Source organism: Glycine max, chromosome 6 (assembly GCF_000004515.6).
Source record: "Glycine max cultivar Williams 82 chromosome 6, Glycine_max_v4.0, whole genome shotgun sequence".
Classification (NCBI taxonomy): domain Eukaryota; kingdom Viridiplantae; phylum Streptophyta; class Magnoliopsida; order Fabales; family Fabaceae; genus Glycine; species Glycine max.
The window spans coordinates 33799425-33867829 of NC_038242.2; the positions used below are offsets into that span (position 1 = coordinate 33799425).

A 68405-nucleotide genomic window follows, 5' to 3' on the forward strand; every position below is an offset into this window, starting at 1 on the left:
CTGTTCCATATGCTTCAGAATGAGCAAACCAACTACCCATAAATAAAACTAGCAGTGTATATAAACATAAAAGAAATATTGTACTGAAACCATAATCATAATAATAATAACCCAAAAAGAAAACAAAAAGCATCATCAGGAATTTAGAATTCCTGTCACTGGTCCTGAGTATCCTATGTATGAACATCCTCCTCATCTATCAGATGAAATACTAGAGTAGCTGGAGGAGAAGTGTCCATAGCCAGGACTGGTGTGGTCAGGTCCTCTGATATCTCTAGAATAGGAATAGAGGGATCTGTTGTATGCTAAGGTGAGGGTAGGTCCACCACTGGTGCAGAAGGCTCTGAAGTGGCCTCAAGAGATCTCTCAGGAGTGGCAGCAGCTACATGTCTCACCTGTGTCTCACCTGCCTCCTCCCCTAAAACAAATGGCTCTGGAATGGTGGCCTCAGATGATTCATCCTCCACTTGTTGTGGTACCTGGGCTGTGGGACCTTTATCTTCCCTGTGAAGAGAAGGTTAAGTCTCGGGCCAGGCTACCATCTCTCTGAACTGTTCAACTAAAGGAATAGATCCTGGAGGTGCCACCACCTGTAAACTCTGTAATAAAATGATCTGTCCCTGATGAATGCTTTAAAGCATGGCTTCAAAGCGTTGAGAATCTGTCTGAGCTGGGACAGAAGGAGCTGCTGAAGTGGATGCTGGATTAGGAGTTGCAGAAGTGGAAGGAAGCTCAGTTGGCCTCGCCCTTGCCCTCCTAGCCCCTCGGATAGAAACTGTTAGATCCTCGGGATTCCAACAGTTCTTCCTGATGTAGGCTAAGTTAATGACCGAGCTCAGGCGCTCAAAAGTAAGGCTGTCAAAGACAACCCCTCTGGCTCTACATAATGTGTTGATCAGAGTAGGAAACCCAAGTCTAAAAGTGCTAGACTGGGCTATAGAAGTCATATGGCCAGAAATAAGAGCTCATATGTTCATGTCCATGCGAGAGACTAGGCCAAAGATCAGCCTAGCTCTGTCCACTGTCAGGTCAGAGGTATGTGATGTGGGGACCAGGTTGGAGTATGAGAGAACACTCTACACCTAAGCTAGAGTAGTCAAATTCTTCCTAAGAATCTTCCCAGGATGGCCCTCAGTGTTCAAGATGAACCCTTGGCCTGGTATGCATAAGGCAACCACAAACTCTCTGTAATCTATGGGCAGCCTGCAATATCTGGAGTATGTGGGTAAAGTCTCACCCTCTGCCAATACCACAGGTGTCTCCAAGAATGTGTTGAGACTGTCAGCATCAATCTTCACTAAATGACCTCTGACTCTGGATTGCTTTGGTGAAGGTCCCTCAGAGCTGTATAAGTTTGCATGGAACTCTCTCACCAAAGCCAAGTCTATGCTCCCATCAACCAAATTGGTGAGGCATTTATGGAAATTACGCCTCTCTAATTCAGTTTTAAAATCATCTAGCTCAGTGTGATAGAGCTCTACCTTCCTTTCAGGTAAGATGTTTCTCCCCAAAACATTATCTGTGTATCGGTTCCAAGCATCTAAGGAGGAAAACCTTTTTGTATCATATTGTGTTGTGGGTCTTGAACCAATACTTTTGCATTTCCTACAAGTCATTTGCATATAAAGGAACCAAATAGTTAAATAGGACACAAGTTGATCAAATTCAAAAACTAAAAAATAGAACTGAAAAAGGCACTGGCGGCTTAGCGAGACATGGTCCGCTTAGCTGGCCTTCATAAAAAAACACAATCCCGCTTAGCGACACATGGGGTCGTGATGGAAACTTGCTTGTGGGGCTTCTATGGAGGCTGGATCTTTGAGCTTCAATGAGGTCCTTTAATGGTGATTTTCCACCATGGAGATGTAGCGGAAGACAAAGGAGAAGAGGTGAGAGGAGGCGGCATCCACTAGGGAATAAGCCATGGAAGAAGGAGCTTCACCACCAAGATGAGCCTTGGATAAGAAGCTTGGAAGGATGCTTCAATGGAGGAAAAGAAAGAGGGAGAGAAAGAGAGAGGGGGGAGCACGAAATTGAAGGAATAAAAGAGGGAGAGAAGTGGAACTTTGAAGTATGTCTCACAAGACTCTCATTCATCAAAGTTACAACAGGTGTTACACATGCTTCTATTTATAGACTAGGTAGCTTCCTTGAGAAGCTTTCTTGAGAAAACTTCCTTGAGAAGCTTCTTTGAGAAAACTTCCTTGAGAAGCTAAAGCTTAGCTACACACACCCCTCTCATAACTAAGCTCACCTCCTTGAGAGGCTTCCTTAAGAAGATTCTTAAAGAAGCTAGAGCTTAACTACACATACCTCTCTAATAGCTAAGCTTACCTCCTTGAGTTGAGAAGCTAGAGCTTAGCTACACACCCCCTATAATAGCTAAGCTCACCCATGACAAAAAACATGAAAATACAAAAAAAAAGTCCTTACTACGAAGACTACTCAATAGAATGGCCAAAATACAAGGCCCAGACAAAGGAAAAACCTATTCTAATATTTACAAAGATAAGTGGGCTCATACTTAGCCCATGGGCTCGAAATCTACCCTAGGGCTCATGAGAACCTTCGGGCCTTCCCTTGGATCTCTAGCCCAATCTACTTGGAGTCTTCTACCATATGCCCTTGCGGGGTAGGATTGCATCAGGTCGCTTAGCGGAAGTTGCAGAAATTCAGCTTCTGCATAATTGGCTTAGCTGGCAAGTGCCCGCTAAGCCTAAGGTCTGCCACAAGGATTTGCGCTAAGCTTGTCAGAGGTTGCGCTTAGCGGCACCATACAGTTCAAAAAAACACTAAGTGTGGGCGCTTAGCGAGCGAAGCTCGCTTAGCTCGATGGATGTTGTGACGAAATGCGCTTGGCTCAGGGAAGCTCAGCTTAGCACGTAGCTATCAACAAAAAAATTTGACTAAGTTATCTGGGCTTAGCAATTCAGCCTTGCTTAGCCACAGGCATCTCAGCAATAGGATGAGTGTTCATCCTCAAAAGATGAACTCGCTTAGCGCAGTAGGCACACTTAGCGAGTTCTTCCGAGAATGCATATATTCAATGAATATTGATGAACTCGCTTAGCGCAGCATGCTCGCTTAGTGAGTTCATTGCGTTTTCTAGAAAACATAGAAAACGCAGTTCATTTTCTTGCATTTTTCAAGCCTCTAAAAGGCATATCAGACATGTAATGTTCCCAAAATAATCAATACAGTACAAACGTATATAAAGTCCTAACCTTAAACTATTTCTGAAAAAGCATTAAAACCCTAAAAATCTAAAGTTAAATGTAAGGTTTTCTACCCTAAAGTTTAGACAAGAGAAAGAGAAAAGGAAGTAAGGAACTTACTTATATCATTGATGCTTTGTGATTGGAAGTTGATAATGCACCAAGAAAGCACAGATGCAAAATGTGCAAAATTTTGGAGAGAGAGAATGCAGAGAAGAAGTTGGCGGAATTTGGCAATTGTGAGTGTAATTTTCGTTACACTTACTTAAGCAGTTTTTAACACTCTCGCTTAGCGGACCGCCGCGCTAAACGAGCCAGAGAGATGTTTGCTTTCTCACTGAAGCTCACTTAGCGGATTCGCGCGCTTAGCCGACGTTTGAAATTCAAAATCAGATTTTTTTTTTTTTGCACAAACAAAAGGCTTGGCTTAGCACTCGGATAAGACCGCTTAGCGGGTTATGCAGATCAAAAATCTGCAACTCTCGCTAAGCTGGGCTCTCTGCCGACTTAGCTAAAATGATGCATTTTAAGTACAAAGGAGAGACCGCTTAGCTAATAAGGAATCACTTAGCGCTTACATTTCCGCAAGGAATTCAGCTTAGCCGCCATGACTGGCGCTTAGCTCCATGAACCCCAGTTCTGGCCGCAAAGAAATGAGTTTGGCGACTACGAGTCGCGCTTAGCCAAACACTACACTACGCTTAGTGGTTAGGCCGTCGCTTAGCTGAATTTAGATCAAACTGAAATTGGCTTAGCTCAACCTTGGCCAGCTTAGCGTACCAAACCAACCTCAGATGCAAGGGTTGATCGCTAAGCGCTTGAGACTCGCGGCTTAGTGCATGAACAAAGATGCGCTTAGCACGAGGCTTGCGCTTAGCGAAAGGACTGTTTTTCAGAAAATGTTTTCTAAGTCATTTTTCAGTCCCTTCCTCAACAAATTGAAACACTTATATCTAACATTCAAGGATAAGTTGATATACTCCAATGTACAGATTATAAAGCAAGTTCCACATTGATGCAAGCTCCATTGGAGCTTGTAGGCCTAGGATCTTCTTCATCAATGGATTCCTTTGCTTCTTGGAAGATAAATGGCAGCGGAATGGAGAAGGAAGAGAGAGAGGAGACGCCACTTCAAGGAGAAGATGAGTCTAGAAGAAGCTCACCACCATAGGAGGCCATGGATAAGAGCTTGGAGGAAGAAAGAGATGAATGAAGGGAGAGGGAGAGAAGAGCACGAAATTTTGTGCTCTAAATGAGCTTTGAAATCTGAAGTTTAATATTCAAATGATCAAAGTTGAAAAAAATGCACACACATGACCTCTATTTATAGCCTAAGTGTCACACAAAATTGGAGGGAAATTCAAATTTCACTTGAATTTGAAATTGAATTGGTGGAGCCAAACTTTGGAGCCAAAATTTCACTAATTATGATTAGTGAATTTTAGTTATGGTTCAGCCCACTAATCCAAGATCAATTCCAAGATTCTCCACTAAGTGTGCTTAGGTGTCATGAGGCATGAAAAGCATGAAGGACATGCACAAAGTGTGACTATATGATGTGGCAATGGGGTGTAGTAAGCAAATGCTCACCTCCCCCTCTAAAATTTAATTGGATTGGGCTTCTACCAATTCAATTAAATTTATTTCCAACCACACACATCAAATATCCACTGAGTGCATGTGAAATTACAAAACTACCCCTAATACAAAAACTAGTCTAGGTGCCCTAAAATACATGGGCTGAAAAATCCTATATTTCTAGGGTACCCTACCTACATTATGGAGCCCTAAATACAAGGCCCAAAAATAATGAAACCTTAATCTAATATTTACAAAGATAAGTGGGCTCGTACTTAGCCCATGGACCCGAAAACTACCCTAAGGCTCATAAGAACCCTAGGGCCTTCTCTTGCATCTCTGGCCCAATCTACTTGGAGTTTTCTATCCAATGCCCTTGCAGGGTAGGATTGCATCACACATTATATAATGCATGAAAAACAAAGATAACAGAAATTAAAACTGGGTTACCTCCCAAGAAGCGCTTCTTTAACGTCATTAGCTTGACGCTTTTACCTCAATGGGTGATATCATGTTTTGGTTCTTACCTCCAGAACCTCTTGACCCACTTCCATTACCTATAAGCAAACATTTTGTTCTAGAGTAGGCTTGTCTTCAACAAACAAATCAAAATCAATTTTCTGATCTTCAAAACCTATCTCTAGCTTCTTTCTGCCCATATCAACTATGCAGGAATATCAGTATCTTCACAGATATCCATTACCACAAAGTCTGCTGGGAAGATAAAATGTTTCACTCTGACCAACACATCTTCAATTACTCCATATGGTCTGGTAATAGAGCGGTCAACAAGTTGTAAAGTCATCCTAGTGGGCATGATCTCCAACTCTTCCAACCTTCTGCACATAGAGAGTGGCATTAAATTAATGCTGGCTCCCAGGTCAATAAGAGCCTTTCCCATAGTGACTTCTCCAATTGAACAAGGAATAGTTACACTCCCAGGGTCTTTATGCTTGGGTGGAAGGATCTTTTGAATCACAACACTACAATTTCCTTCCACTATGATGTTTTCCTGGTGAATATACTTATGTTTCCTTGTTAACATATCCTTCAAGAATTTGGAGTAGAGTGGCATTTGCTGTAAAGCTTCTCCGAAGGGCATGGTTATTTCCAGTTTCCTGAAAATATCCAAAAATCTCGCCAAATGACGGTCCTTCTCTTTCTTGGAAGGTACCACAAGATATGGTACTTCCTTACCTTCGTTTACAGCTTTATCACTTCTACTCTTCTCTTCATTTTCATTTTTTTCATCTTTTTCAATTTTTTTATTTTCTTTTTCTTTTTCTACTTCTTTTTTCTTTTTCTTGGTCATTAAATTCTTTTTTTCTTGACCATTATTTGTTTCTCTTTTTCTTGATTGCTTTCACCTCTCACATCATTTTTCTTGCCCTCAGTGCCTTTCTTTTTAGCAGCTTTCTTCTTATGCACAACACTCTCCTCATCCTCGGCCTCCACAAATCTTTTACTCCTTGTCATCACAGCTTTGCATTCCTCCTTGGGATTCTTTTCTGTATTTGCCACAAAATTGTTGGATGACTTGTCAGCTATCTGCTTGGCCAGTTGTCCCACCTGGACCTCAAGGTTCTTTAGTGCTGACTCGGTGCTTTTATGATTTGACATTGTTACCTGCATAGACTAAGTCAAAGTCTCCTCCAACTTAGTAGTCCTCTGAAAGATGTTAGGCCCTTGTTGAATTGGCCTGTTCGAAGGTCCACCCTAGTCTTTGTTGAACTGATTACCAGGGTGCGACCTCCACTATCCTTGTTGATTATAAGGACCCTACTGGAAGCCTGAAAATCCTCCTTGAGTATACCCTTGTCACTGTTGATTTCCCATATAATGAATTTCTTGAGTGTTTTCTTCAATGGGAATACATTGGCCTGTTTCATGAGCCTCACCACAGATGGTACAACTTGTAACCTGCAAAACAGAAGAATGTGAAGGTTGACCAATAGACAGTTTAGTTGGCAACTTACCAAGTGTTTCTGTTAAAATCTCAAGTTGCTTAGAAAGCAACTTATTATGTGCCAATAAAGCATCATGTAATGATAGTTCTAACAAGCTTTTCTTTATGGGTTGATGGGTTCTGTCGCGCAAAATGGCGTGATCACTGGTTGACATATTCTCAATTAGCTCAGTTGCTTCTTCCGGGGTCTTCAGCTTTATTTTTCCCCCTGCAGAAGCATCTAGCAGTTGCTTGGTTTGTGGTCTCAACCCATCTATGAACATATTCAATTGAATTGGCTCTAAAAACCCATGGGTGGGAGTTCTTCTCAATAAACCTCTAAACCTTTCCAATGCTTTACTCAGAGATTCATCAGGGAACTGGTGAAATGAAGAGATTGTAGCTTTCCCTTCCGCAATCTTGGACTCTGGGAAGTATTTCTTTAAAAAAATTTCAACAACTTCTTCCCAAGTTTTTAGACTGTTACCCTTAAACGAGTGAAGCCACCTCTTGGCCTCTCCTGCCAATGAGAATGAGAATAGGCTAAGTCTTATAGATTCATCTGGCACACCGACAATCTTAACAGTGTTGCATATTTCAATGAACGTTGCCAAATGTGCATAGGGGTCTTCATTAGGTAATCCTTGGAATAAATTCCCCTGTATTAAATGAATTAAAGAATGCGGGTAGTTGATGTTGTGAGCTTGCACTTCAGGACGTGCAATGCTTGTAAAGAATTGTGGTACTGAGCTGCTTGAATAATCCTCAAGGGTGATCCTCTGATGTTGCTCGTCTGCCATGATGGTGGCTTTAGGCAATTGAGTAGCAGATTCCCTTGATTATGTTGGACCTTGTGGCCTCAATAATCTTAAGAGGGATAGGCTTAGAATGCAGAAGAAGCAACAACAATCAATTTAATAATGTTCTATAAACATGCAAGGCAAAATTGATTGCAATAACATAAATGAGATAAGGGAAGAGAGAATGCAAACACAGTTTTATAGTGGTTCGGCCACAACCCGTGCCTACGTCCAGTACTCAAGCAACCCACTTGAGATTTCCACTATCTTTGTAAAATCCATTACAAAGTCTGAACCACACAGGGACAACCCATCCCTTGTGTTCAGGAATCCTTTACAACAAGAGACTCACAGTCTCTTAACCAATCTCATTGAATAAGAAGAATGAAAGAAGAATTCTCTCTTCAAGAGAAGAATATTACAATAAAGATCATGTAGGAATCCTTATAGATTTTGCAAGTGTTTGGCCAAGGATTTCTTTTGAGAGAGCATTTGACAATGAAGTTCTTTTGGAATCTCTCTCATTGTCTTTTGAGAGGATAAGACATTTTGGACCAAAAATACTCTCTGTCTAAAATTCGTGCCCAAGTCACCTATTTATAGGCCTTTGATGACCATTCACAAATCTAATGAAAAGATGTGACTGTTGGCAGATTTTCTGAAAACTTTCCACTGGTAATCGATTACAATGTTTGTGTAATCGATTACACAGTTATAATTTGAAGGGTTATGACTTTTGAATTTGAATTTCCAAAGTTTCGTTGCTGGTAATCGATTACAGACATATGGTAATCTATTACATGTTGAAAATTCAAATTCAAAACCTTTTTCAACAGCTATTTCTCAACCCTGCTTCGGGTAATCGATTACACTTCCTGGTAATCGATTACCAGAGCCTTGCATGTCTTGAAAGCACTTTGTTTTAAGGCAAGGCTTGGTCTTTAGTGAATCTTGAAACAAGGCTTTGTTTGTTGAAGCAATCTTGAATTATTCTTGAAGCAAATGCTTATCATTTGAAGTAGCCTTGTTAGATTCTTCTTTGACATCATCAAAATCATGTATACATACATTCACATTCTCCCCCTTTTTGATGATGACAAACATGTGATTTCTTCTCGACACCATCAAAGCTTGCATGATTTACATCTCCCTCTTTCTCAAGCAAATTCTTCTTGATATCATCAAAAGCTTCATGATTTACAGATTATGGTGAATCAAGTGATAATGAATCAAAAAAATAAGTTTCTTCCTCAAGAATGGATGCAACTGTTCTATCTTGCAGAAGTTTCCTTCTCCTCTCGACCCTGTTCCTTCTCAATGTAGCTTTAATTTCTAAGTCCAGAGGAACTAAATTGCCTGTGGGAGATCTATGCATATAAAATACTAACAAACACAACGATTATCCAATTCAATAAGAGAAGATAAATATGATTTGAAAACAACTATTCATAAATAATCAAAGAATAACGAATAAAGAATAGACACCTAAAAACGAACTAACTTTCCAAATAAAAAGAAATTCCCCGGCAACGGCGCCAAAAACTTGTTCGATTCCGGCAAGTGCACCGGATCACGCAAGTAGTATAAAACGGTAAGAACCAAGTATCGAACTCTCAGGGAACTTGTGTTACTTGGTAAAGCTATTTTAGTGAATAGGTGTCTCGTGTGAAAAGAGATGTGTTTACTATGAACATGTGTGTAAACTAACAATTAAAAGGGAAAATCACGTTAGAAATGATGCGTAAAAACAAGTAGACGACACGTTGGTCTTCCTAATAGGCGCCTAATGTTAGAAGGATATTCTCTACTTAACAATGCTCATGTGTTCTATGGTGTCTCCGGAAATGTTAAACCCCAATTCCTCATGATAGTCTTGCCTAATCCGGATAAAGCATCATCCGCAGATTCCTCTTGTTGGACTAAACTCGGCCAGGACCGCATTAAGACAAACATACAACAATTAGGTTACCGTAACCCGATTCCTCGTGAAAATACAACAAACTAGCCCTGTCCTATCAAGTTCTAAGAATCAGACCAGTTTTCATTGTTGAATGATCCTAAAAACACATGCATCAACGTGATCAAGGCAAAAGCAGGGTAGAATGAAGTTCTGATAGCACAGTGAACACACAAAACATCATTAAATAGATTAAAAAAAAAAGATATTTATATCAAGTACCTACAAGGAAGATCCAACAGAGGATTTAGCTTTTCATAACTAGAAAGCTTCCTTACAACGAAGAGAAGAGAAAGATGAGAGATTGTAGAAATACAAGTAGTGGGGATGTCTTCTCCACCTCTAGGACCTCACAAACTCATCTCAAGCTCTCTGGACGGCATCCTCTTCCAGCTCTTGTCTCTACAGATCTTAACACAATAAATTCTCTCAAACTCTTTGGAACTTGGACCTTTCTCTCTCTAGAACTCTCCAATTATGCAGAAGCTTCAAGAAAAGGCCAAACTCCCCTCAAAAATATGATTTCAGGCTTAAATAGGTGGCTTTGTTTGGGCTAGTGCGCTTAGCGCAATTCTAAACCGCTTAGTGCGCATTAGTGAATTTCGGCTTAGCGCTGCTTTTCTCGCTCAATGGATGGACTAAAGCGGTGCGCTTAGCGGGATGACCCTTCGCTCAGCGAACACGCACAACTCATCCTTCTTCCAAATTCTTCCTCATGCTTAGCCGAGGAATGTTACGCTTAGCGGATGGCTCGCTAAGCCAGCAGATTGGCTTAGAGAGAGGGTGAAAATCAACACTTCAAAACTTGCCTAATTAACCTGAAATTGAGAGAAAAATGATTATTAAACACACAAAATGGAAGTACTAAATATTTATTACCTATCTTTAACAAAAAGTAATTACAACACTACAAAATAACCATAAATTGGAGGAGTTTGATACAATTTACACAGGTTTTATACACAAAAGTTAGTCGTATTCATCGACTAACAATTGGGAGTCTACAAGAGACCACCCAAACCTCTATTTGCATGTAATAGCTTAGTGTAAATTGTGTAGACTAACTGAAGAGCTAGTTGGGACCTCCAAAGGGTCATCCAAGCCTTCACATAGCAAACCGTCTAGCTTGCTTTAAATTTCCTTTACCTTCCATTGTCAAACCGCCTAGATAGCTTGCTTTTCACTAATTAGTTTTTACCTTATCTTTCACACCTATTTTAGTGTTTATTTTGGCTAGTTTCAACCATATGTCTCATATAGTAATCATGACTCTTGCAAAATTTTAAGTGAAGAACATAGCAACTATTATGGAGGACGGCATAGGTCACATACTAAACATCACTCCCAAAGAAGATAAAAGGATAGAAGGCCTCAAGAGGTTAACATTAGCCTCCCATATTTGCATGGAAAAGATAATGTTGAGGCCTACCTAGATTGGGAAATGAAGGTTGAACAACTCTTTGTTTGTCATCATATTAGTGAATAGAGAAAAGTTTCATTGGCTACCCTTAGCTTTCAAGGGTATGTTTTCTATTGGTGGACTTCCCTTGTTAGGGAAAGAAGGATTCATGGGGATCCTCCAATAGAGTATTGGAATGATCTTAAGAGTGCCCTTAGGAAGAGACACATTCCTTCCTACTATGAAAGGGGGCTCATGGACAAGCTCCAAAGGCTTAGACAAGGGAGTAGAGTGTTGAAGAATATAGACAACAAATGGAACTACTCCTTTTAAGAGCTGGATTTAGGGAGGAGGAAAGAACAAGCATAGCTAGGTTCCTTAGTGGGCTTAATATGGAAGTGAGGGACAAGGTTGAACTCCTTCCATATAGGGACCTAGATGAGCTAGTCCAACTTTGTATAAGAGTGGAGCAATAACTTAAAAGAAAGCCTTCTTCAGAATCTTATGGCTTTCATTCTTATCCAAGGAAGGACCAAGTCCAAGGAATTATGGGGGCTACACCTTCAAAACCCCAGGAAGATATGGGTAAGACCATAGAGAAATCCACCCCTAATACTAGTTCACAAGCAAGGACTAGTAACATTAAATGCTTCAAATGTCTTGGGAGAGGTCGCATTGCCTCTTAATGCCCCACAAAGAAACCATGATTATAAGGGGTCAAGATATTTATAGTAGTCAAGAGGAGACTACTTCTTACCCTTCTTCTACTGGAAGTGAAGATGAAATGAGGGATGAAGAGTCTAGTGAGGAAGTCTACCCTCATGAAGAAGGTGACCTCCTAATGGTTAGAAGACTCCTTAGAAGCCAATCTTGTGATCTATCTCAATCCTAAAGAGAGAACATCTTTCATTCAAGATGCAAAAATTTTAGATAAAACTTGTTCTCTCATTGTGGATAGTGGATCTTGTTGCAATTGTTGTAGCACAAGATTAGTTTCCAAATTGAACATGACTATCATTCACCACCCAAAACCTTATAAACTTCTATGGCTCAATGAGAAATAAAGGCAAATTTTCTACAATTTGCATATCTAATGGAAGGTGGGTGGTTTACTTTTCTCTATTCAAAACTTATTATTTATATGTTAAAATTCGAATATTTTCTACAAATTTATAAAATCTTTCAAAATCTTGTTAATCCATAAATTTCTTTCAGATTGTATGAATTTATTTGTTATAAATTCATTATAATCCAAACTACAAAATTCTAATCATAAAAATTTCTTAAAAAAATCTTAAAAGCCATTACTTTTAAATTCACATAATTTTTTACGTTAAAATGCTATTTATAAATCCTAATCAAATACACTCCCTAAATAGTGAAAAATAAAAAGTATTTTTGTAGGAATTTAACACATGCCACTTGTTTTATTTTATTTTATTTGTACACAATGTTTTTTATGTATCATTATGCCAAGAGTTATTTTCTTTTATAATTCTAATAATTTATAAATGAAACCAATTTATTTTATATATAAATATTTTTTATTTTACATATTTTTATTTTGAACAATTTACATATTTTTATTTCAATTACAAAAATTTATTTAATATAAATAGCATGTTAAAATTTTAAATTTAACTAAAAAATTATATAATAAATAATTTTTATATTCCAATTATATAAATAAAGAAATTTACATAAATTAAAATCTAAATTGTTTATATAAATTATTTTATACAATTTATATAAATTATGTAAATTAATTTTAATATTTAAATTATACAAAAAATTACATAAAATAATATGTATATGAAAATGAATATATGTAATTTGTATAAATTACAAAAAATAATTTACATGATGAAATTATATTAATGTGTATAATTAGAGCAACTGTACTGTTTGAAATTTAAATATTTTTTATAATTAAAATAAAAAATAATTCTTTTTTCAGATTAAAATTGTGTAATTGAAATAAAAATACGTAAATTATATAAAATAAAATAAAAATTATATATGAAATATTTTTTAATTTATAAATTTTTATAATTTAAAAAATGAATATACATAGAAACATTGTTAAAAATGAACTAAACAAAATAATTAAGTGACACAATGATTTCTTCCCTTATTATTATATTAAATGTATTTAATTCCTATTAAAATATTTTTTGTTCTATTTAATATTTATCACGTAAGTATTATGTTGATTATGTATATAATTCTCATATCAACATTTATATGTCATATCATTGATTTTTGATAGACTAAAATTATTTACTAAATATTTTGATTTGAAAATAAAAGGTGCAAAATCACGAATTAGAAATTATAGGACAAAATTTTCAATTTAGAAAAAAAAATCTCGTCCAAAATTCCAAAAAAAAAAAAAAAAGCCTTTGGTTTGAAAAAAATTGACCCAGCTAAAATGTCAAGAAACAAGTCAAAAAATGCCTACGCTCGCCACGTCACGTTATTAGTACACGTGTCGAACGATGATTCGTGAATCCACGTACCACTTCTCCACGCAGCGCAAAAGCTGCAACTCCGCTTCTCCTATTAGAATTCTCACAAAAGCTTCACAAAATTCACAAAGCTTCATTCTTCATAGTTCAGAATTCAGATCCATTCTTGTCCTATCTTTTTTTTTCTTTTAGATTTTTCTTTAAAATTCTCTATCGACCAAAGATCTTCAACAAACCGGTAAATTCTCTTTCTCTTTCTCCGATTCGTTTCCGAGAATTTTCAGATTCACAGATCTGTGTTATTTCTGGCTTCGTTCGATCTGCATTTTCCATCCGTTAAACGTTTTCTGGTTCTGTGAATGATTGCATGTTCGTCTTTGGTATTGAATTCTCGCGTGCGTTGTGTTCGAACGAACATGTCGTGTGCGAATTGTCGATTGATGGCGTGCGATTAGGGTTTTGAATTCGTGATCCTGTTCCGATTTGTGTTATTTCAGGGTTTGTCCTTTAATGCGTTGATTCAGATCTAGTTTGATCGAGTGTGGTGCTGCTTCGCATGATTTGATTGGTGTCTTGTCATTTATTTTAATTTTTGTTTGGTGATGAATGTAGGTGATCTGGATTGTCAGTGGTTATCTGAATGGTTTGCTTGAATCATTATATTTTTTTTCTTCTAAACCACAGATAAGGGAATGTTAGATTGCTTCAATTGTATTAGTTAATGCATTTACCAAAAGTTTGAATTTTTGTAATTGATTGTAGTATTCAAGCTGCTAATTTTTTTTTTATTATTATTATTATTATTATTATGATTATATGAAACAATTGACGTTATTTATGTTAATTCATGGGGTGCATGACTTGTATCTAGAGATGACCATCTACATTAATTCAGGAGTTTTCTCTAGAGCTGAAAGTGATTTTTTTTCCATTTCTTTTCCTTTTTTATAAGTGTCATTGTTCCATTTATGCATGGTTAAATGCTCATACTCAATAATCCTTAAGTATTGCAACTACTCCATGCATCATGGGTTTTGGTGATCAGAATTTTGTGAAATTCTTGCAGCTTCTTTTCCCCCCACATTCCATCCAATAAAAGAAAATTAAAGAACTTAATAAAAAAATTATTATGCCTTGTCTACTTTTTCATTACTTGGTTTCTGTTTTTTTAATTGCTATTTGGAGGCTAAGGGTATGCTTTTAAATTACAGTTTTTGTTTTCCTCCCCTCTTTGGAAATCCTCTTATCTATACCTTTTAACTGTCTGGTGCAGGTTAAGTTTGTGTAGTTTGGTAAGATGGGTGGTGGATTTAGAGTGCTTCACTTAGTTAGACCATTTCTCTCGTTTCTTCCTGAAGTTCAGACTGCTGACAGGAAAGTGCCATTTAGAGAGAAGGTCATATATACTGTGATCTCTCTGTTCATTTTCCTTGTTTGCAGTCAGCTTCCTCTGTATGGCATACACTCAACAACAGGTGCTGATCCATTCTATTGGATGCGTGTTATCCTTGCTTCAAACCGTGGAACTGTTATGGAGCTGGGAATCACCCCCATTGTGACTTCTGGGCTGGTAATGCAACTTTTGGCTGGATCGAAGATCATTGAAGTGGACAACAATGTAAGGGAGGATCGTGCTCTCTTGTAAGTATCTTTATTTCTGTATCTTATTAATTTTCTTGGTACATGTGTTTTACACTTTTCCTTTTGCAATTCCTGTGATTTTAGCTGGTTGCTTTTGTGGTTGTCAATTTGTGATACATTGTTAATGGTGTATAAAATTTATTAGCATGTGCACTGGCTTATGTCTCACAGTTTTCAATTTTCTTAAGGAGGTTTTGCGCTTTTGTATATGTTTTCTATTGACATAATGTCTTCTCCTCTCTCAGAAATGGTGCACAGAAGCTACTTGGCATTTTGATAGCTGTTGGTGAGGCAGTTGCATATGTTCTTTCTGGAATGTATGGTAGTGTGGGTCAACTTGGAGTGGGAAATGCCATCCTCATCATCCTCCAGCTATGTTTTGCGGGTATTATTGTGATATGTTTGGATGAGCTCCTTCAAAAAGGCTATGGCTTGGGATCTGGAATTTCTCTGTTCATTGCCACTAATATATGGTAAGTTTTATTGTCCCTTAATTTATTGTATAATTTATTCCAGCATCGAGCTTGTGTCTCATAGCAACTATTAGCAAAGTGTATGGTCTTTTATAAAAAACTTATATGAATTCTCTGATTACATTGCAGTGAAAACATCATATGGAAAGCATTTAGTCCCACCACCATTAACAGTGGACGTGGAGCTGAATTTGAAGGTGCTGTCATTGCTCTATTCCATTTGTTGATAACTAGAACAGACAAGGTTCGTGCCCTTCGTGAAGCATTTTACCGGCAAAACCTTCCCAATGTGACAAATCTGCTTGCTACCATCTTGATCTTCCTAATTGTGATATACTTCCAAGGATTTCGTGTGGTTTTGCCTGTGAGATCAAAGAATGCCCGTGGACAGCAGGGGTCTTATCCAATCAAGTTATTTTATACCTCCAACATGCCCATTATTCTTCAGTCTGCCCTTGTTTCCAATCTCTACTTCATTTCTCAGGTAGTGGAGTTTAATGATGGTAAATTGTCACTTGGAGTAAAATTTTGTTATTGTTTTAACAATATTTTAATGGATTTGTACAGCTTCTACACAGAAAGTACAGTGGAAACTTCATTGTAGATCTATTGGGCAAATGGAAGGAGTCTGAATATGGAGGTGGTCAGTCTGTTCCTGTTGGTGGTATTGCATACTACATCACTGCACCTTCCAGGTAAGAGAAGTGCTTCCCATTGTATGGTTTATGGTTTATAAACATGCAAATCTCTGTACTTTGTCATGCTGATGTGATCTAAAACTTCAATCAATTATATTTTTGCCATTCATTGTTATTATATTAGTTCAATTTTCATTTTGGCTCTTTATTTTTGGCAGCTTAGCTGATATGGCAGCCAATCCTTTCCATGCATTATTCTACCTTGTGTTTATGTTGTCAGCCTGTGCCTTGTTCTCTAAAACTTGGATTGAAGTCTCTGGTTCATCTGCTAGAGATGTTGCAAAGCAGCTGAAGGTACTGACTATAACATGCATTTTTGTGAATTTACTATTTTGTTTTGTATCTGGAAGAACATTAGCACTTCAATATAATGAGCCTGTTTTCTCATCATATTTGTTCATAATAAAAGTTCATTTGTTGATAAGCTGTGTGATTTATTATATTGTGACATGTTCTAAGTCTTGTTTCCCAATTAATTAATACTGGAAATCTCCACTCAAAACACATGAACAGGTCTGCTAGGATTTGGTCCAAACCTAACTTTAGAAGCAATATTTTGTCTAATGTAGTGTTTATCTCAACTTTTCTTTGGGTTTCTCTTTCTAAAAGGAGAAGTTGAGTCACAATTTTTTTTAATGTAATTTTTCCTTTTTTTTAAATAAACAAAACCCGAAAAAGTAGAGCTTCTTCTATGGAAGCTGGTTAGAAGATTTCTACTTTTAAGAAGAGGCCCAAAAAAGTTGGGCCAAACTCCAGCTTCATTTCTACTTTATATAAGTAATGTTTTCTGTAAGCTGATCGATCAGTCTTATCAAGCACTCTGTTTTATTTTTAACCCACGGAAATTGATATTTGTAGTTTGTAGTAAGATTCATGAGCTCAATGCCTGAATCTATTATGTTGTTTATTAAATTTTCGGTTGTCACTTTTTTTTTTTTTAATTTGCAGGAACAACAAATGGTAATGCCTGGACATCGGGAATCAAACTTGCAGAAAGAACTGAACCGATACATTCCCACCGCGGCAGCATTTGGAGGCATATGTATCGGTGCATTGACTGTGTTGGCAGATTTCATGGGGGCAATTGGTTCAGGGACAGGAATATTGCTTGCAGTAACAATCATCTATCAGTACTTCGAAACATTTGAGAAGGAGAGAGCAAGCGAGCTTGGCTTCTTCGGTTTCTAAGCTCTGCTTAGCACATTCACTGTTGGTGACGCAATTCGGCTCTACCGCACCCACAGTTTTGTTGTGTAATGAGGACTGGTTGGTAGGTTGTTTAACACAGTAAGGAAGAACTTAGATTAGTTTTGTATCACTTTTCTCAACCGAGGAAGCCCTAGTATAATATCACTGTAAACGTTATGGAGTTTCTCTGAATACACTTGCGTTAATTTAAGTTGTCAGTTCTAGAAATTACTTGCTATTTAATATTATTAGTTTTCTTGACGTGCATTGCAGTAGTTTTTGACGTGAATCTTTCAATTGAAAGGGTAACTATTTGAAAGGTATAGCTGATGTTAAGGTGCAAAGTCTGATGTTAGGTTTATCTCAAGATTTAAGACAGAATTTCTCAAAAAGTGAACATTTTTCATGTTTTGTACAAGTTTTGAAAATATATTTTTAGGAATTGTTGACTCGTAGTCGTAGGAATATAATGTAGTACTGTTGTCACTTGCCTTACTGAAAGGTGGGTATCTATCTTTATTTCATTCTACAATTTTTCCACCCTATTTTTTCAATTCTAATTAATTAAATTTTAATTTTTATTAGAAATTACAAAACTTTAATTAATTAATTAATTATGTTAGAATAAATATTTTTGAAAATGATTCCTAGAACTCAAAATTATATTTTGAAACAAATGCCTCCCAATGTGAAGTTTCACTGTTGTCACTTGCCTTACTGAAAGATGGGGTATCTATCTTTCTTTCATTCTACAGTTTCTCCACCCTATTTTTTCAATTCTAATTAATTAAATTTTAATTTTTATTAGAAATTACAAAACTTAAATTAATTAATTAATTAAATGTTAGAATAAATATTTTTGAAAATGATTCCTAGAACTCAAAATTATATTTTGAAACAAATGCCTCCCAATGTGAAGTTTCACTGTTGTCACTTGCCTTACTGAAAGGTGGGGTATCTATCTTTCTTTCATTCTACAGTTTCTCCACCCTACTTTTTCAATTCTAATTAATTAAATTTTAATTTTTATTAGAAATTACAAAACTTAAATTAATTAATTAATTAAATGTTAGAATAAATATTTTTGAAAATGATTCCTAGAACCCAAAATTATATTTTGAAACAAATGCCTCCCAATGTGAAGTTTCAAGATAAGGTACGAAGGTGAGGCATCACTAAATTTTTCTATCAGGTATATGGAAGTGATTCATTTAAAACGAATTGTGAGTCATGTGCACCATCTTAAATGTCTAGAAAATCACATTTTTTTTATCCTCTTTTATGATATAGGTTACATAATGAAATTTCTGAAACATACTTTTCATCAGTAATTAAACTCTTAATAAAATCTTTTCATATCATTTTCTAAGGCATCTCTTTCTCCTCTTTCATCTTCTCAAAGAGGGTCTCACTCCGTGTTCTTAATAGTGGCGACTGTGCCCTTAAGTGGCACACTTTTCCTATAAATTCTGTGAGTAAGACGAATTCGTCAAACACTTTTCGAGTTCTCAACTTGATCGCTGCCTGTAAGTTATTTTTTGGGAAGGCCGATTGTAAATAATGCACTAAAAATTAAATTCAGATGTAACATTAGGGAAGAGCTTGTTGAAATATAAACTTGATTTGGGCCTAAATTAATTATTTGGTTCTTTGGACTTAGTTATTTTGGGTTTAAGTAATTATGGGTCATGTTTCTAGAGAATTCTTGTAGTGTTTGGAATGTCTAGATATTTCTTATGGTTGTAATATTCTCTAGAATACTCTTTGGATCTCTAGAGTTGAGAACTCTCTAGAATTAGTGTGTCTAGAGTTCTCCTTAGAGTAGTATAAATAGAGATGTAATCCTACACATTTGTATCAAGCAAAAATACAAAGTTCTCTCCTCCATAAAGAATTCTCCTTCCTATCAAGTTTCTATTCAAAGTCTCCAATATTCCTAAACATTTTTCCTAAACATAAAAAGCCTTATTTCCAACAAAGTGGTATCAGAGCTTCAAGATCCTCAAAAGATGGCGAATGGAGGTTTTCCTTTCCAAATGCCGATGCTCACAAAGAACAACTATGATAATTGGAGTATCAAGATGAAGGCGCTACTAGAAGCTCAAGATGTGTGGGATATTGTAGAGAATGGCTTCGAGGAGCAAGATGAAGCCTCGCTAAGCCAAGGTGTAAAGGAGACGTTGAAGGAGTCAAGAAAGAGAGACAAGAAAACTCTCTTTCTCATTTATCAATCGGTGGATGAAGATACATTTGAGAAGATATCCAATGCAACGACGGCCAAAGAAGCATGGGATAAGCTTTAAACTTGCAACAAAGGAGTTGAGCAGGTAAAAAAGATTCGTCTTCAAACTCTTAGAGGTGACTTTGAGCGTTTGTTTATGGAGGAGTTCGAGTCAATTTCTGATTATTTTTCTCGAATATTGGCCGTAGTCAATCAACTTAAAAGAAATGGTGAAGATGTTGATGAGGTGAGGTCATGGAAAAAATACTTCGAACTTTAAATCCAAGTTTTGACTTCATTGTTACCAACATTGAAGAAAACAAGGATTTAAAGACCATGACTATTGAGCAACTCATGGGTTCCTTACAAGCATATGAAGAAAAACAAAAGAGAAAAATTAAACAAAAGGAGGCTACGGAGCAACTACTACAACTCAACGTAAAGGAAGCAAACTATGCAAATTACAAGAGCCAAAGAGGACGAGGTCGCGGCCAAGATCGTGGACGTGGACGAGGACATGGAGGAGAAGGAAGAGGTGGTTACAACAACCACTCCAACAAATTCAACAATGGAGAAAGAAGTTGGAATCCACAAGTAATAAGAGGTCGTGGAAGAGGAAATTCATGGTCGAGGTATGACAAATCACAAATCAAGTGCTTCAATTGCAACAAGATTGGTCACTACGCATCCGAGTGTAGATTCTCGAAGAAGGTTGAAGAGAAAGCTAACTTTGTAGAAGAAAAAGGCGGAGAAGAAGAAACTTTGCTACTCGTGTGCCAAAACAAATTTGAAGAGAAAAGAAACAAGTGGTACCTCGACACCGGCGCAAGCAACCACATGTGCGGCAATCAAAGCATGTTCGTGGAGATCAATGAAGCGGCAACTGGCGATGTCTCATTTGGAGACGACTCAAAGATATCAGTCAAAGGCAAAGGTAAAATTCTCATACGTTTGAAGAATGGGAGTCATCAATTCATATCCAATGTCTACTATGTGCCTAACATGAAGAATAATATTTTGAGCTTGGGACAATTATTAGAGAAAGGCTATGACATCCATTTGAAAGAACATAGTCTTTTCTTAAGAGATTGTAGACATAACTTGATTGCTAAGGTGCCTATGTCAAAGAATAGAATGTTCCTCTTGAACATTCAAAATGATGTGGCAAAGTGTCTCAAGGCTTGCTACACCGACTCTTCGTGGCTATGGCATCTACGATTCGGGCACCTCAACTTCGACGGTCTAGAACGTTTAGCGAAGAAGAAGATGGTGAGAGGCTTGCCTAGCATCAACCACCCAGACCAACTTTGCGAAGGATGTCTAATTGGGAAGCAATTTCGTAAAAGTTTTCCAAATGAATCAATAACAAGAGCAACAAAGCCGCTAGAGCTCATACACACCGATGTCTGTGGACCAATCAAACCCAATTCATTTGGTAAGAATAAGTACTTTCTCCTCTTTATTGATGATTATTCCAGAAAAACCTGGGTTTATTTCTTAAAGGAGAAATCAGAAGTGTTTGAAAACTTTAAGAAGTTCAAAGCCCTCGTGGAGAAAGAAAGTGGTCTTTCCATCAAGGCCATGAGATATGATCGAGGAGGAGAGTTCACTTCAAATAAGTTCAACAAATATTGTGAAGACCATGGAATCCGTCGCCCATTGATAGTGCCAAGATCGCCACAACAAAATGGAGTAGCAGAGAGAAAGAACCGGACCATACTTAACATGGTGCGAAGCATGCTCAAGAGCAAGAAGATGCCGAAGGAGTTTTGGGCTGAAGCAGTGGCATGTGCAGTTTACCTAACAAACCGTTCCCCAACAAGAAGCGTGCATGAGAAGACACCACAAGAAGCATGGAGTGGAAGGAAGCCTGGGATCTCTCACCTCAAAGTGTTTGGAAGCATTGCCTATACCCATGTTCCAGATGAAAAGAGGACAAAGCTCGATGATAAAAGTGAGAAGTACGTGTTTGTGGGTTACGACTCAAGATCCAAGGGGTACAAGCTCTATATTCCAAATAGTAGAAAGATCATCATAATTCGTGACGTGGAGTTCGACGAAGAAGATTGTTGGGATTGGAGTGTTCAAGAAGATAAGTATGATTTTCTTCCTTATTTTGAAGAAGATGATGAAATTGAACAACCAATCATAGAGGAACATATTACACCACCTGCCTCACCGACACCAAGGCTGGATGAAACAAGTTCAAGTGAGAGGACACCGCGACTAAGGAGCATTGAAGAGATTTATGAGGTAACCAAAAACCTAAACAACATTAACCTCTTTTGTCTTTTTGGTGATTATGAGCCTCTAAGCTATCAAGAAGCGGCGGAAAACATAAAGTGGAAAGACGCCATGGACGAAGAAATCAAGTCAATCACGAAGAATGATACGTGGGAACTTACTACACTTCCACGAGGACACAAAGCAATCGGAGTAAGATGGGTGTACAAGGCAAAGAAGAATGATAAAGGAGATGTGGAGAGATACAAAGCAAGATTGGTGGCTAAAGGCTATAGTCAAAGACAAGGAATTGACTATTATGAGGTATTTGCTCCTGTTGCTCGTCTTGAAACTATTAGACTGATCATTTCTTTGGCAGCCCAAAATAAATGGAAGATCTATCAAATGGATGTGAAGTCAGCCTTCTTGAATGGTTTTCTCGAAGAAGAAGTCTATATTGAGCAACCACTGGGCTATGAAGTAAAAGGGAAAGAAGAAAAAGTCTTGAAGTTGAAGAAGGCGTTGTATGGTCTCAAGCAAGCACTGAGAGCTTGGAATGTTCGAATCGACAAGTACTTTCAAGACAAGAACTTCATCAAGTGTCCATATGAGCATGCACTCTATATCAAAGCGCAAAGTGGAGATATTTTGATTGTGTGTTTGTATGTAGATGACTTGATCTTTATAGGGAACAATCCAAGCATGTTCGAAGAGTTCAAGAAAGATATGTCAAATGAATTTGAGATGACGGATATGGGGCTCATGGCATATTATCTCGGCATCGAAGTAAAACAAGAAGACAAAGGAATTTTCATCACCCAAGAAGGCTATGCCAAAGAAGTCCTTAAGAAGTTCAAGATGGATGACGCCAATCCAGTTAGCACCTCGATGGAATGTGGCAGCAAGTTGAGCAAGCATGAAAAAGGAGAGAATGTGGATCCAACTCTTTACAAAAGTTTGGTTGGAAGTTTACGTTACTTGACATGTACAAGGCCGAATATTCTCTATGCTGTAGGAGTAGTAAGTCACTACATGGAAGCTCCAACCACAACTCACTTCAAGGCGGCAAAGAGAATCCTTCGATACATCAAAGGTACAACAAACTTTGGCTTGCACTATTACTCTTCTGACAATTATGACATTGTTGGCTATAGTGATAGCGATTGGAGTGGAGACTTGGATGATAGAAAGAGCACTACTGGTTTTGTGTTCTTTATGGGAGATACTGCTTTTACTTGGATGTCAAAGAAGCAACCAATAGTCACACTATCAACTTGTGAAGCCGAGTATGTCGCTGCCACATCATGCGTTTGTCATGCAATTTGGCTAAGAAACTTGTTGAAAGAGTTAAAAATGCCACAAGAAGAACCTATGGAAATATGTGTTGACAATAAATCAACACTCGCTTTGGCAAAGAATCCAGTCTTTCATGAAAGAAGTAAGCACATCGACACCCGTTACCACTTCATAAGAGAATGCATTGAGAAGAAAGAGGTAAAGTTGAAGTATGTGATGTCTTAAGATCAAGCTGCCGACATTTTCACAAAGCCACTCAAGTTGGAAACTTTCGTGAAGCTAAGGAGTATGCTTGGAGTCACAAATCAAGTTTAAGGGGAGATATTGAAATATAAACTTGATTTGGGCCTAAATTAATTATTTGGTTCCTTGGACTTAGTTATTTTGGGCTTAAGTAATTATGGGTCATGTTTCTAGAGAATTCTTGTAGTGTTTGGAGTGTCTAGATATTTCTTATGGTTGTAATATTCTCTAGAATACTCTTTGGATATCTAGAGTTGAGAACTCTCTAAAATTAGTGTGTCTAGAGTTCTCCTTAGAGTAGTATAAATAGAGATGTAATCCTACACATTTGTATCAAGCAAAAATACAAAGTTTTCTCCTCCATAAATAATTCTCCTTCCTATCAAGTTTCTATTCAAAGTCTCCAATATTCCTAAACACTTTTCCTAAACATAAAAAGCCTTATTTCCAACAGAGCTATCAGCCCATCACTATAGAGTTTGTAGTAAAACATATAACAGATAAAATTATACGTAGAATTATTACATATTTTACATGAAGATTTTCTTTTGTATGTCACTTGTGTATGATAAAATTTAGCTAGAAGCCACACAACATGAGATAGAAATGTATTAAAATAAGAGTTTAATGGTTATGTAAATATAATGTAAACACTTTTATATTTTCATCTAATTATAATTCGCCGTTAATATAACTTTTAAAATAATTATTGTAAAACTCAACAAATTTATTATTCATGATGAGTTATGATTGAACGATGTAAAACTTTTTAAACTGTGAGTATGTAATCGTTTTTCTCTTAAAACAATACAACATCTTCTCAAAATCACGAACTATAATTTATGGAATATAATAGGCGTGCCAAATTGAGGTTGAGCAGTTATAACAGTGAATGGAGCATGAGTATAGGATGCGGAAAGCTCAAACGAGAAGTTCTGCAGAATCAAGCACAATGCCATTTTGGCTTCAAGCAAAGCAAAGTTTTGTCCAATGCATATTCGGGGACCCCATGCAAATGGGAGAAATGAAACTTGGCCATTTGTTGCTTTTAAGATTCCTTCAGAGAACCTTTCTGGTTTGAACTCTTTTGCATCACTGCCCCATAATTCAGAATCATGGTGTACCAACACGATTGGAATAGTAGCAAGTGCTCCAGCTGGTAAAGTCAAATTTCCAACTCTTGCTTCCTTTCTTACGACTCTTGTAATAGCAGTAACTGGTGGGTATAGTCGTAGAACCTCATACAAAATCATTGTGACCTACAACAATGCCACATGCATGAAACTACAATGAATTGAATTGACATAAACAAGAGATTTAATTTCTTGAACATAGGAATTATTATGAAAGCATTGTAATAGTTTATCGCAAGAGCGTCAATTTCTCAAAACTTCTCATATGAATAATAAATTGAACAAGATTTTTGGATGAGGTATGACAATTGGTAGACTTGATTTAGATGAATTAAAATAGAGAAAAAAAAAATCATTAAGAGGGAAATTAAGGCTAACAAGTATGAAGTTACCATTTTCTATTTTTGATTTTTTGGGTGCATGCCGAATACTAAATTTAGTATTCCAATAATAAAAGATTTGAGCTTCACTTAAGATTCTATTTCAAATCAAATTCGTCATAGATAATTTAACGTGACCATATAGGGTATAAAATGATGAAGAGCAATGATATAAAACTTAGCCGAGACCATATATTTATAAGTATGAAGTTAGCATTTGCTCTATATACAATGAATAGTCAATTAGAAATCAATTAATGACCTAAGTACCATGACCTCAAGATGATGATGTAAAAAAAGTTTGAAAATTTTCTAGAAAGTTTCAAGGTATCATAAGTTGCAAAACCCTTAAGTCTGGATGAAGAAAAAAAACTAAGGGCATCTAGACTTGAAGAGAAGCCCAAAATTCTTAATTTGGTTTGAGATGATTAGTGTTGGACAACAATGAATGAAACAAGATCAATTTTCATAAGGAAGTAGTCTTTCATGCAAGAAAACATTAGGAGAAAATCTCTCCTTAAAAAGTTTGAGATTTGGAGTTATTTAGTTTGGAAGATGAGGGAAGCTCGAAGTTTTCACTTTTCCATGCTAGTAAACCCTAGGAGAAAATCTCTCCTTAAAATAGTTTGCGAGATTTGGTATTATCTAGTTTGGTAGATAAGAGAAGCCCAAAGTTGTTACTTTCATCCTGCAATTCCAAGTTGGGCTACCAAACAAGCTCAATGATTGCAAGGAAGTAACCTTCTAGGCTACCAAAATGCTAGGAGAAAATCCCTCCTTAAAAGTTTTCAAGATTTGAAGTTATCTAGTTTGGTAGATAAGGAGTCCAAAGCTTTCACTTTCGTCCCAGATGATCCAAGTTGGACTACAATGAATGAAAGAAGTACAATGATTGCAATGAAGTAACCTTCCATGCTAGGAAACACTAGGAGAAAACCTCTTCTTAAAAAGTTTTTGAGATTTAGAGTTATCTAGTTTGATATATGAGGGAAGCCTAAAGTTTTCACTTTCGTCCCAGGTGATCTACGTTAGGCTATAATGAACAAAATTAGCTCAATGAATGCAAGAAAGTAGCCTTTCAAGCTAGTAAACACTATGAGAAAACCTCTACTAAAAATGTTTTTGAGATTTAGAGTTATCCAATTGGGTAGGTAAAGGAAGCTCAAAGTTTCCACTTTTATTCTATAGTTCCAAGTTGGGTTACAACGAATGAAACAAGTCCAATGATTGCAAGGAAGTAGTCTTTCATGCTACGAAACACTAAGAGAAAATCTCTTCTTATAAAAGGTTTTCAAGATTTGGAGTTATCTAATTTGATAAATAGGGAAGCCCAATGTTTTCACTTTCATCTTGCATTTTCAAATTGATCTACAATGAACGAAACAAGCTCAACGATTGCAATGAGGTAGCCTTCCATGCTAGCAAACACTAGGAGAAAACCTCTCCTAAAAAAGATTTCAAGATTTGAAATTATCTAGTTTGGTAGATGAAAGAATTTCAAAGTTTCCACTTTTGTCTTAGATGATCCTAGTTGGACTATGATGAACAAAACAAACTCAATGATTGGAAGGAAGTAGCTTTCAATGTTATGAAACACTAGGTGAAATCCTCTCCTAAAAAAATTTTCAAGATTTGGAATTATCTGGTTATGTAATTGAGGGAAACCCAAATAATGAACGAAACAAGCTCAATGATTGAGAGGCAGCAGCTTTCCATGCAAGGAAATATTAAGAGAAAACTTCTCCTTAATGTTTTTTAATATTTGGAGTTATCTTGCTTGGTATACGAGGGAAGCTCAAAGTTCCACTTTCATCCGTTGGATTACAATAAATGCAACAAACTCAACTATTGCAAGGAAGTAATCTTCCATGCTAGGAATACTAGGAGAAAACCTCTCCTCAAAATTTTTTTGAGGTTTAGTGTTATCTAGTTTGGTAGATGAAGGAAGCTCAAAGTTCTCAATTTCATCCGACATGATCCGTGTTGGATAACAATGAACTAAACAAGCTCAATGATAACAAAGAAGTAGTTTTGCATGCTATGAAACACTTAAAGAAAATACCTCCTAAATGTTTTTTTTTTTAGATTTGGCCTTTTATACTTTGCTAGATGAGACAAATCCAAAATTTATAAGTATGAATTTTCTCATGGTACAATGAATAGTCAATTAGAAATCAATTAATGACCTTAGTACCATGACCTCAAGACATGATGCAAAAAAAGGTTGGAATTTTTCTAAAAAGTTTCAAATTATCATAAGTTGCAAAACCCTTAAGTGTTGATGAAAAAAAAACTAAGTGCAAGGCTTAAAGGACAAAAAAAAAATGAGAGAAAGAGCAACTGGAAATAGAGTTAAACTTACAACTTTTAGACGATTTAATCCATCATAGTCTGGTTCTTTTGTGCCAAAAATTCCGATGACCTCTTCTCTTGCTAGTGTTTGCCAATTTGGAAACCTACTTAATAACACCATTGTCCAATTAAGTAGCACCGACGTTGTTTCTTGTCCAGCAAAGTAAAATAACTTACACTCGTTAATTACATCATCGGTGTTCATTCCAACATCCTTTCTATGTCCACGATCTTCGATCTCTTTTTGATTGGATTCCAATAATAATCCTAGTAGGTTATCATTTGGAGCTTTGCATGTCTTCATAGCCGCTTCCTGTTTTTGGATAATTCCACTAAGTACGTTTCGAATTTCAAAATCAATCTCCTTCATCCTCTTGTTCAATTTAGTTGGTACAAACCTTACAATAAAATTAAAAAAAAAAGGGAAAAAAAGATGTTAGCATGAATCTTCTTCTCTAGAGCAGCTTTTCCCATATAATTTTTTTAATTATCTATAATAGACGATTTATAAAACATGCAATAAATTAAATTTGAATAAATGCTATGTTTCTAGTTTTGCAATCAATCTCCTTCATCCTCTTGTTCAATTTAATTGATACAAACCTTGAAATAGAAAAGGGGAAAAGGATGCATGTTAGGTTGAATCTTCTTCTCCTGATTGAGCTTTATTTTTCCTCTTGTTTCTTTCTTTTTAATTATTTATAGTAGATGATTTATAAAACATGTAAGAAAATTGAATAAACAGTACCGTGTTATTACGTAATAACCGATTAATTGAAATCATGCATGAAACTAGTCTAAAAGAACGAATTAAGCTTGTGGATGAGAGAAGTGGACTGGAGAGTAACCATGGAAGTTTCCATGGTTGAAGAGTTCGTAGGAACATTCATGTTACTAACGTTTTTAGAAGGATGATTTGTCAATCTACGGTTTTCTTTTACACCAATTTTTTGGGTTATAATTTTAGAGTTAAAAACATGTGGAAATTTTTAGTGGTAGAGTATGGTTGTAGAAGTTTTCATTCCCTTGAAATTAACATGAAAGATTATGGTGTAAAGGTGAGATTTTATTAATTAACCCATTTTTTTCTTAACAAGAAAAAAAAAAAGATCTAGCTATTTTGTTATGTTTTCTTTACAAACAAAGACAAGGAATGTGTTCTTGTTTAACTATCACATAGTCTAATTGGATAATAAAGAGTTAATGGTGTAGTTTTTAAAAAGACTTAAACATCTCATTAATATGTGTAATTACGGCCAATTTTGGTTTTTCACCCTACGATTTTTTTTTTCAAAATGGTGCTTTTTTTTTCATTTTGATCCTTATTATTTTGTTGTTGTCATTATAATATTATCTGTTTTTTTTGTTGCTTTTATCCTTTTAATATGTGGATAATTTACTTTTAGCCGTATCAATTTTTTTCATAAGCAGTAATTTAAAATAAACCAAATATTATAGGAACTAAAATGAATATATATATATATATATATATATATATATATATATATATATATGTATGTATGTATATTAAATAGATTGAAGTACAAAATTAAGGATGAAAACTAAACAAAGGAAGAATTTTACAAGCACCAGAAAAAAAAAGTTAAATTACACCAAAAGTATATTAAGCGTTTTAAATAAGGGAGTGTTTGGTAGGAAAAAAAAAATTTCATACCGGATAGTCATAATTTTTGGAAATAGTAATTCTTGAAAATCATCTGGGAATGAAGAAAAATTATTTGGTTGATCATTGAGAATGATTAAATAATTTTTTAGGAATCAAAAATTACATGATATTTTTACCAATAACTCTAATTATTTAACACATTAAATAATTTAATAAGTATAACATTTTTGTTTTTATTATAATAAAAAAATTAAAATTAAAAAAATATGATTCACACCCCTTTCATAGGAATGTTTTTTTGATGAGTTAAAAATAATTTTCAGAATTCATAGTTTTTTAGAAATATATTTCTTAAAAAGTGTATCAATTAAATGTGAGAAACTAAATTTTCCGAAGTTAGAATTATATGAGAAAATGAAAATTTCTCCCCAATCAAACTCTCTCAAAGAAATTGATGTTAAGTTTATGGTTGTCGTGAAGACTATGTGTTGGTGATGGGTATGTCAAAACTAGATAGATCATATCTTTCCTTTTTCCCAATAGTATATATTACCTTTAACTAACTATTTTAAGAGTTTATTAAATTTTGTCTTTATATATAAACTCTTAGCTAAAGGTGTGAAGACCGTGGAGTAACCTTGTATACTCCCTAAATAGAATTTTTTTCTTTACTGAATAAAAATTGACAATTAAATGAAACATTGAAACTATAATTAAATATACCTCCATCCTGGAATATAAACAGATTGAAAAACCTTGGCTGTAAGCTCGGCTTGTTCTTTCTGGAGTTGAAATACTATTTTTCCCTCTTCATAGCAACTTCCAAAAGCCGTACGAGAAATGACATCTCCTGTCAAGCTATTTAGGAAGGGCCAAACATCTACCATACATGATTCTTTTTTGGATACTAACATCTTCCATTCGTTCATCATTTGGTTACAACTATGATACATGGCAGGCAACACAAGCTGCGACAAATTTGAGAAGTGAAAAAAAAATGAAGATATTGAGTGAAGAAATATCCAATGGATCAATCCACTAATGCTAAAAATAAGAATGATTTTATTTTTGTGCTTTGAATATAATTATTAGGTTCTCCGAATTTGAAGAAAAAATATTTTTCAATTTTGTTATCACTAAATGCGATTTATTAGTATGAGAAAAAGAAAATTATGTAATTTTTATGCTGCTATATATGTATTTTCATAGCCACCTTTATGTGTAAAGCCTTGTTTTTTTCTTGTTTGTTTTCTTAGTGGGAAATACAAGTATACAAAAATACGTACATTGAGAGTCTGTCAACTTGAATATAAGTCAATAAATGCACGGGTTGGGACAAAGTAGAAAGATGCTTTAACATAGTTGTTAGAATTTTGTGGTCTTAGTCCCACATCACTTGGATTGTTAGAGTTTTATAGTCTTAGTCTCACATCGTTTGATTTGTAAACACTTGTGTCTCATTAGTATTATATATAGAGACACCTTGTAAGCTTTTATATGTGTACAAGTAATAAAAGTTTTCCTACTGTAGCCGTGGACGTAGGCATACATTATGTGCTAAACCACGTTAAACTTTGTGTCTTTTCTCTCTTCCCTTTATTTCTTTCTCTTCTTTTATTGCTCTATACTAACAACTGGTATCAAGAGCTTTTGGTTATTTCACGGGATTTCCTTAGTTTAAAGGAATTAATGGGAGTCTTCTCAATTTAGAGGAGGCAGTGGGAACAATGGCATTGGAAGAGGGGAAGGTGAAGATCGAGAAGTTCGATGGCAAAGATTTCAGCTTTTGGAAGATACAGATAGAGAATTATCTATATCAGAAGAAGTTGCATCAGCCCTTATCAGGGGTTAAGCCAGACGACATGAAGCAAGAAGAATAGAATTTGCTGGATCGATAGGCTCTTGGCGTGATCAGATTGAAACTACTCAAGAATGTTGTGTTCAACATCGTAAACGAGAAGACTACTGCAGGCTTAATGAAGGCGTTATCAGATATGTACGAGAAGCCGTCTGCAGCCAACAAAGTATACTTGATGCGCCGGTTGTTCAACCTCAAGATGGGAGAAGTTATCTCTGTAACTGATCATATTAATGAATTTAATACTATTCTTGCCCAGTTGGAATCAGTGCAGATTAAATTTGAGGATGAGGTGAAGGCATTGATTCTATTGTCATCACTACCGGATAGTTGGGTTGCAACTGTTACTGCAGTTAGTAGTTCTACAAAGGAGAACACATTAAAGCTTAGTGACATCCGTGACTTGATCTTAAGCGAAGATGTTCACAAGAGAGATTCAGGAGAATCTTCCAGTCATGTTTCCAATTCAGCATTGAATACTGAAGGCAGGGGAAGGACTACCCTGAAGGGTCAGAATGGTCGAGGCAGATCAAAGTCAAGAGGGAAAGGTCAGAAAAAATTTCAAAGTGACGTTACTTGCTGGAATTGTGACAAGAGAGGTCACTTTAGCAATCAGTGCAAGGCACCAAAGAAGAACAAGTCGCACAAAAACAAGAAGCATGATGATGATGAATTCGCAAATGCAGCAACTGATGAACTTGATGATGCATTAATTTGCAATTTGGATAGTCCTGTTGATTCATGGATCGTGGACTCAGGTGCGTCATTCCACACCACTCCCTCTAAAGATTTATTGTCTAACTATATTTTTGGAAGATTTGGGAAAGTTTACCTTGCAGATGAAAAATCTCTAGACATTGTCGGAAGAGGTGATAATGACATCAAGACCTCCAGTGGATCCCTATGGACATTGCACAATGTCAGACATATTCCTGCCTTAAAGAGAAACTTAATATCCATAGGGCAGTTAGATGATGAGGGGCATCACACCATTTTTAGAGATGGAGCTTGGAAGGTAACAAAAGGCAATCTCGTTGTGGCTCGTGGAAAGAAGTGAGGATCTCTTTACATGATTGCAAATGAGAATATGGTAGCAGTTACTGAGGCTATCAATAATTCAACCATGTGGCATTAAAGACTTGGACACATGAGTGAAAAAAGAATGAAGCTTATGGCGACAAAGGGTAAGCTATCAAGCCTAAAGCATGTTGATGTTGGTGTTTGTGAACACTGTATCCTTGGAAAGCAGAAAAAAGGTCGGCTTCTCAAGGGCAGGGAAGACTCCTAAAGTTGAAAGGCTAGAATTGGTGCACACAGATGTTTGGGGGCCAGCCCCAGTGAAATCTATTGGAAACTCACGCTATTATGTCACCTTTATCGATGACTCTACCAGAAAGGTATGGGTTTATTTTCTTAAAAATAAATCTGATGTGTTTTCTGTGTTTAAAAGGTGGAAAACAGAAGTTGAAAATCAGACAGGTCTAAAGGTTAAAAGTCTGAAATCTGACAATGGCGGGGAGTATGATAGTGAGGAGTTTAAAGACTTTTGTTCAGAATGATCAAGACAATACCAGGAACACTTGAGCAAAACGGTGTTGCAGAAAGGATGAATAGAACCTTGAACGAGAGAGCAAGGTGTATGCGGATCCAATTTGGCTTGCCTAAAGCATTCTGGGCAGAAGCAATAAACACAACAGCATATCTCATCAATAGAGGACCATCAGTTTCTTTGAATTATCAGTTGCCCGAAGAAGTATGGTCTGGAAAGGAGGTAAAACTTTCACATTTGAGAATTTTTGGTTGTGTTTCATATATACTGACAGACTCTAATAGTAGAGATAAATTGGATCCGAAGGCGAGGAAGTGTTATTTTATTGGTTATGGATCTGACATGTATGGCTACAGGTTTTGGGATGACCAAACCAAGAAAGTTATCAGAAGCAGGAACGTTACTTTTAATGAGAACTTATTTTATAAGGACAAATTTTTTTCCGAATCTACATGTGCAGGTAAACTGTTAGAAATTTCTGAGAAATCAACACTTGAAGAAATTTCAAAAAGTGATGTAGCCAACAGAAACTAGAGTACATGCGTAGAGGTTGAGTCAGAACCATCAACTTCTCCAAGAAAATCTAGCAGAATTTCAGTACCACCAGATAGGTATTCCCCTTCATTGCATTATTTGTAGTTAACTGATGTTGGTGAGCTAGAATGTTTCAGTGAGGCTACGCAGGGGAATGACACTATTGAGTGAAAGCTAGCGATGAAAGATGAGATGACATCCCTTCAGAAGAATAAGACATGGTCTTTAACTAAATTGCCAAAAGGAAAGAAAGCGTTACAGAATAGGTGGGTCTATAGGCTAAATGAAGAATCTGGCGGTAGAAGAAGATACAAGGCGAGACTTGTGGTGAAAGGGTTTCAGCAGAAACAAGGAATTGATTTCATAGAGATCTTCTCTCCAGTTGTAAAGATGACTACCATCAGAGTTATTCTGAGTATTGTAGCTGCAAAGAATCTTCACTTGGAGCAGTTAGATGTTAAAACTGCATTCTTGCATGGGGATTTAAAGGAAGACATCTATATGACCCAACCAAAAGGTTTTGAAGTGTCAAGCAAGGAGAATCTTGTGTGCAAGCTTCACAAAAGTTTATATGGCTTGAAACAAGCACCGAGACAGTGGTACAAGAAGTTTTATGAGTTTATGAGCAACTCAGGATTCAATAGATGCGACATAGACCATTGCTGCTATGTTAAGAAATATACTAATAGTTATGTTATCATTGTCGTATATGTTGATGACATGTTGATTGCAGGATCTAGTATGATAGAAATTAACAGGTTGAAGCAACAGTTGACAGAAAACTTTGAAATGAAGGATCTTGGTCCAGCTAAACAAATCCTTGGTATGAGAATTCTTAGAAACTGATCAGAAGGAATTTTGAAGTTGTCTCAGGAGAAATATATACACAAGTTGCTTGACAGGTTTTACCTTGAAGATTCTAAGACCAGGAATACCCCTTGGGGATCTCATTTGAAGTTTTCAAAGAAGCAATCTTTGCAGACAAATGAAGAAAAATGTTACATGTCAAGAGTACCATATGCATCAGCAGTTGGGAGTTTGATGTATGCTATGGTGTGTATCGGACCTGACATAGCACATGCAGTGGGAGTTGTCAGTAGGTTCCTATCAAATCCAGCAAAGGAGCATTGGGAAGGCGTAAAGTGGATAGTCAGATATCTAAAGGGTACTTCAGAGATGTGTTTGTGCTTCAGAAAAAGCAATCTCACTTTACAGGGATTTGCAGATGCAGACATGGGAGGAGATTTTGATACCAAGAAAAACACCACAGGCTACATTTTTACATTGGGAGGTACTGCTGTGAGTTGGAAGTCTAAACTTCAAAATAGAGTTGCTCTCTCAACCACGGAAGTCGAGTACATAGCTATCTCAGAAGCAACTAAGGAGATGATTTGGCTAAAGAATTTTCTCAATGAATTAGGGAAAGAACAAGATAATGCTTCAATGTTTAGTGACAGTCAAAGTGCTATAAGTCTTGCTAAGAATCCAGTCTTCCATTCTAGATGCAAGCATATTCAATTAAGATACCATTTTATTAGGGAGTTGATAAATGATGGAGACTTATCTTTGTTGAAGATCTTAGGATTAGAGAATCCAGCAGATATGTTGACTAAAGTTGTTACAACTGACAAACTGAGGCTTTGCGTTGCCTCAGTTGACCTTCAAGGATAATTGAAGATGAAGGCGCTACACTAGGTAAAGAGTCGATGAACTCATCGCTTACAAGGAGCTGCTAGAGTTTGGAACTTAGACCCCAAGCGGGAGAATTGTTAGAGTTTTGTGGTCTTAGTCCCACATCGCTTGGTTTGTAAAAACTTGTGTCTCATTAGTGTTTCACTTTGTAAGCTTTTATATGTGTGCAAGTAATAAAAGTTCTCCTAATGTAGCCATGAACGTAGGCACATATATTGTGTGCTGAACCACGTCAAATTTTGTGTCTTTTCTCTCTTTCCTTTATTTATTTTTCTTTTTTTATTATTCTATACTGACACTAGTCCCTCATGCCTAGTCATATATATATATATATATATATATATATATATATATATATATATATATATATATATATATAAACCCAGCAAATGTCAAAATCAATTATAATCATTAATTAACTTCTCCGGACGCTTAGACCATTCTATGGAATAACATAGACCTTTTTTAATTTGAATAACATATTAAACTTAATTTAATTATATTATACTTTCCTCGTTGATTATCCTCTTATGTGAAGTACAAGCTAAGATTTATATTTCTTTGAATTTTTTGGCATGATACGGTTAATAGAGTTTCTTTTTTTACAAAAGTAATCATGATTGAGGTTAATTCTTCTCTCATTCTCGTTTAATCAAGCAGTTCATATATGTCTCATAAAAAACAAGATTACTCAATTTTTATATCAGTTGCGCAAGACTACTCTTATTTGGTTATTTTATATATGGGATTTATCAAATTAAATGAGAAAAATTAATTTTAATTGTTAAATTATAATTAAAAAAATTAATAATTAAGATTAAAATTCTAATTTTTAATATATCATGTATCCAATTGAAAAAATATTACTACAAAATTTTTTTTTACATTGATTATATATACAATGTTTATGTAAGTGAAATAAAAAGTCAAACTTTTTAAATCACAAATTAATGTAAAAAATCTTTGTTAACCAATATAAAAAGTATTTTATGAAAAATTGGGGTTTTAATTTCAATCATTAATTTTTTTTATTTCTCATTTTAAATTTCTTTGCATTTGATACATCTCATCACCCCACACCCACCCACATATATATATATATATATATATTATCGTTTTTCATCATAAGATTAATCCTACTTGAAAGTTAAGAGTGCACATGATACACCCTCGATATGAGAGAATCATTAAGATCCCACTACTAGCTAGGTGTGTATCGGATGCAATCTGAACTTGACAAACCCTGTAACTTCAATAATATATAATAAAATTTAAAGTTAGAGATTGGCACAATATATAATGAGAAAAAAAAACCTTTAGCTTCGCGAGATTAAATGCAGGGTTGATGATCTTTCTGTGCTTTGACCATTTATCACCATCAAGGTCTACAAGTCCGGTTATCAGGAACTTGGAAAGTGGAGTTAAGGTCGGCTTTGGAAAGTCATTTATCAAATTGAGAACCTCTCTTATTGCTTCAGGATCCATAATATGCACTACAGGCTTCGGGCCATACCAAAAAAACGAATTCTTACCTGTAAAATGATTATGTAAATAAATATATGTTATAATAATAATAATAATAAATAATAATTCAGAAAAAGTATATAATAACGATAATAAGCAGGAATATTTAGTTACAAGAAAGAAAGTGGGTTCTATTATCCGCTAATACAAATGTATATAATAAAATGGTTATATAAATATTCAGGGACGTTTTGTTTCACAGAATTTTATAAATGATAATATATATTTTCATTTCTTAGAAGGTAAAAAGTAAGATTATCATGCTCATTTTGTTGTATTGATTTGATTTTCATGAAAAGAGGATCGAAATATGAATTTCTATGTGGTGAAAATCTGATTTATTTTGTAAAAATAGTATTATATTCTTGCTATACTAATATCTACTGCCCCACTACTTCTCGATCTATTTCTCTACTTACCTATGAATTCAATTATTCTCACTATATTGTATATTCCTATTACTGTATAAATCAGATTTTATTCCCGCTTAATGATACTCACCTCAAAATTGTAAGTATAAAATATCTTCAATTGTGTTTTAATTTTGAATTTAATTTCATATATATGTAGGTTTAAATGATGTATGGTGTAGCGTCATACATAATCGATTCATGGTATAATTGGTTGTTGATATAAAATATAATTTTATTTAATACAAAAAGAATATTTTAGTGATATAACATGTATTCTTAGGAAAAAATAATGTGAACTAAACATATATTTTAAATATTCCTGAAAATATAAAAAGATTTTCAATAATTAGCCAAACATATTAATTTTTCTTGAAATACTTAAAAATGGTATTCCCATCCAATATTCCTAGGAGTAATATTTTTAAAAATTCAACATTATTTTGTGAAACAAACACTTCATAAAATACAATAGTAAATTAGTAATGCTAGTGAAACAAAGTGTTGCTAAGATATAATTGCAAGTTATAAAATATAAGAATATCTTTACACCAAATATATATATATATATATATATATATATATATATATATATATATATATATACCTAGTATTTGTCCGCTTAGATAAGTATTTTTTAAAAACTATGGGAAAATTAGTACGTGAGGTTTGATGTCCAACTTAGTATGTTCATATTAAAAAAAAGTTGAACTTTAAGGTTTTTAATGTGTATAGTAATTCTTCTATTAATTTTTCTTAAAAACCCACCATGGTCAGGTCAGCCTAATAGGATTCGGGTAAAATATTAATGCACGAGATCATGGGTTTAAATATTAGTGTGATTATTGTACACACAAAAGAAATATCATTTTCTTAAAATTTAATAGAGTCAATCAAAACCGAGATTAATCTCTATGAAGTGTTTGTTTCAAAAAATGTCATTGAATTCTTAGGAATATGGAGATAAAAATATATATTTTTCATGTTTGTTAGATAATAATAAAAAAAGATTCTTGGGTATCTTTTATTCCTAAGAAAATGAGATTTCCATATATTTACATTGATTTTATTCTCATGAAATGAGGATGAGAGTAAATTTTTATGTGGTGAGAATCATATTTATTGTGTAAAAATTGTATTATACCCTCACAAGTCACAACCAATATACTCACTACCCCACTACCTTTGGTTTAATTTTCATTACTGTAACATATCTTTTGTTAGGCTTAAACTGATTATGAAAAATAAGGTGATTAAATGTTGCTTTTTAAAATTAGAGGAGACCAAAATCATAAATTTAAAATTATAAGAGAATCAAAATTATAATTTAATATTTTTTATTAAAATTTGATAATTACATTGCATTGACTCATGAGAAGCATAAGAAATTTGATTGTTGATATAAAATATAATAATTTCTTTAATGCATAAAAGATATTTTGGTAACATAACATATATTTCTAAAAAAAATAATGTGAACCAAATATATATTTTAAATATTTTCAAAAATATAAAAAATATTTCCAATCAATTTTAAAATACATATTTTTCTTAAAATATCAAAGAAGGTCACTCCTGTATAATATTCTAAATAATGTGAACCAAATACATATTTTTCTCAAAATATCAAAGAAGGTCACTCCTGTATAATATTCTCAAAAATAACAATTTTAAAATTTTAATAAGATTTCGTGAAACAAATATTTTTAAGATTAATCTCGATTTTCACTGCATCAAATTTTAAAAAGTGTATTTTAGTCCTTAATATTTTGAAAATATTTTAGATAGCTCATAACTCATAAAATTGCCTGCTACTTTCCGGGAAAATAACAACCCAAGTTCCTTGAAAAATGGATTGCTTGATTAATGAAACCGAGTATTAATTTCAATAGTCAAACATGGAAAGTATTAGAAATATACAAGGAATTAGACTTCATACCATAATTTCTTATCAGTTGATGTTGAAATGGAACTAGGCGAGGAGTAACATCATCGTTGATGTCTATGGGCTTAGATTTTGCTTTCTGTATCAACGTAGAAATTGCTTTGATGTCTCCAAAGAAAAGTGTGTATGAGTTTCCCTTTAAGCCTTGTCTTCTAAGGTACCTCTCTGCCCTTTTTGGCTCCAGCCACAGCCAACTCAGTGCTTTCGTTAGGAGTATGGTAACAAATGCAATACAAAATCCAACAAACATCATCGTTGTTGCATCAACTTCCATTTCCAAATTAGTGAAGTGTCTATAATAATTGGTTTAATTGGAAGTCCAATATATATATATATATATATATATATATATATATATATATATATGAACTAGAGAAGAGTCTCTCAATAAGAAAACAACTGTTGACACATATGCGTGTACGGACAATAAGAACCTCCAACTCAATTCTAACGACACATCGATCCACCCAATAATCAAAGGCATACATCGTTGAAATTTATGGGGACAACGACGTATGCTTGCTGTAAACTTTGTTTCTTTCTTTTAGAAATTAAATAGTTTAGAAAAAAAAAGTCTGACGGACACTTCTTGGTTTAAATTCAAGGCTAAAATGTAACTTTTTTTTTTTAAATATGTGATTTTAGTGTGTTTTTTAATTGAGATATTTTGTTTTTTACTTTTAAAAAGTCATGGATCATAAATAAACATGTGTGGTCAATGTTTATAGAGTACATATATCAATGTTTGAAATTAATTACATAGACTAAAATTGTGAATTTTTTAAAAGTGGGGAATGAAAACCTTCAATTAAAAAATGAGGGACTAAAATCATAAAATTTTTAAAAGTGAAAAATGAAATGTCTTAATTAAAAAAATAAAGAGACTAAAATTGTTGTTATAAAAAAATAAGAGGACGAAAATTACATTTTAACCTAAATTAAATAAGAAAATAAGAAGAAAGATAAGTAATTAATATAATTGGAAATGTAATGTCACCAGAAGAAGAGATATATAAAGATAAACAAAATGTGCTAATTAGATATTTGTATTGCTTAGGTGTCTAAATATTGTGATTCAATTAACTTAGTTTCAAATTTGTAAATATATACAAGAGACAAATCAATGAGAATGTCTCTTTCATATTAGATGAGAAGGGAGATATGTTTTAAATCTTAGGCTAAATTATTATTTTGATTTATTATGTTTTTTTTTGTTTTTTTTAGTTTAGTCTTTTATGTTTATGAATAGACTCATTTTGGTTTTTTCATCAATTTTTCTTTAACAACGTCTCTAAAGACCTAACTTGTTAGGATTGGAACTTAGCTATTTAACTTTGAATATAGCAAAGAGATCTTTGTCTGGCTAAAGTTGATAAAATTATGAGTAAATTTTTTGTGATGTTTGGAAACTTGTATTTCAATTTATAAAATTTATATACTATGAAACATGGAAAAAAAGTGTGCATGCTTATATGTGCTCAATAAATAAATAAATAAATACAAAATATTAATTATTGATAATGATCTTGTCCACAAATACTTGATGAACAATTACTATATACCAATATTTTCATAAAATTTCTTGGAAATATAAGCAAATATAAATCTTGCTATAATTAAATAAAATTTAAGTAAAACTTAAGGTAGGTGCCACTGTTTGTTGGTGTCTAAAAACAATTGTATATGGGATGGTGGGAAGAGAAATATATAAATTTTCGCATGCATTAAAATAGAGGATGCCTTACATGATCATAAGTAGGAAAATAAATATGAACTAAATTTGTAGAAAGAAGTATTTGAATGAACATAATTAATATACATTCCTTAAAATGAACTAACCAGTTCCAAAATAACAAACTTCACCCAATCTCAGTCACCTACCAGAAGCAACATAAATATAATAATTGTTTGTTTGGGGTGATTTTTAATTTTGTGCCAAAATTTTTTAAAATAACAACCAATTTTTAGTTTTTGTTTCAAACAATTTTTAAATCGGTTTTTAAATGTGATTAATTTCAAATAAACTCATTTTGAAAGTTCCATATTGTATTAAAATTAGTTCGAGAGTATTTTTGTGTGGTGTAGACAACAATGGTGATGTCAACAACGACAGTAGCGATAGAGATATCAGTGGTGATTGCAGTGACAATGGTGGTAGTGGTGGCAATGACAATGAGGTGGTGGTAGCGGTGGAGGTGGTGCAGCCAATGGTGGCGATGTCAATGGTGGTGGCGACAAAGGTGGTATTAGAGATAGTAATAGTGGTGGTTGTAGCAATGTTTGTGGTAGTGGTGTTGGTGGTTGTAGTAATATCAGTGGTGTTGGTGGTGGTAGCTTTGATAGTGGTGGGGTGGTGGTGGTTGCAGCGATGTTGGTGGTGGTTGTGGTGGAGGTGACGAAGGTGATGTCATTGGTAGTGATGCGACAGTGACATTGGTGGTGGTGGTGGTGGTGGTGGTGTTGGTGGTAACAATGATGGTGGTTTTGGTGATGTCGGTGGCAATGATGGTGGCACCAAGTGGTGGTTGTGGTGGTGGTGGTGATGATAATGACTATGGTGGTAGTAATGTTGGTGGTGGTGGTAACGATATTTGTGGTCGTGGTGGTGGCAGCCAGTTATGACAATGACAACGATAGTATTGGTGGCAGTGGTGACAATGACGAAGGTGGTATTGGTGGCAGTGGCGATGGTGATGCAATGTTGGTGATGGTGGTAATGGTGGTAGTAGCAAAAAGTGTCATTTTCAAATGTGGGAAATAATGGATAAACCACAACAACATAAATTCAAATGTATTTAAATTGTTTGTTTCAACATTCAAATGTATTTAAATTGTTATTAATTTATCTGTGTTATTCATTTATTTGTAAAAGTTGTTATGCTTATCTGCAAGTTGTCAATCGTAGCATCCTCACTATCAGCATATCTACTACTACTACTACTACTACTACTACTACTACTACTACTACTACTACTACTACTACTAAACCATGTGCATCCTATGTGATCATGCATCATAAATGTCCATATGTTTTTAAGATGAAAGATGTGGTTGAGCTTAACTGGGGAGGACATGAATTAGTTAAAGTATGACTTTATCCTTAGAGGTATCCCGTTTAGTAGGACTTATGTTGATCCCATGGGTTGGAGTATCCTTGCAAGACTGGGTAATCCTAGTGCGCCGCTGGCAATCTCTTCTTGGTGAGAGCGTACTAATGGAATCATGTTGGGTCGTTACTACATGTCCTCCCGATCTTCTTTCACAAATGTTTTTTGGTACCACTTGCATGAGAAAATAGAAATCGACATCACATTGCATATGTGTATATCTATGAATTGTCTAAGTTGTGTGGTTTATGAAGTGGAAGCCATGTGTGGCTTGTGTTGTACTTATGTTATGTGTGAATGATTTTACCCATAGTTTTAATAATGTATATGTATCTATATGTTAAATTATTGTGATAACTTGTGATGGGATGAGATGTAGCTCTTTAAGGGCATGGTGTGATGTATCTAGAGTGACATTATGTGAGTATATCCTAAAACAAATATTTCCTTTGAGCAAAGATTGATGTTAGGTGAGTGTTTGGAAGTAAAACTCGAGTAAGGAAAGTGGAGTTACTGCAAGAGAGAGAGAGTTATAAAATTAAATAACTTATTGCTTAAAGAATAAATCTCAAGATGTTAGTGAAGATGAACTATTGTAGTAAGCGATTACAAGGAATATGTCAAAGGAAAGTGTTTATGATCAACATATGTAAATCAAACTATATAAATGATAGAATTTGATAGAGACTCAGAGAGGATAAAACCATGAGAAGCAAATGATTGGGTTGTCCTAGAAGAGAAGTCTAATCCAACCTTAGAGTCCCTAGAGTACTCACTGAGACATTATGTCTCACTCCTTTAAGTTCCTTTTTTTTTTTTTCAGAAAAACATGTGACAACACATGTCATTGGAGCATAGAGTCTTGTCTTGGAAGATGTTGTTTTATATCTCTATGTATTTCATTTTATGTTGTATGTTGTATATGAGATGATTTGTATTTTTTATAATACATGGAATCAAGTTGTAGTTTTATAAGTTTATTCGCTAGCTTCCGCATGATGACGTCGTGTGAATGTTTTTCATTGTCACGTCATTAGAAATCTTAAGCTTAGTTACAATAATACCCTTAGGGGGTTATAGTCTTCACGAGAGATATATCATCTTAGTCGCCACGAGCTTTTTGTCTTGTAGATTTAGGAATGTTTCTTGCCGTGTTGTTTGTCTATCAATTGCTTGTGATAAACAGGGCCACAAATCAAGAAACAAAGGGGTGTGAGATATGAAGCCAAAGAGCATGCAATGTACATAACATGATAGACTGGGGAAGATACCATTGCCTCTAGAAGTAATCCGCCCCACAACAAACATAGACCTTTGGAACACTAATACAATTCTATTTATGGCAACAATCTTGTAATCCTTTCTCATTGATCACTAAGTCATATATAAGTAATTGAAAGCTCAACCCTATTCGAATCTACTTCATGCATAATACATCAATCATTAATTTGAGTAAATCACAATAACTTACCATTATGTCAAGTGGTCATACTACACTATAGAATCCAAATACGAAACACAATTATCATTTACAATTACAACTATTCAAGCATTGACAATTTCCTACTCCACCTGCACTTTGAGCACCAGTAGCACTTCACAAGTAACATTATTACATTTAGTAGACACATGGAAGAATACAATTTGAGTACAATACTCATTTAACATGCATAAGTGTGTTCAATCATCCAATAAGAGTTAGTCACCTAGTATGAATGTCATGCTTGGTGATACAGTCAACTAGTAATTATCTTGCGATTAATGCATGATGTATGTGGGTACTTGAAGATTGTATTTATATGGCGCCCTTTGGCACTAAGCCATGAAATAACCCAGAGACTTGGAGTGACACTAAGCCTGGATGTGGCACCTAGCTTGGGGTGGACACTAAGTCTTGGGATGTCATGATGCATGATCAATTATTAAGTCATTTCCTTTATTAGCAGCCACAATGAGAAAACGGGAGATGGGTTTTAAGGAGATAAGACCTTATCCATGGAACATCTATCTTTTCACAAACTTTTCAAAGCATGAGTATTTATACAATAAATTCCTTAAAAAAATCAAAAGAGCTAAATATGAGAAAGGAGTTCTAAAGGGCACCTGGACCTTGGCAAAAAGTCTAGGTACTCACTTACAAGTAAGTACTTCTTATTTCACAAATCATGAGTCAAAGTATTATTGGAAGAAAAGGTTGATGGGGAAAGTTTAATGGGGAAAGTATTATTGTTGGACACCTAGTCCCTAGTAAAACTTCAAGAAAAGGCTTACACTAAAATTTACGGAGTCAATGGACACGTAGTCCCTGAATAGGGTCTTCAAAGAATTTGATTTACTCCAAAATTCATAAATATAATGGACACCTACTCCTAGACAAAGTTTTCAAACCAAAATCTGTCATCTCGGTCATCATCTTAGGTAGTTTGAACAAAGTTATCTACTCATGCAATTGGGTAATACAACTTGCCACAATCTCTCAAAATTATCCTTGGAGGATTCATTATGTAGGGAAATGATTACTACACACATTAGTAGAGGTTCCACACTCATCAAAAATCTTCAAGCAATCATATTTGCATCAACATACTCAATGATTCATTCATATAGAGACCAATAAAGGTTGCCTTAATCATTGATCTCAAACATAATTAAGTCACATATCGATTTGATAATCATTATAAACAGAATATTATAGTTCACATGTACAAAGAGCATGGCATTCCGATAATAATGAGATTATTATTATTATTATTATTATTATTATTATTATTATTATTATTATTATTATTATTATTTTTAAAGGGACCTTTCGGATGCCTGACCAAACTTTAACATGGTATCAGAGCAGGTTCTGCCCGGTGGTGTGGTAAGTGTCGCTAGCCCTCGCTTTATGGTGACGAGCCCTGACTCGAGGGGGCGTGTTGCGAGTCCCACATCGGGTGGTTAACGAGCATGGTAAGTGCTTATATAGCTAGGTAGGTCACTCCCTTATGAATCGGTTTTTAAGGGGATCTTTCGGGTGCCTGGCCAAACTTTAACATGGTATCAGAGAAGGTTATGCATGGTGGTGTGGATAGTGCCGCTAGCCCTCGCTTTGTGGTGACGAGCCCTGGCTCGAGGGGGCGTGTTGCGAATCCCACATCGGGTGATTAACGAACATGGTAAGTGTTTATATAGCTGAGTAGTTGTTTCATACCACTCCTGGCATATAAAACAAGATTAGTTAAGGTTGTATCCTCACTCCTTAGGCTTTTCAAATCACTATCCCTCTTTAAAATTTTCAGCAATCTCACTTAAACATAGGCTACCATAGTATTTGCTAAATATTTCCTAGGATATTCAAGTTATGGGGTCACAGGGGTTAGTTAGAGGACAATTAAAATTAGAAAGTAACAAAAGATCACTCCCAAGTCCATCCAAGGTTTCTATCATGAGCAAACAAAAAAAAATAGAGCAGCTACACATTAATTATTATTTTTTCCCCTACATAATTTGGAAATCAGTATTGCTCCCTTTTAACTGGCTTAACATACCTGTTCAAACCTGAGAATAAACAATTTGGGGTTCCCACTGAAGCATAAGACTAAGTAATGTGTTTTCGGTCATTAGTTTAAACCATGATTATTTTCTTAAGGTAAAACAGTGAATATGCCAAAAACAAGTTTGCATAATAAGCCCTGCAACCTCTCTGGCAAAAATAATTAGAAAATATTCTGTATAAATCGAAAAATTATGGGACCAAAGAGGTTTGAAAGAGGACTTCTAGTGCTAAAAGTACGTAAAATATCGTAGTCAGATGCTTTCGGATTTGGATGTAAGAGCTTCTGCAAGACAACTTATTCACTGTCAAATTTTGACAGTAGACAAAATAGTTTCCAATTCTAAACTTTCTCACATTTGACCTTTCTACTCTTCAATTTGAGAACAAGTTTTAACATGGATATTAGACATCAAACCTCAGCTAATTTTTATACGATCTAACTTATTATATTCTTTGTGTTCCTCATTTGAACTTAGGGGCATTCATCTTGGTTTTGTTAAGTTACAAGGTTCAAATACTCATATAGTCACACTTTGTGCATGTCCTTCATGCTTTACATGCCTCATGACACCTAAGCACACTTAGTGAAAAATCTTGGACTGGATCTTGGATTAGCGGACTGAACCATAGCTAAAATTCACTAATCATAATTAGTGAAATTTTGGCTCCAAAATTTAGTTCCACAAATTCAATTTCAAATTCAAGTGAAATTTGAATAAAAATTCAAAATTCAAATTTCCCTGCAGTTTTGTGTGACACTTAGGCTATAAATAGAGGTCATGTGTGTGCATTTTTTCAACTTTGATCATTTGAGAAATTACACTTCAAAGTTCAGACCTCATTTGAGGCATAAAATTTCATGTTCCTTCTCCCTTCACTCATCTTCTCCTACCTTCAAGCTCTTATCCATGGTTTCGTATGGTGGTGAGCTTGTTCTTAACTCATCTTCTCCTTAAAGTGGCATCTCCAATCATCTTTCTTCCTTCTCCATTCCACTGTCATTGATCTTCAAGAAGCAAAGGACTCCATTGATGAAGAAGATCTAAGGCCTACAAGCTCCACATGGAGCTACATCATGTGGTATCAAGAGCATCTTCGTCTAGGTGATGTTCTTTTGCTTCCTCTATCTTTTTGTTAGGTCAATTCACTTTAATTCCTTGTTCTTCATCTTATTCTCCATGTATATCCTCCATTGTCTTGTGGTTTGGTGTTGTTTAGAGTAGATTCAAAAAAATAAACAGATTAAATCTTATATCTACACTTATTCTTGCATTTCTATGGTTCAAATTTTATAGATCTACTCTTGAATCATGTTTTTGTGTTGATTTTAGGTTCTATCATTTTTCAGTCATAATATTCTTGTGTTGAACCTTTAGATCTAAATTTTATTCCAAAATATTGATTAGAAAAAAAAACACAAAAATCTAAGTGTAAATCACTTAATCCATGTTGTCTTAGAGTCATGTTTAGTCATAATAATTGTCACATTATGTTCTAAGTTTGTGTTGAATTTTGATTTTGTTGATTGAATTCTAGATACAATTGTTCATGTATTCTTGTCATTCTTAGCCTATCTTTTGAATTTTAAGTCTAATTCATGCATATTATTTAGTTCATAACATGTTCTAAATCAATTCCTAGAAGTAGTCTTGTTGTTGAACTTTGTTTTGTTTTCTAAGTTTCCTATATGATGCCTACGAAGAAATTGAGTTGTGATGTTGAGTTTTGGCTGGATTTGTGAATAAACATAAGTATTAAGCTCTCTTGAATTGTGTTATTCAAGACAATTGAGCATAAGCAAACACAAATTGTAATTATCCAAGCCTTAAGCAACATAAACACTACTATTGATTTCTAGGTTGAAATAGTTGGTGCTGGCATCTTGAACATACAAACTTGTAAAAATTACTAGGAATTGGTCACTGCAAATTTTGAGCTGAAATTTTTACTAAATTTTCTAGACATTTGGAATAAAATTAGAAAAAAAGAAACAAGTGATTTGAATAAAAGGAAAAATATGAAAAATCACTCAAGTTGGCAGGAAAATCAGTGTCCAAGAAAAAAAGTGAATGGGAAATGTGTTTGTTGTTTTGGCTTGAAATTTGTTCTATAATTGGTGCCTATTTTATACCAATCTTAGTTATAAAATTTCAATTGAAAATTAGTGTGAAAACAAGTGTCAAAACTAGAGGTTTCTTGAGTCTTTTTTTTTTTGTTTTTTTTAACTCTACTTTAGAGTCATTCTAGGTTTCTCTTTGAGTCCTAGCTTGCTTTTTTGTGCTTCTCATTGCTTTAATTGTTGAATAATCCTTGAAAACTTGTCTTTTTAAAACTCTATTGGTTTAGCTTTCATTTCACTTTTTGGTCTTTGGTTATTGCTTGTCTCTTTGTTTCCTTGTTTGTGAGTTGCCATATAGGGATTCAGAAAGGAGGATTGGTACCATCCCTTGAAGAATTTGAGTCAAGAATCAAGGGGCCAACCACCTTAAGAGCTATTGGACTAAGAAGCACTCCAAATTGAGTGAATCGCCAAAGAGAGCACAACCACCAAAATTGAGGATTGTTTTGTAATTTTATAATTGACAATTTACTTACATCCATTGCTTTCAAATTTGGTAACAAAAAGGTCTTTCATTAGAAGTATCTGGGGAGCCTCTAATAGGTTACCAAACTTTCATTTGTGTGTAATAATTTTAGGAAATTTTTCCTTAGGATAGTGAGTGTTTTGTTGGGAACCTTAAATGCGGCAATCCAAACACTCTTAGGATTCGGTAGTTTACATTTCTTGCACTTTAATTTCTTGCTTACTTCATAGCTTATTTTCTTTACTAGTCATGCCTAGTTTACCTTGTAATTACATACTACTTTCTTCTTGCTTATCACATGTTAGTCGATGAATACGACTAACTTTTGTGTATAAAACCTGTGTAAATTGTATCAAACTCCTCCAATTTATGGTTATTTTGTAGTGTTGTAATTACTTTTTGTTAAAGATAGGTAATAAATACTTAGTACTCCCATTTTGTGTGTTTAATAACCATTTCCTCTCAAATTCAGGTTAATTGGGCAAGTTTATGAAGTGCTGATTTTCATCAACTCGCTAAGCCAATCTTCTGGCTTAGCGAGCCATCTGCTGAGCGCAACACTCCTTGGCTGAGCATGAGGAAGAATCTAGAAGGAGGATGAGCTGTGCATTTGCATTGAGTGAAGGGTCATCCTGCTAAGCGCACCGCTTCAGACCATCCGCTGAGCGAGAAAAGCACGCGTTAAGCTGAAATCCACTAATGTGCGCTGAGTGGTTCATAGTCGCGCTAAGCGTGCTAGCACAAACAAAGCCACCTATTTAAGCCTGAAATCAGATTTTGGAAGGGAGTTTGGGCAATTCTCTAAGCTTTTGCATGTTTAGAGATTTCTAGAGAGAAAAAAGCCCAAGTTATAGAGAGTTTTGAGAGCTTTTGCTATGAGAAGATTGACAGAGAACTGAGCGAGAAGAGGAAGCCATCCTAAGAGCATGAGATGAGTCTGTGAGTGATTGTGAGGTTCTAGAGGTGGAGGAGACATCCCCACTACTTGTATTTCTTCAATCCTTCATTTTTCTCTTCTCTTTGTTGTAAAGGAAGCTTCCCAGATATGGAGAGCTAAATCCTCTGTTGGTTCTTCCTTGTAGGTACTTGATGTAAATACTTGTATATCTATTTAATGATTTTTTATGTGTTCTCTATGCTATTAGTACGTCATTTCAGTGTGCTTTTGCCTTGATCATGTAGATGCATGCTTTGTTAGGATCATTCAACAGTGGAAACTGGTCTAATTCTTAGAACTTGATAGGACAGGGCTAGTTTATCGTATTATCACGAGGGATCGAGGTACGGTAACCTAGTTGTTTGTATGTTTGTCTTAATGAGGTTCTGGTCGAGTTTAGTCCAACAAGAGGAATTTGAGGACGATGCTTGATCAGGATTAGGCTAGATTATCATGAGGAATCAGGATTTAGCATTTCAGGAGACACCATAGAACACATGAGCATTGTTAAGTAGAGAATATCCTTTTAACATCAGGCACCTAATAAGAAGACCAACATGTTGTCTACTTGTCTTTACACATCATTACTCACGTGATTTTCTTTTTAATAGTTAGTTTACATACCTGTGCATAGTCAACACATCTCTTTTCATCCTAGACACCTATTCACCAAATATATCTTTACCAAGTAACACAAGTTCCCCGAGAGTTCGATACTCGGTTCTTACCGTTTTATACTACTTGCGCGATCCGGTGCACTTGCCGCCGTTACTGAGGAACTTCTTTCTATTTGGAAAGTTAGTTCAGTCCTAGGTGTCTATTCTTTATTCTTTGATAAATTGTGAATATTTACTTTCAATTCATATTTTTTTTTCCTCTTGAACTTGATAACTATTGTTGTTGTTAGTGTTTTATATGCATAGATCTCCCACAAGCAATTTAGTTTCTCTGGACTTGGAGATTGAAGCTACGTTGAGAAGGAAAAGAGCCAAGAGTAGAAGAAAATTACTACAGGACAGGACAGTAGCATCCATTCTTGAGGAAGAAACTAACTTTTCTGATTCTTCATCATCCGACTCACCATCATAAAGGGAATTAGTGACTTATTTACCAGAAGCTGTTTCCATGGCTGATGAGCACCAGCAAAGAGGCTTATCTTGAGTTCTTTTGAAACCTAGCTTTTACCTTTTACAAACCCTCAACAAGAAAGAACCACAACTTAGGAACCAACATGAGTCATCATTCATCTAGTGTTAATAATGAGGGTACTAGTCATAAGGACCCTCTATCTAGAATCTTAGATGAGTTGAGTTCCCTTAAGTTATGGAAAGAAAAACTATAAAGAAAAGAAAAAGGAAAAGAGGGGGTAGAAATAAATCAAGATGAGAGAGAACAAAGAAGAAAGGAAGAAAGAAGAAAAATAATGAAAGAAATGGAAAAAGAAAAACATGCCTCCTATAGTAGTCATGACTTTTGCAAGAGCCTAAGTGAAGAACTTAATGACTATTATAGAGGAAGACATAGGTCACATCCTAGACCTCACTCCCATATGAGAGAAAAGGAAAGAAAGCCTCAAGAGGCTAACATTAACCTCCCATACTTCCATGGGAAGGACAATTTAGAGGCTTATTTAGATTGGAAAATGAAGGTTGAGTAACTCTTTGCTTACCATCATGCAAGTGAGGAAAGGAAGGTTCCTTTGGCTACCCTTAGCTTCCAAGGGTATGCACTCTATTGGTGGACATCCCTTGTTAGGGAAAAAAAGGATTCATGGGGATCATCTAGTAGAGTATTGGAATGACTTGAAAAGTGCCCTTAGGAAGAGGCATATCCCCTCCTACTATGAAAGGGAGCTTATGGACAAGCTCCAAAGACTTAGACAAGGGAAGGGAGTATGAGTGTTGAAGAGTATAGGCAACAAATAGAACTACTCATTTTGAGAGTTAGGCTTAGGAAGGAGGAAAGAACAAGTGTTGCTAGGTTCCTTAGTGGGCTTAATATGGAAGTGAGGGAAAAGGTTGAGCTCCTTCCATATATGGACCTAAATGACCTAGTCCAACTTTGTATAAGGGTAGAGCAACAACTTAAAAGGAAGATTACTTCAAAATCTTATGGCTCTCAATCTTATCCAAAGAAAGACCAAGGTCAAGGCATCTTAGGGGCTGCACCTTCTAAGCCCAAAGATGATAAGGGGAAAACAATAAAAAAGAAACCCCCTAAGGCTAGTATGCAAGAGAAGACTAGCTCTATAAAGTGTTTTAAATGTCTTGGAAGAGGACACATTGCTTCTCAATTCCCTACCAAGAAAACCATGATTATGAGAGGTCAAGACATTTATAGTAGCCAATATGAGGTTACTACTTCACATTCCTCTAGTGAAAGTCAAGAAGCAAATGGGGAAGAATCTAGTGAAGAAATCTACCCCCAAGAAGAATGGGAACTTTTAATGGTCAGAAGGCTTCTAGGAGGCCAATCTTGTGACTTGACCCAATCTCAAAGAGAGAATATTTTTCACACAAGGTGTAAAATTTTTTATAACACATGTTCTCTCATTGTAGATAGTGGTTCATGTTGTAATTGTTGCAGCACAAGATTAGTCTCTAAGTTGAGCCTTGCTATCACTCCCCATCCAAAGCCTTACAAAATTCAATGGCTCAATATGCAAGGGGAGATGATAGTCAATCAACAGGTGAAAGTGCCCTTCTCCATTGGAACATATAAGGATGAAGTGATTTGTGGTGTAGTTCATATGGAAGCAGGACACCTTCTCTTAGGTAGGCCACGACAATATGATAGGAAAATCATCTATAATGGCCTAACTAATGAGATAACCCTCACCCACCTTGGAACAAAGTTTGTGTTGCATCCTCAAACACCTTCACGAGTGGACAAAGATCAACTAACTATGAAAGATAAGACGGATGAGGAAGAAAAACTAGAAAAACAAAAGAAAAAGAAGGATAGTTAGGCCTTGTCTTCAAAAGCCAAGGGGAAGGAAAAAAGGAAAAGGATTCCTCCAAGAAGATTGTTAAGAAGGAAAACCATTTTGCAACAAAAGTGTAGAAGCAATGCTTCAAGAAGTTTTTGATGATGCCAATAGTCAAGCATATCCAAGACCAACTCAAGGAGATTTTGATTTCAAGAAAGATTTGTCCTTCATGGATAATTCAAGGAGATTTTGATTTCAAGAAAGATTTGTCCTTCATGGATAATTCAAGTAAACATCAAGCAATCCAAGATATTCAAGTAAGATTGACTAGATTGATTCTTAAGTTAGATTTGAGAGCACAAAGATTTGGCCAAGTTATTTTTCTTTCAAAACAAATGATTTTAAAGTTTTCTCTCTGGTAATCGATTACTAGAGAGACTGTAATCGATTACTAGAAGCATACAAGCTTTCTGTAAATCATTTCAAACATTTTTCAAAGGTTTTCAAAATGTGTAATCGATTACCAACATATTGTAATCAATTACCAGAGGCTTAAAACATTTAAAATGCCTTCAAAAGATTTTGAAAAGATTTTTTAAACATGTAATCGATTACCAGTTCATGTAATTGATTACCAGTGCTTTAAAATGTTTTAAAAGTTTTTTGAAACCTTGTAATCGGTTACACAAATATTGTAATCAATTACCAGTGACTCTGAACGTTGAAAATTCAAATTTTAAATTAAGATTCACAACTGTTCAAGAAAAATAATTGTGTAATCGATTACACCAAGATTGTAATCGATTACCAGTGAGTAGTTTCGAAAAATATTCCCAACAGTCACATCTTTTCATTTGAATTTTGAATGGCCATCAAAGGCCTATATATATGTGTGACTTGGGAATGAAATGGATTGAGAGTTTTGCTTATTCAAAATGTTTTATCCTCTCAAGAGATTATGAGAGTTTTGCTTGTGCAAAATGTTTTATCCTCTCAAAAGATGATGAGAGTTTTTCATTGCCCAAAAAGTTATATCCTCTCGAGAGATTAAGAGAGTTTTTGATTGCCCAAAAAGTTTTATCCTCTCAAATGATTAAGAGAGTTTTTCACTGAATTCAAAGTTCTTATCCTCTCAAATACAAAGCATCTTATCTTCACAATTCCTTGGTCAAACACTTGTGACATTCAATAAGGAATTGAGCGCTTCATTGTAATATTTGTCTTTTTCAAGAGAGATCATTTCTTCTTCCTCTCCTTGTGATCAAAGGACTAAGAGACTGAGAGTCTCTTGTTGTATGGCATCTGAACACAAAGGAAGGGATGTCCTTGTGTGTTTCAGAAGTTGTAAAGGATTACGAGATAGTAGAATTCTCAAGCGGGTTTCTTGGGGACTGGACGTAGGCAATGGACTTTGCCGAACCAGTATAAAAATTGTGTTTGCACTTTCTCTTCCCTCAAACTCTTTTATTTATTGTTGCTTATTATTTCTATTCAGTAAGTTTAATTTGAATTATTATTAAGGAATTCATTTTAAAAGGAATCTTGAGACTTGTATAGAAATTTTAATTGGAAAATAGTTTGTAAAATCTTAATTCAACCCCACCCCCCACCCCCACCCCCTTTGTTAAGATTTCTGAGGTCACATGTCTAACAAAAAGGTGATATCAAAAGAGCACTCCTTCTTAAACAATCCTTCTACCTTCTCCTATCAAGGGAAACATCCCTTAGCACTGCCATACTCTTGAGCTTGAGGTTATTCCTCAAGTAAAAGAGTTGTTGGATGAGGGTTTGGTTAATAAGAGCTTAAATCCTTGTACTTTATTGGTGCCCAAATTAGGTATTATGAGGCACCAAATCCCTATGATAGGTGGTATGATGAATGTGTTGAGTGGTGCAACCCTCTTTTGTAAACTCACCCATGCATCCAACATCTTCATGATTCACATACATATGGACTCATTAGGTAGGTTTGTTCTTATTTTTAGTTTCAATACAAACTTAGGTGATCATATGGGACACCTTAGGTTTGTTGTACTTTTTGGTAGGAATAATCAACATGAAAATACAGAAAAATGTATGTTTTATTGCATTACTTTCCATAATTTTTTAAATAAAGATCAAGGGGTTCTCACGGACCCTAAGAGAATAAAAGTCATTCCTGAGTGGCCCACTCCACTAAGTATAAGGAAAATTTGGGGATTCCATGACTTAACAAACTTTTACAAAAGGTTTATCCCATATTTTTCTATACTTATAGCACCTCTCATTGAGCTAGTGAGGAGCCATGTTCTCTCATAGGAAGATGCCCAAGAAAAGGGTTTTCAGACTTTACCCTACTCCAACATACCAAACACCACTAATATATATGTTTTTATTCTTTTTACGGGTGTCGAGGGACGAAGCCCAGAGCTTCAAGAACCTCTGGATTTGAGGTCAAATCCTTTTCAAGGGGGAGGGAATGATGAAATCCTACCCCCCAAGGGCATTGGATAGAAGACTCTAAGAAGATTAGGTCAGAGATGCAACATCTCGCTAAGCGTGACCCCACTACTGCATCTTGAGGCATTTAATTCACTAAGTCGGTTGTGTCCCACTTAGCGGAAGTTGCCGACCAATCAGAGCTGCAGAGCTCGCTAAGCACGCATCTGTGTGCTAAGCCCAAAACCTTCTCGGGTTTTCTAATTTCCGAATTGGGCTAAGCGAGCCTGTCCCACTAAGTGCATGAATTTAAATCTGAAAATTCAAACGTCACTGAGTGCTTGCTTAGCGAGTCACTCGCTCTAAGCGAGACAGTTGAAACTGCCAAAAATAAGGCATAACTGCCTTAGGAAGTTACTTTGTGCACAAAATTATATCTCCCATTTCATCATTGGCATTCACCTGCATTCCTGCACTTGCATTTCGTTCTCTGCTTCTTTTGTCGTCATCTCAACTCATTAACCTTTGCAATCCAAGAAAGTACCTCTTACTCTATCTTTTTAATTTCAATTTTGAACTCTAGGGTAGAATACAACTTTGTTTGCTCTATGATTGTGATTTTCTATTGATGTTCTTGTTCATTGCTTAGTTGTTTGTGTTGGATCAAGTGGCCTTAGAATAATTAAGAAGGGGGGGGTTGAATTAATTATTAATGAACCTTTACTAATTAAAAAACTTATCCTTCTTAATGTTACAAGATTCAATTAGGCTTTTACTACAAAGTTAAGTAAGTAAAGAACAAAAATAAAAACTTAACCAAAAGTAAAAGTGATAACTAAAGTGCACAATGGAAATTAAAGAGTGTAGGGAAGAAGAAGACAAACACAAGAATTTATACTGGTTTGGCAAAAACCCGTGCCTACACCCAGTCCCCAAGCGACCTGCAGTCCTTGAGATTTCTTTTCAACCTTGTAAAATCCTTTACAAGCAAAGATCCACAAGGGATGTACCCTTCCTTGTTCTCTTTGAACAACCAAGTGGATGTACCCTCCACTTGAATTGATCCACAAGAGATGTACCCTCTCTTGTTCTCAGTTATAACAACCCAAGCAGATGTACCATCTACTTGTACCACAAAGGATGTACCCTCCAATGTGTTAAGACAAAGTTCTCAGGTGGTTAGTCCTTCGAAACTTTGTGAAGGGGAAACAAAAGATATCTCAGGCGGTTAGTCCTTTGAAATCTTTTGTTTAAGGGAAAGGGAAGAATCAAAAGAATTCTCAGACTGTGTTGTTTTGAATTCTTTGAAAAGGGAGAAGGGAGACACAAAAGAATTCAGGCGGTTAGTCCTTTGTTCTTTTGGAAAAGGGAGAAGAGAGACACAAAAAGAATTCAGGCGGTTAGTCCTTGGTGAATTCTTTTTGGCAAAGGGAGAAGAGAATGAAAAAGATTAATAGCACAAGTTTTTATCAAAGAACTTTTCTTGAAAGAAAAAGTTTTGAACAAAAACTTTTAGAAAGATGAAGAGAAGATGAATCATAAAAAATCTATTGAAAGAGTTGAATGATGTTGAGAGAGAAGATTGAAAGATAGATTTCTTGATAGATGTTAAAATTCATGTCATGGTCACATATTTATAATTTCTTGATGACTCAAGTCAAAGTTTGTGACTCTTGGCAATTTCTTTTCAAACTAGTCACTTAGAAAAGTTGTGACTTTTGAAAGAATCTTCAGAAACAAGTCACTTGAAGAATTGTGACTTTTGGAAATGTATTTTTCGAAAACAGTCACTGGTAATCGATTACCATAAAGGTGTAATCGATTACACATCAACAGATGTGACTCTTGATTTTGAATTTTGAAAATTAAAACGTTTAGAAACACTGGTAATTGATTACAAGTATTGTGTAATCGATTACACAAGTTTAAAATGATTTAAAACTATTGAAATTTGAAATCTAACATTTTAAAAACACTGATAATCGATTACTAACTTCAGGTAATCGATTACCAGAGAGTAAAACTCTTTGGTAATGATTTTGTGAAAACTTCTTGTGCTACTCAATGTTTTGAAAAACTTTTTAATACTTATCTTGATTGAGTCTTCTTCTTGATTCTTGAATCTTTGAGTCATGAATCTTGATCTTGATTATTCTTGAATCTTGATTCTTGAAACTTGAATCTTTTGGATTTTGCTTGACTCTTGATTCTTTGGCATCATCAAAATAACCTTGGAAGGCATTGCTTCCATAGTTTGATTATATGTTGTTAGGGCTTTAGTTTCATAGGTAATGTAGGTTCATTTGATATGTTTCGTTTAGAATTCTTAGGCCTGAAATTAGCTGGAAAGTAGGGGCTTCGAAGCCCCAATTTTTTCTGGAAATTTTGATGTACTCACTAAGCGAGCCTGCTCACTAAGCGAGTTCATTAATTTTGGATGAATTTCTAGGTTTTCTGATGAACTCGCTAAGCCGGCCCTATCCTGCTAAGCGTGTTCATCATTTATGTTTGAATTTTTGCTTATATGTATGAACTCGCTAAGCCACTGCACTTCGGCTTAGCGAGCATTTAAATTCCCAGTTTTTAATTTCTGAGTTCGTATGAACTCGCTAAGCTGACATGCCGTGCTAAGCAAGTTAGTTTAGTTAGGTCTGAGTCTATAAGGCTTTTGATATTTTGGTTACGGCTAAGCGAGCCACGCTCGCTAAGCCACCATGTCTCTATTGTTTGAATAAACCTGGGCTAAGCGAGTCAGTCTTGCTAAGCCCAAGGCAATTTAGTTGCTCTGAAATTTTGTTCATGCGCTAAGCGAGTCATGCTCGCTAAGCGCAATTTCTTCTCTATTTTTGAATAAGGCTTAGCGAGCCTACTTGCTAAGCCAATTAAGTCCCAGTGGTCAAGTTAGGCTAAGCTCCCCCCTGGCGCTAAGCCTGTATAGTGTGTTGCGCTAAGCGAGTCTGTCTCGCTAAGCGCAATTAGCTCTCTGTTGGAGAATAAGGCTTAGCGAGCCACGCTCGCTTAGCCACTGTCCTATGTCAGCTAAGCGAGGGTGTCTCGCTTAGCCAGAGTCTTTATTTTTCTGTAGTCGCGCTAAGTGTGCCCTGCGCATTAAGCGTACCCTGTAATTTTCTAAAGGCATGCTAAGCGAGTCTGTCTCGCTAAGCGCCCAGTCCATTTTTCTATTTTATTTTTCTGCTTTCAGTATTGAATAAAATCTGTCTAATTTGCTTTCCTGTGATTCTTTTTATGCAGATGGCCTCTAGGAAAAGGAAATCAACCGCCTCCCGACCTCAGGAACCATATGACACGATGAGATTCATCTCCGAGGTCGCTTGGGAGCGTTATGAGCAAAACGTCCATTCGTGGAACATCCTCCCCGAGAGGAATATTAACCTCCACATCACAGAGTATGACTAGTTCCGCCGAGAGCTCGAGAAGCGCCAATGGCATAAAGCCTTGACCAGGCAGCCTGATGGTCGCATTGATGTGGCCCTGGTCAAGGAGTTTTATACAAATCTATTTGATCCAGAGGATAAGTCCCCAAGGCAAGTTAGAGTACGGGGCAAGCTTATAAAGTTCGATGCTGAGATGCTTAACACCTTCTTGGAGACCTTGGTGGTTTTGGAGCCAGGGGAGCGATACTCCATTTACTCCAGGTTCTGCCATTCGCACTCAGACCCTCAGGAGCTTGCCGACAGATTATGTATTCCAGGGTGAGGTTTTGTACAGAATGCTGAGGGAGTGCCCTGGAAACTCCTAAGGAAGGATCTCACCATATTGGTGCAGACTTGGAGTGTGTTATCATACTCCAACCTCGCTCCCACCTCTCATACGTCCAATCTTAATATGGACAAGGCGAAGTTAGTATATGGGTTGGTGATGAAGATGGACATGGACTTGTGCTCCATTATCTCAAGCCAAATCTCATAGATGGCCTAGTCCAATTCGATTTCACTTGCAAGCTTGAGTATAATTCGTTGTTTGTGTTATGAGCCTACATCAAACAATTGGATTATTGATGTTTCTGTCACAATCAAGTGATAATTGATGTCTCCATATGTGCGTACACGGTGATTATGTTTTCGTTTCTAAAATTCATTTGGAGTATCTACTATTGATTCTAGATGAGTGATCCTTCTTGATTTAAAATTATTGTCTCCTAATCAATCGAGTGTTCATCTTATTATTGGCTGCTCATCTTCCAATCATGTCTAGTTAAAATGCTTGATAATCTTTCTTGTTGTTACTTCTAATACGAATAAAGAGAGACTTCGCCTTTGACAATCACGTTAAGATGTTTTGAGAGGAAATACTTGAGTAGACATGATCATTGTTACCTATAGACGAAAGTCAAACTTAGTAAGACGTGTACCTGTGTTCCTTGAGGATATGCTTAGTTACCACCTAAGTGCAAGATTGAGAATCTTATAAGTGTAGTACTCATAGAAACTTGTAACCGTAGTTCAAGGGAAATATCTAGTGTAGAGTTGTTGGAGAACATAGTGTAGTTGGAAAAGTTATGAAGTATAGTTAAGAGGTTTAATGTGGAACCTTAAGAAGAGAGTAAGGTAGTTAGTAAGACATTAATTGTTAAGCATAGAAGGATTTAAGAGTGAGTGTTCTTGCGTAAGGTAGGTGACCTAAAAGATTATTGAAGATAGTTATATGATTAGCAAGATAAATATTAGTTCTTTTTACCTTAATATGGAAAAAGTTTGTGGATGCTTTAAGAAATACCTTAGTACCTATTGTGACCTCTATGTGTACCTGGTCATGTCATAATATGATTGATGTCCATGTGTGTTCGTGGAATGTGTGACATGATCTCTCACCCTGAGTTATCTCTTGTTGTGGTTTTGATGATTAGTGTTTAGTATGTTCCAGTTAAGTTGAATTATGATGTGCATTATAAGGTGGTTATAGACCCTTGGGCATCATGTTCCAAGCTAAGAGTTTTGTTATGCATTTTAGTTAGATGAAGATGACCCTTAGAGTATGCTACGTCTAGGTGAAAGATAACTACAAATCCTTCTTGGGCAGAAGTTGTTTTGAGATGAGAGGAGACCTAAGATTAAGATGAAATGCTCTTAACTAGTAGTCAAACCAAAAGGTTATTTTAGGACTCATTGGATTAACCTTAATGCTTGCTGGAGATAACTCAAGTAAGTTTAAGTTTTTGAGTGAGATCCTTGTAAGGAGTAAGCCATAAGTTCATAGAGAAGTCGACCACTGTAAACTGTTGAGTGCTATCTTAGCTGCGTAGGTCCTTATTGGAGTAGTAAAATATTTGAAATAATTTTTAAGTTCAGAGGAGTGCTTGTAGGAGGACAAATAGTGATCAATGTTTCTTGACAACTTAAGACTTATGAAAAGATTTGTCCTATATGTGAGTTAGAATAGGTAACCATGGGGTTCACCATAATATTTTGGGAGACATTACCATTAGTTTGATACATTGTGAGGATCTTTGGAGTTGAATCCGAGATAAAAGAGATGGGTAAAATTCTCAAGAATCTTGTTGTGAGTTTGGTTTTAAACGTTAGAACTAGCTTAGTAGTTAGAGCTTGAATAGGAAACCGATGATATGACTTGTGTCCTAGTTATAGAGTTAGATATTGTAAACAACAATCGAAACCTCAAGTTCAAGTGCAAAGTTATAGGGTGACATGAGTATTGAAATTCTGATACCAGGGGACAGATGTCGTACCGGATGTCACGACATCACACTTCAGAACATGCAGATTCTATGTGTCCGTATGAACAGATTAAACAAGTAAATAACACAAGAGAATTGTTAACCCAGTTCGGTGCAACCTCACCTACATCTGGGGGCTACCAAGCCAGGGAGGAAATCCACTCTCAATAGTGTTAGTTCAAGGTCTAACAACCCCTGTTTACAACCTTCTCACCTAACCACTACCCGTGCGATCTCTACCTAAGAACCACTTCTTAGATATGAGAACCTCTGCTCACTCCCTCTCACTCACACTCCCGTGTTTACAATTAAATCAAAGACACACCAGAGATCAACTCTGAACACAAGGGATCAACCCTACACACTAGAGATCAACTCTACACACTCAGGTCCAACACTTGATGTTAGGATACCATCAAGGTGGCTCACAAAAACACTCAAGTCCCAAAACTCACAAAATAACTCTTCAATCCCGGACTTGGTACAGAACTCGTGCAGCCTCCATGATTATATAGCCGTCTGCGTTTCTGGGCTGCGATTTCTTGATGCTGGAGGAGATCTATCTTCTTCCTGAAAATCTGCAGTTAAAGAACTAAAAGATACCTTTTGATCTTTTAGTTTGAATCTTTAATCTTTAATCTTTAATCCCTGAACGAACTCTTCTACTTTGAATTCGAACTATAATGATCTTTTAATTCGTTCCTAAAGATAGATCATCTAATCTCTTGCTAACTGCACAATAATCCGTTAAAGATATAACAGATTTATATGTCCAGTATTTTCGGGCCAGATGTCAGGACATCGTATCCGACATCTTGGATCCTGCAGCTTCAATGCTTCACTTGACTTTTATCTTGCATTGTACAGCAATTCCAGTATTCTCGAGCAGGATGTCAGGACATTGTATCCGACATCGTGGATCCTTCAACTTCAATTCTTCACTAGACATTTTATCTTGCCTTGTGCATTGTGCAGCCCGATCTTATTCCTTGACATAACGTTGGACATCATGTGCAGCAACTCCAGCTTTCCTTCATTGTCTAAGTGCTTATGTTTTAACAAAATCTTAGCCAACCTTTTTAAACTCAGTAGTGCTAAGCACTAACAATCTCCCCCTTTGGCAAATTTTGTCTAAAACATACTTAGACACTTCCTGAGCAGGTACGAGCAATTATGCAAGTGGGATCAGCAACATTCATTATCAGAGTAATCAAGCACAGCGGAAATTCTTCAAGTTGCTAATCTACAAGTCTTCTCCAGGATGTCAAGACATCTCTCGTGACATCAGCTTTCTGCTTCTGCTCCCCCTGTCTCCATGCTTACTGCATCATCTTCTATCAGCTACTAGTCTTCTCCAGGATGTCAAGACATCTCATGTGACATCCGCTATCTGCTCCCCCTGTCTTTATGCTCCTACTGCAGCATCTTCTAGTAGCTTACATCAATCATCAGTCATCATCAGCAGCAGCAGTCTCCCCCTCAACGTCATACAGCTCCCCCTCAAAATCATGAATCATGCATACATCGTTTCCTACTGCCATACATCATACATAGTATTTAGTCGTCTTATATTATAGCAGTGGAAGTCAATCAACCGCGCGCGCCCCCAATATTTTGTCAATCTGTTCACACATGCATGAAATTAATGTGCAAATATTACAGACCAGTAACAATGAATTGTTCAAAGGGACATGCCCCTATATCTAGTAACAGTGAAAAAACAAAATTAAAGGTCTGATGATCATGGGGTGGCTTCAGAATCATCATCTGATTCTGTCTCTTCTGCTGCATCTTCCTCTTCCTCAGCAGCTTCTTCTTCTTCTTCAGCTGCTTCTCCTTCTTCCTCAGCTGCTTCTTCTTCTTCTTCAGCTGCTTCTCCTTCTTCCTCAGCTGCTTCTTCATCATCAATGCCACTCTCTGAGAGCCTTTTGATCAGCAGTTCTAGCTCCATCTTCTTCTCTGTGGTGGCTTTGATGGTTGCTTCCAGCACCTTGCATGTGTCCTTGAGTTCAGCAATCAGAGCATCCTTGGACACAGCTCCTGAAGCAGCAGCTTTCCCTGATGTCGAGACAATGTCTGGGACATGTGTCCCCTCAAACAGTTTGTAATGCAGGGATAGAGGAGATTCTCTCTTCATCACAGAGTCAGTGTAGTTTAACATATTGGGATGCTGACTCAACATAATGCCACACAATACAGTAGGGAAGGCAATGGGTAATTTGACAGCAAAAGATTCTGAATGCTTAACAGTTTGATCAAATATATAGTTTCCAAAATTAAATTTGGACTTGGTTCCAACAGCATACAGAAATTTACCCAAACCTGTGGCAACAGTGGAAGTATGATTGGTGGGTACCCAGTTTGCAGCTCCAATCCTGTGCAGAATAGCATACTTCACACTTAGCTTTCCTGCTGAAAGCTTCCCTTTCTTTGGCCAATGCTGGACTCGTTTGGCAGTGATTTCCTTGGCAATTTGATGCTCAGAAACATCAATATCTATCACTCCATCAGTAGGTCTGCCCAGATATTTGTTGATCACAGCAGGGGAGAATTTAACACACTTTCCTCTGACAAACACTCTTTGATAATCATTACTTTTTCTGTTTGATATGTCAGAGGGAATGTTGACAATGAATTCCCTGACTAGACCTTCATAACAGTCTCCCAATTTGGTGACTGTCTTCAGCAGTCCAGCAGCCTTGATGAGGTCCATGATCTCCTTGCAGTCCAAGGCAGCTCTTCCCAGTTCTCTTTCCAAGGCCAGTCTGCGTTGATACACGAATTTCCACCTTTCAGCATTGCCAACGGAGTGGAATGAAATGTTGTCCAATGGTGCATCAGGGACATTTCCAGGCACCTTCTTCCCTGAAGTCTTGGCCTTCTTAGATGTCGAGACATCTAGTTCGACATCCTCATCAGAATCGGATGTGGAAATTTCTTTCCTCTTCTTGGAGGGGATAGCAACCTTGCTTCTTCTGGATGTGGCAGGAGTGATTGGAGTACTCTTCTTCTGGGCCATTGTTTTGATTCGTCCAGACCTCTTAAGGGGAGTTTTTCCCTTTCTGCTTTGTAACCTTTCCGCAATGCCAGGTGCCAACCTGTTGGCAATGGGTTCTTCATCCGATTCTACTTCTTCTAAGTCAATGAGGTCACCTGGAGCAGGTTCTGGTGCCTGTGGTGCAGGAGTCTCCTCTGCGGCTTGATCATCTTCCTCTGTTGATCTCTCTTTGCTGGGGGAAGAGAGTACTTCAGCATTTGGACCGGAAGATGTTGGAACATCTTTCTTGACATCAGGCACAGAAACATTTGGGTTGGACGATGTTGGGACATCTTCATCAGCTTCAGGAACAGAGGCGTCTTTCAAGATGCTACTCACAATGCTGCGTATTTTCTTGTCCATCTCCGTGTCTACTTCCCTAGGATTCGTTGCAGGGCTAGGGTTTTCAGCAATCTTCACTCCCTGTGGTCTTCTGGGAACCAGTTTCTCAGGGACAGAGGCTTGACCAGGAATAATTAGGATGGGTTGGATGTTGAATTCAGGTTGTTCCTGGTGTGGAGATGATGGGACAGATGGTGAACCAGAAGCTGCAGTTTCTTTTGATGAGGTAGCCATGGAAAAGCAGAACGTTTGAAATGATTTCGTAAATCTCAGAAGGCTATTGGAAAATGCTGGTGAAAACACGAATGCCAAGCAGATATAAATTTGAATGAGGAATGTAGAGGGCCGTGTGAAGCAACGGTCGAATTTGCCTTGGTTCAGCAGTGAACGTGCTATTAATGTTAAGTGGTTCGTTTGGGCACGTTCAGATATCAGTAGTTGCTACAATTCCTCTAGCAGACAAATGCCCAGCTTGCCCCTCAGTTTTTCAAACTGATTTGCATCCAAAGCCTTTGTGAAAATATCTGCTATTTGTTCCTCAGTGCCAACATGATTCAGTGTGATCACTTTACCATCAACAAGATCTCTGATATAGTGATGTCTAATGTCAATGTGCTTGGTTCTGCTGTGTTGAACAGGATTTTTAGAAATATTGATAGCACTCATGTTGTCACAGTACAATGTCATGACATCTTGTTCGACATTGTACTCCTTCAGCATCTGCTTCATCCAAACTAGTTGTGAACAGCTGCTTCCTGCTGCAATATACTCTGCTTCTGCAGTAGATAGGGATACACAGTTCTGCTTCTTGCTGAACCATGAAATAAGGTTGTTGCCCAGATAGAAGCATCCTCCAGAAGTGCTTTTTCTGTCATCTGCACTTCCAGCCCAATCAGCATCACAATACCCAACCAGCATTGAATCTGAACAATGACAGTACATAATCCCGTAGTCACTGGTGCCATTTACATATTTCAAAATTCTCTTTACTTGAGTCAAGTGACTTATCTTAGGATTGGCTTGATATCTTGCACAAACACCTACTGCATAGGTGATGTCGGGTCTGCTAGCTGTTAAATATAGTAAGCTCCCAATCATGCTTCTGTACATACTTTGATCAACACTGGTGCCTGCTTCATCCTTTGACAGCTTCAAGTGAGTAGGTGCAGGTGTCCTTTTATGACTGGCATTCTCCATCCCAAACTTCTTGACAATGTTCTTTGCATACTTGCTTTGTGAGAGGAATATGGAGTCTTCCATTTGCTTCACTTGGAGTCCCAGAAAATAAGTCAGCTCTCCAACAAGACTCATCTCAAATTCAGATTGCATCTGTTGAACAAAATGTCGAAGCATCTCATTCGACATCCCTCCAAACACAATGTCATCAACATATATCTGTGCAATCATCAAGTTTTTAGCATCTTGTTTGACAAAGAGAGTCTTGTCAATTCCTCCCTTCCTATACCCTTGCTGAGTAAGGAACTCTGTTAGCCTTTCATACCAAGCTCTTGGAGCTTGCTTCAATCCATAGAGAGCCTTCTTGAGCCTGTATACATGATCTGGATGAGTCGGGTCTACAAATCCCTTTGGCTGCTCCACATAGACTTCTTCATTCAGGTATCCATTCAGAAATGCGCTCTTCACATCCATCTGGTACAGCTTGAATTTGAGGATGCAAGCTACACCAAGTAATAATCTGATGGACTCAAGTCTAGCAACTGGGGCAAAAGTCTCATCAAAGTCTACACCTTCAATCTGAGTGTAGCCTTGAGCAACCAGTCTGGCCTTGTTTCTGGTTATGACACCTTCTTCATTGGTTTTGTTCTTGAAGATCCACTTGGTGCCAATCACATTAGTTCCCTCGGGCCTAGGAACTAGCTCCCAGACTTCATTCCTTTTGAATTGCTCCAATTCTTCTTGCATGGCATTGATCCAGAACTCATCTGTCAGTGCCTCTTTCACATTCTTGGGCTCAATTTTGGAGACAAAACATGAGTTTGAGACGATCTCAACCTCCCTTGATCTTGTAGTGACCCCTCTGTTTGGATCTCCTATAATCAGCTCCTTGGGGTGCATCTTCTGGATTCTAATGGAGGGTCTCTTGTCAGGTTGGTTGATGTTTGAATCATCTGTAGCAGAATCAGAGTTTTCTGCATTTTCTCCACTTTTAGCTGCATCTGCTACATTGTCTCCAGATGTTCTGACATCTTCTTCGACATCCTTCTTTCTTGCTGGAGTTAGATCATCAACAACCACATTGATGGATTCCATCACTGTTCTGGTTCTGGAATTGAATACTCTATATGCTCTGCTGTTTGTAGAGTATCCCAGGAATATTCCTGCATCACTCTTGGGATCCATCTTTCTCCTTTGCTCTCTATCTGCCAAGATGTAACATGGACTTCCAAAGATGTGGAAGTGCTTGACAGATGGCTTCCTCCCTTTCCAGATTTCATACAGGGTGGTTGGAGTCCCTCTTCTCAGTGTGACTCTGTTGTGGATGTAGCATGCTGTGTTCATGGCTTCAGCCCAGAGATTATAGGGAAGATCTTTGGCATGAAGCATGACCCTAGCTGCCTCTTGCAAGGTCCTGTTTTTCCTTTCAACTATGCCATTCTGTTGTGGTGTAATGGCTGCAGAGAACTCATGAGTGATGCCTTCAGATGTGCAGAATTCAGTGAACCTGCTGTTTTCAAACTCTCTGCCATGGTCACTCCTGATTCTCTTGATCACACAGTCCTTTTCTCTTTGAAGTCTTAGACTCAACTCTTTGAACACTTCAAAGGTTTCTGATTTCTCTCTGATAAAGTTAACCCAGGTAAATCTGGAGAAATCATCCACAACAACATAGGCATACCTCTTTCCTCCAAGGCTTTCAACCTGCATAGGCCCCATCAAATCCATGTGAAGTAGTTCCAGCACCCTGGAAGTGGTCTGATGTTGAAGCTTCTGGTGGGACATCTTGACTTGCTTTCCAATCTGACATTCTCCACAGATTCTGCCTTCTTCTATTTTCAGATTGGGAATGCCTCTAACAGCACCTTTGTCAATGATTTTCTTCATGCCTCTAAGGTGCAGATGTCCAAATCTTTGATGCCATATTCTGACTTCATCTTCTTTGGAGGATAGACATGTGGAGGAGTAGCTGGTTTCTTGAGGTGTCCATAGATAACAATTGTCCTTTGATCTGCTGCCCTTCATTAGAACTTCACTCTTCTCATTTGTCACCAAGCATTCTGACTTTGTGAAGTTTACATTGAATCCTTCATCACACAGCTGACTGATGCTGATCAAGTTTGCAGTCAGTCCCTTCACCAGCAGTACTTTGTCCAGACTAGGAAGTCCATCATGAACTAGCTTTCCCATTCCAATGATCTTTCCTTTAGAGCCATCTCCAAATGTCACATAACTAGTGGAGCAGGGCTCAATGTTCAGCAGGAATTCTTTGACTCCTGTCATGTGTCGGGAACAGCCGCTATCTAGGTACCAGTCTTCCTTAGCTGATGCTCTAAGTGAAGTATGAACAACAAGACTAACAGCCTTGTGTTTTGGAACCCACATCATCTTCTTTCTGCTGTTGCCGCTTTGAGTTCCATGATGTGGATGGCCATGTAGATGATAGCAAAAGGGCTTTATGTGACCATACTTGCCACAGTAGTGACACCTCCACTTCTTTCTTTTGCTCTTTTTCTGCTGCGTTCCATGATGTCGAGACAGATGTTGTGACATCGTGGCTCCAGTCCTGTTTTTGGCAGGAACAAATTCTGTCATGGTTGTTCTGCCAGCAGACTTAGGATTAAATCCAAGTCCTCTCTGGTTTCCAGCATTCTTTCCAAGCAGCAGCACTTCATCAAGCGTATCTGAGCCTTTATTCAGCATCTTTATTGATTTTGTCATGGTTTCCAGCTTAGAGTTCAGAAAACCAACTTCTCCTTTAAGCTCAGAAATCTCCTCTTCATGTGCCTCCTTCTCAGCCTCCAGATTTGCAATGACCTTCTTCAGTTGTGCTTCTTGCTGAAGAATCTTCTCACTTCTGATGCATAGTTCTCTATAGGATGTAGCAAGCTCATCAAAAGTGATTTCACTGTCTGTATCACTTGAATCTTCAGCAGTTTCAAATATCCCAGTGAGTGCATTCACATCTCTGTCAGAATCACTTTCTTGTTCACTCTCTGTATCAGATCGACATACAGAGAGTCCTTTCCTGTGCTTCTTGAGATGAGTGGGACATTCAGCTATGATGTGTCCATAGCCTTCACACCCATGGCATTGAATTCCTTTGCTGTGACTGGGCTTTACATCTGACCTTTTCTGGTATTTACTGCCTTTCCTGATGTCGGAAGGGATGTTCTGGACATGTGGTTTCTGCCTCCTGTCCATTCTGTTCAGCACTTTGTTGAACTGCCTTCCAAGGAGCACAACTGCCTTAGTCAGACCTTCATCAGTATCCAGGTCATACTCATCTTCTTCTCCTTCATCATTGGACACGAATGCTAAGTTCTTGCTCTTCTTTTCAGCCCCATCCGAGAGTCCTAGCTCAAAGGTTTGAAGAGAACCAATGAGTTCATCCACTCTCATGTTGCAAATGTCTTGGGCCTCCTCTATTGCAGTGACTTTCATGTCAAATCTCTTAGGCAAGGATCTGAGGATCTTTCTCACCAGCTTTTCATCTGTTATCCTCTCTCCCAAGGCAGTGCAAGCATTGGCAATTTCAAGAATGTTCATGTGGAAGTCATGAATACACTCTTCCTCCTTCATCTTCAGATTTTCGAATTTTGTAGCCAAGAGTTGCAATCTGGACATCTTCACTTTGGAGGTTCCTTCATGAGTGATTTTCAGGATCTCCCATGCATCTTTGGCCACTGTGCAAGTGTTGATCAGTCTGAAGATGTTCTTGTCAACTCCATTGAATAGTGCATTCAAAGCTTTGGAGTTTCCAAGTGCCAATTCGTCCTCTTCTTTAGTCCAGTCTTCTTCTGGCTTCAATTCATCAGTGGGCTTTCCTTCTGTGTCCAGCATCTTGGGATGTTCCCAGCCTTTGATGACAGCTTTCCAGGTTCTGCTATCCAGTGATTTGAGGAAGGCCACCATTCTTGCTTTCCAGTATTCATAGTTGGTTCCATCAAGAATTGGTGGTCTGTTCACTGGTCCTCCTTCTTTCTCCATGTTCATCAGAATTTATCTCCCTAGATCTCACTCAGTGATTTCGAGTGCCTGCTCTGATACCAATTGAAATTCTGATACCAGGGGACAGATGTCGTACCGGATGTCACGACATCACACTTCAGAACATGCAGATTCTATGTGTCCGTATGAACAGATTAAACAAGTAAATAACACAAGAGAATTGTTAACCCAGTTCGGTGCAACCTCACCTACATCTGGGGGCTACCAAGCCAGGGAGGAAATCCACTCTCAATAGTGTTAGTTCAAGGTCTAACAACCCCTGTTTACAACCTTCTCAC

At 36.4% G+C, this 68405-nt stretch overlaps 2 protein-coding genes across 2 annotated transcripts; one reads left to right on the top strand and one right to left on the bottom strand.

The window, feature by feature from the left end:
* Positions 1 to 13404: 13404 nt before the first annotated feature.
* Positions 13405 to 17573, top strand: LOC100817566 (protein transport protein Sec61 subunit alpha). The gene is made up of 7 exons (XM_003527153.4): positions 13405 to 13600; positions 14636 to 15003; positions 15249 to 15476; positions 15606 to 15960; positions 16044 to 16171; positions 16333 to 16468; positions 17123 to 17573. Exons 2-7 carry the CDS (start codon positions 14660 to 14662, stop codon positions 17360 to 17362), a joined length of 1431 nt encoding a protein of 476 aa, XP_003527201.1. The 5' UTR covers positions 13405 to 13600; positions 14636 to 14659; the 3' UTR covers positions 17363 to 17573.
* Positions 17574 to 24115: 6542 nt separating this feature from the next.
* On the bottom strand, positions 24116 to 38623 carry LOC100780475 (cytochrome P450 CYP72A219). Its single transcript, XM_003525919.2, has 5 exons — positions 38344 to 38623; positions 35785 to 36002; positions 29561 to 29805; positions 27221 to 27608; positions 24116 to 24604 (listed from the first exon to the last, which is right to left on the bottom strand). Exons 1-5 carry the CDS (start codon positions 38621 to 38623, stop codon positions 24179 to 24181), a joined length of 1557 nt encoding a protein of 518 aa, XP_003525967.1. The 3' UTR covers positions 24116 to 24178.
* Positions 38624 to 68405: the final 29782 nt, after the last annotated feature.

Excerpts from the sequence above, each read along its gene's own strand:
- LOC100780475 (XM_003525919.2), bottom strand. The coding sequence starts at position 38,623 with ATGGAAGTTGATGCAACAACGATGATGTTTGTTGGATTTTGTATTGCA. Across the intron at positions 29,806-35,784 it reads TTAATCTCGCGAAGCTAAAG|CTTGTGTTGCCTGCCATGTA; the intron begins GTTTTTTTTTCT and ends AATTTGTCGCAG. Across the intron at positions 27,609-29,560 it reads GTTTATATTCCAGGATGGAG|GTTTGTACCAACTAAATTGA; the intron begins GTATATTTAATT and ends TTTTATTGTAAG.
- LOC100817566 (XM_003527153.4), top strand. The coding sequence starts at position 14,660 with ATGGGTGGTGGATTTAGAGTGCTTCACTTAGTTAGACCATTTCTCTCG. Across the intron at positions 15,477-15,605 it reads TTCATTGCCACTAATATATG|TGAAAACATCATATGGAAAG; the intron begins GTAAGTTTTATT and ends ATTACATTGCAG. Across the intron at positions 15,961-16,043 it reads ATCTCTACTTCATTTCTCAG|CTTCTACACAGAAAGTACAG; the intron begins GTAGTGGAGTTT and ends GGATTTGTACAG.